General features: G+C 43.0%; 2 protein-coding genes across 2 annotated transcripts in view; both read right to left on the bottom strand.

Annotated features, from left to right (window-relative positions):
- The window catches only part of LOC133450835 (NACHT, LRR and PYD domains-containing protein 3-like), a 40,098-nt gene extending 37,347 nt beyond the window's left edge, over positions 1 to 2,751 (bottom strand). The window contains exons 1-2 of the mRNA XM_061729740.1: positions 2,549 to 2,751; positions 298 to 416 (exon numbers count right to left, since the gene is read on the bottom strand). Of these exons, the coding sequence (XP_061585724.1) occupies positions 298 to 416; positions 2,549 to 2,751 (322 nt within the window). The remainder of the gene's footprint in view (positions 1 to 297; positions 417 to 2,548) is intronic.
- Positions 2,752 to 31,218: 28,467 nt separating this feature from the next.
- On the bottom strand, positions 31,219 to 58,387 carry LOC133450836 (NLR family CARD domain-containing protein 3-like). Its single transcript, XM_061729741.1, has 8 exons — positions 58,294 to 58,387; positions 55,869 to 57,657; positions 55,394 to 55,567; positions 50,212 to 50,385; positions 45,150 to 45,326; positions 36,765 to 36,898; positions 32,687 to 32,826; positions 31,219 to 31,299 (listed from the first exon to the last, which is right to left on the bottom strand). Exons 1-8 carry the CDS (start codon positions 58,385 to 58,387, stop codon positions 31,219 to 31,221), a joined length of 2,763 nt encoding a protein of 920 aa, XP_061585725.1.
- Between the last annotated feature and the right edge of the window lie 9,113 nt (positions 58,388 to 67,500).

The following is a 67,500-nucleotide window of genomic DNA, read 5'->3' on the forward strand; positions in this document are numbered from 1 at the left end:
TAGCAGTAAATATTAATTATTAGTGAATACCAGTAAAACTCGTTAACTCCTGGCTGAGATTCTCCATAAATGTTATAAAGTAACAAAACAGAGTGTTTTTCACCTGCACGACTAACTACAACAAAACGCCTGTTTTTTATTTCTGTTTTTTAACGTTTGCTGCCCTTTTTACTTTAATGACGAGGAAGTCGTTCATGATCCGCAACAAAGCTCCTTCAATGACACGGAGAACGTGTTTCTGCTGTTGTTTATACACAGTTTTTCTTTCTTTCTTGGTTTCCCACTCAAATACGTTACTTTCTCCTTGTGGCAAGTTTTCTTGGCTGATGTGACACTTCTGCATGATATTCAGACTTTCCACCTTGAACCTGGACGAGTCAGTCGCAACGTCATCGTCGGTGCAACGCTGCGCGGGTCTGAGGCCACGTTTACACATAGCGGGTATTTACAAAAACGGATATTTCCCCCTCTACATTTTGAAAAATACCATCATTTACACAAACCCGCGCTGTTAAGGTTCTATGAGCAGCCAAACCTACAGGGGGCAGTGTAACGAGAAGATAAAGTTATGCTAGCCAATCAGAATCCTGGAAAAAAACATCAACAAATGACACAAGCAACTTCCAGTTACTTCCAAGATGAACGAGAGTCTTTCGTTTGGAGTGACAGAGAAGTGGAGTTACACTTAAGTGTGATGTTAGAATATAAAACAGGTAAAATACAAGAAAATATTGACGGTTACAAACAAATTGTTACCACAGGTGTCACTCATGACGCTGGGGACGTTTCTGTCTCATAATGTGACGTTCTGAAGCCTAAATGTCCGTTTCTCTCCGTTTACAAGCAAACGTGAAGACAGAGTTTTTGCAAATCTCCACTTTGGGGGCGCTGTTGCGTGATGGAGGAGTAAGACCTGTTTGCGATAGCTCTGACAACCTTATCTTTATTAAAACACAAAACTTTAGGAAATCCGCTCTAAAGATCTTCGGAACGACACAATAAGACACGCACAAGCGCAGCACTAAGATTGACATAAGAAGACGATGTCGAAAAAGGTAAAATCTCAACAAGAAACAGGCCTCAATCAGCCCTCGGACTCCAGTGATGCAGCTGCACACGATTGTGTGAGGAAGGCGACCTGCCAAACCGTGCATTATTGACCGCTATATCTGCCCTGCACAACAAAATCACGCAGATTAAAGACAATATCTGTGCTGCCATTGATGCACGGATACAAATTGTATGCACCGAGTGGAGGGACGAATTAGCCACAATTAAAAAAGAAATTCAGTCATCCATTTCAGCACTTGAGGGAACCACAGCCTCGCACAAGAAAACTATTAAAGACCTGGAGAAGTCAGCCTCACTCCACTACGACAATGCTACTGCTCTCCAGTGCCAAGTTACGAGGCTCAAATCTGAAGTGGAGAAATGAACTGCAAAATGTGAGGACTTGGAAGGCCAATCAAGGAGACACAACCTTAGAATCACCGGAATCCCGGAGGGGGCAGAAGGATCCAAGCCGCGCGACTATATTACCGGGCTGCTACAAGACGTGCTGTAACTGGATGAGAAGCCGTTAATTGACCAAGCGCACCATACCCTCCGAAGGAGACCCGACCCTGCCGCACCTCCTAGACCCTTAATCCTGAGGCTCCACTATTATCATGTGTTTGGAGGACATTTTACGGAAAGAAAATGTTGTACTTTGAATTTTGTACTTTGTACTTTTTACTTTTGTACTTAAGTACATTTTACACCATGTACTTTTGGTACTTTATTATATCTAATTTGGGTTACTTTTATACTTTTACTTAAGTAATGTTCTTAATGGGTTTCACTTTTACCTAAGTAATTTTCAAGCAGAACATCTGTACTTTTACTTAAGTACAATATTTTTGTACTTTTTCCACCTCTGGTTAGCAGCAGGCCATCAACAAGACAGTAACACACAACAAGACAGGACTCCGCCGCAGTGTCCAAGGCTTTGATGCACCTGATAGTTCCTAGGTGGGGGATTCCGGCGAAAAATCAGCTCAGACAATGGCGCTCCTTTTGTGAGCACTGAGAACACACACTGAAACAGGTCAGTGAGTACATGGGCGTAGATATACAACAACATTGCGCCTACCATCCGGCCTCCTGTGGCGCATGCGAAAGGGAAAATGGCACTTTGAAAAACAAACTTGCTAAAGTGTGTGAGTCTACAAAACTGTCCAGGACCAAGGCGCTCCCCATTGTGCTGATGCACATGAGGGCGCGCCGGAGAAGCAGAAATGGCCTGAGCCCTTTTGAGATCCTCTTTGGGAGGCCTCTACACTCATGGATCGGGCCCATTAAGAGGCCGTTGCAAGAAACTGGCCTTTGTGAAGACGAAATGTTACGTTATTGTGCAACCTTGTCGTCTGTTTTGTCAGATATTAACAAGCAGGTTAAGGCGGCCCTCCCCAAAACGGCAGAGACGAAACTCCATGACCTCGGAGTGGAGACTATATCGTGGTGAAAGACTTCAGACGTAAACACTGGAAAGCTCGGAGGTGGAACGGACCGTTCCAAGTGCTTCTGGTGACGGAGACAGCGGTCAAGGTTGCAGAGAGACATGCCACGTGGATCCACGCCAGCCACTGCCGACGGGTTCCTGATCCACACGCATTCCACGCACCTGATCGAGAGGCCACGGCCGTACCATCCCCTTAGGCGGCTCGGATGCGGCCTAAGGGTGGCGACCAGCGTCCTGCTGGTCATCGGCATGGGGGCGGGTTTGCTTCTGCTGCTGTTGGAAAGCCTCTATGACCAACATAGCCAACAGCACGGCAATCTCACCTCCCCCTGACCACGATTCTGACGCGGCACCTACTCCTCATCAGCTGGTGAGGAGGGCTGCTGTTTACACGACCAACACGACCAACACGACGTTGCAGCTACAGGACAACATGTGGTACCGTGCCATGACCACTGTGACGAGGAAGCTGACCAACGAGATCGATGTGACACATGTTGTCGGACACCTGAATAAATTGTTGCATTTGCAGAGGAGGTCCTGGTTTTCCATTTTAGGGTGGCAAACTGTGCTGTTCAACCTGTCTGCCCCTGAACTGACTATTCTTTTGGGTTTGTGTGTTTTTCTGTGTTTTATTGTGCCATGGGTGAAGAAACTAGTAGCTTCTGCCATCCCCACCGCACCTGGGCGGTTTGCCCAGGAGATGGACTGCGATGATGAGTGGGTTCCTCCTTTCGTGGAGGAAGAAGAGCTACTTTAATTTATATTCTGCATTAATCCTTCCTCAGGTTGATGTTTGTTTTTTTTTATTTATGCTGTTTTTAACTGATTATCACGTATCACATTTGTATCCTTAACTGCTTAGTCACACAGTGCCTTTGATTTGTTTTCTTCTCCTTTTCCCTTCATTGACTATTGTGCTGAATGTGATTTGTTTTGGTATTGTTTGAAGTAGATTTAGTTTATATTTCATAATGGGTCTTTTCCCCTTCGGGGGTTTTTCCCTCCTTATCTATGATAGGGTAGCTAGACAGATTGAGTCTTTTGGCTCTCCCTTTGTCTAGTGTAGGAAGGGGTTTTGGCTCTTCTGTACACGTGACCTGTGATCCTCTGTCGCGGTTTCTTTAACTCCCACGTTGGAGAATGGCTGTGCTAGCATTTGGCTGGTGCGGGACAGAGCATAGAGGTCACGGGGTAGATCATTGCAAATTTTCCTATTTTTATTATGGTTTAGCATAAAATGCTAAAAAGGGTGGAATGTAATGGGAAATTTTGGTATAACACTGTTTGTTGCCTGTTTTCAAGTGAACATTCCTATGCCGAGGTCACGCGCCTTGACACAGAGCCTGGCACGGTTGCCAGGGTGATATTTTGTCTAGTTTCGGTTCGTGTGACCGGTTGGACTGTGTCGCTCCATTCAATTGAATGTTTTTCCTCTTTCATTAAAACTTCAGAAAGACAGCTAAGGTGTCCTGACATTCTTTTTGAACAACAATTTTTGCCACCACAAATGACACTCCTGAGATTTCACCTTCCACCTTTTGGGAAGCGTTCAAAGCCTATATTAGAGGTAGCATAATATCATTTGAAGCATCAAAGAAAAAAATAATAAAGGATTTAGAAAAACAGATCAAGATACTTGAGAGAATGCTAAGTGTCTGCGTGGGAAAATAGCAACCCTGAAGTACGAATACAATAAAATTATGTCTGAGAAAATAAGTAAGGCGTTCCTTTATACCAGGCAGTGGTTTTTGAATTCGGTGATAAACCACATAAATTATTAGAACGGCAGCTTTGGAAAATGGAGAACAATAGGAAAATACATAAGATAAAAGCATGTGACAACAAGATCCTCACAAAACCTAAAGATATAAATAACTGGTTTCTTGAAATTTATACTGACTTGTATACTTATACTTGTATACTTGTAAATCTACCCCAAATTCTGAAATTGTGAATGGACCTTCCCAAATTAAGTGTGAAAGATTGTGAATCACTGAATGTCGGGCTTACAGTTGCAGAGATACAGAAGGCTATTGCCTCATTTAAAAATAATAAAACACCAGGTCCCGATGGTCTTCATGGAGAACTATATAAAACATATGGTGAAAAATGATCCCCTTATTAATTAAGAGTATTTGAACATGCCCAAACAAATTGTGTTTTGCCTCCGACTTTAACTGAAGCTGTAATCATAGTAATTCATAAAAAAGGGAAAGACCTGCAGCAAGTAGGTGCATATCGTCCTATCTCGCTCCTGATTGTTGATGGGCAATTGTTCTTCAAAATACTGGTCAGCAGACTAAATTCCTTGCTAGAGAAACGTATTCACCCAGATCAGACGGGTTTTAACCGAATAGGAACTCCACCTCCAATCTTAGACGTCTCTTTAATATCATGTTCACAAAGAGAGGACCATCCAACGATCTCGTCATACTATCGCTTGATACCGAGAAGGCGTTTAACCAGATTGAGTGGCATTACTTATTTAGCAGATTCAATCTCGGCGCTAGATTTCTGTCATTAATCAAACTCATCTATAATAATCCTACGGCCCAAATTCGAACTTATAGAACATTATCCTCCTCATTTAAGTTGTGCAGAGGGACGAGACAAGGATACCCCCTCTCCCCTTTAATCCTCAATTGCTATTGAGCCGTTGGCTCAAAGTATAAGGCTGGACCCTCAGATACATGGTTACACCACTAAAGGAACAAGTAGTAAAATATCACTGTACGTGGATGATATCCTTCTCCGTTTAACACGTCCACAAATTACTATTCCAGCACTTTTAGGTAAAATTGATCTGTTTGGAACCTTCTCAAGTTACCGAATTAACTGGACAAAAGGTGTTCTGATGCCGGTCCACATGGATGATGTGTCATCCCTGATCAAGTTTCCATTTAAAATCTCCTCAGAAAAATTAATCTACTTAGGGATAAAAGTGACAAGACATCATACCTCTCTTTTCCAAGAAAACTTTCCTCCTCTTATAGAAAAATTGCGTGCTAGGCTGTTATTTTGGGATGTACTCCCGATTTTGTTAATTGGAAGAATAAATGCGGTTTCAAAGCATCCCAGTCTTCCTTAAGAAAACATTTTTTAAACAATTAAGACTCTTTAATTACTCTCTTCTTGTGGAGTCACAAACCCCCTAGAATAAGCAAGAAACATCTTTGCAGGCCAAGATCGGCGGGAGGATTATCTCTCCCAAATTTTTTGTTCTATTACTGGGCATCGGCAATTAAGACTATGACGTTCTGGCTAAATACTGCAACACCTACACCTATCTGGCTGCTGATGGAGCAGGAGGACTGTCATCCATGGTCACTGGCTGCAACAGTACTGGCTCCAACTAAGATCAGTAGGTTATTATAAGACAACAATCCTATTATTCACAACATGATCTGTATCTGGAAACAAATCAAATCCAATTTCAATCTTAAATCTGTGTCCCATGCATTATCCATGGATGGAAGCCCCACCTTTGCCCCCTCTGGTTTAGGTGGACCTTCCTCTGTGTGGAGTCAGAAGGGTATTAAATGCGTTGGAGATCTATATAGGAGGAGTATTTGCTTCATTTTTACAACTGCAGCAGAAATTTGGATTGGGGAACAATCATTTTTTTCACTACTTGCAAATCAGGGACTACATACGAAAACGTGAAAGATTTTGAGACGGAATCAAAATCATCATTAGATGACTGTTTGAAACTGCAGCCAAGTGAAAAACTGATAACCTGTATTTATAACACTCTTATCACTTACCAGCTGGAAACGGCTGGGAACAGGTAGAAACAGCTGGGAACAGCTGGAAACAGCTGGAAACAGTTGGACATAGCTGGAAACAGCTGGAAACAGCTGGAGACAGCTGCTCAGCTGCTCTAGAGGGATAAACACCTTACCTCCAGTTGGTGGACAGAATCCTCTTGAGACCCGGAACTGACCCGTTTCCTGCCCTGATTAAACCCTTTACAGTCGCTCACAGCAACTGAACAGTTTCACCATAGATGGAAGTGTAAAATAAACCAACCTTAGTTTCCTGAAGGAAACACTCCATCTGACCTTTGAACGCAGACTGACACTATCTAGATCTGTTAGCTCCTCCCTTCACTTCCTCCTGTTTTTACCTCCTAATTAATTCCTGCTGGACGTGGATGAACTCAGCAAAACAATCCATGGAATGACCAAATGAAGAAGTGTGACAGCGAGCTTAAAACCAACGATATAATAAAGGTTTGTTCCTTCAGCTTATAATAAGCGGTGACCCTGGAAACCACCCCGGGTCATAAATGAGCCGTAAAAGGGTTAATCTGGGGTGAGAGACAGCACACAGCTCCGTTTACAGGAAATCACATGAGTCTTTGTCAGAGTAGAAGGAAACTGCATGAAGGAGGAAATGAGAGAAAACTCTGACCCACGACCACCAAGTCAGGACGATCCATTCACGTCCAAATCCACACACGCAAGTAGGAGGGAAGGGAATCAAGGCCCGGCAGGAATAATAAAAAATAATATATATATATATATATTTTTTTTTTTTTTTTTTGTTTTTTTTTGTTTTTTTTACCTTGTCTGCACACATATTAATGGTTGATACCATGCCGGTAAAAACCAAAGGCATATATATGTGCATTATTACTATATTTATATATATATATATATATATATATATATATATATATATATATATATATATATATATATATATATATATATATATATATATATACATAATATATTCATACATATGCATACACATACATACATAAATATGCACATACAAACCCAGTGATATTTTTTTTTTTTGGGGGGGTGGGGGTGACATCCAGGAAGCAGGAACACACGGAGGCCTCACGTCAAGAACTGGAAATCTGCAACAAAAACCAAAACCGAAACACAAAACCGACACGGGGCCGACCAAAACACAAGCAGCAATCGACCCAAATCTCCAGATCTGATCACAGTCTGAGCTAGGCTACCGCTACTGCTACCTAACCCCAAAAACTACGGAGCAAGCATGCAGGTGAACAAGCCAGTGTGTATGTCTAAGTGTGTGTATGCGTGTATGTATATGATCATGCATGTGTGTGTGTGTGTGTGTGTGTGTGTGTGTGTGTGTGTGTGTGTGTTTGTGTGTGTGTGTGTGTGTGTGTGTGTGTGTGTGTGTGTGTACATGTCTTTGTGGCTATGTGTGTGTGTGTATACGTATGTGACTGAGTGGATATATTTGTGTGTGTCGGTGTGTGTGTGTGTGTTTGTGTGTGTGTGTGTAGCTCTACCACCTGAGCTACTGCCACCCCATGTTGAAGTACAATTTCAAGAAAAAAGTCGAAATGTTGAGAAAAAAGTTGAAATTTCGAGAATAAAGTTGAACAACAAGGTTCAGAATACAGGAATTGGCTTTACGATATTGATTTGAAACATAGAACACGTATGCAGTTGCATAACTTCAGAAACGTATCCTTAAAGCTAGACTCCAAGGATGTAAGTTAGTTAGCTAGTTAGCTGTCAGTCGCTCTCCTAACTCGTTTTGACTTTATTCACCAAATTGTATTTCAAGTTTATTCTCGAAATTTCAACTTTATTTTTGAAATTTTATTTCAACATGAATAACGAAATTTTAGCTTTTTACTTGAAATTTTATTTCAACATTAATCTCGACATTTCAACTTTGTGCACAAAAAAAAAATCTTCCCCCTTCAAATATTTTTTCTCCTGCACAGCCCTGATACTCTTCCATACAAGTAGTGATGTTTGATACCACAGATTTCCTTTCTGATCCGATATTGAGTAAAATGTGCCAGATAAATCTTTTATAAATAGCTTTAGAAGGAAAGACATGAGAGTCACTTATTTAGCTATTTATTTTAAAAGGTAGCGGCCTCATTCACAATATAGATAATAATAATAATAATAATAATAATGATTGGATTTATATAGCGCCCTTCTAGGCACCCAGAGCGCTTTACAGAAATCATTATTCATTCATACACATTCTCTCCGGTGATGGTAAACTACATCTGTAGCCACAGCTGCCCTGGGGCAGACTGACGGAAGCGTGGCTGCCATATCGCGCCTAACGGCCCCTCCGACCACCACCAACATTCATACACATTCAAACACATTCAAACACATTCACACGAGGCAAGGTGGGTAAGGTGTCTTGCCCAAGGACACTACGACAGCAAACTGGGACAGAGCGGGATTCGAACCGCCAACCTTCCGATCATTGGACGACCCGCTCTACCACCTGAGCTACTGCCGCCCCTAGATGACATATCACAACCGAAAAACCAGTGTTTGAAAAATGTGTTTCCATCACTAAAAAAAGATCCTTAATAAAAATAATAAAACCATTAAAATAAATAAGAATAATAAACAAAAATAAGAACTACTATAAAGAAGCGATAAAAGTAGTTCCTACCAGCAGCGTGTAGTTTAGACTAAATCTGAATAGTTTAGGTTCTTTCCACTTGTTAATAATAAACATTACCACAACTGACTGAAGTATCAAAAGTATTGATATCTTCATTTGGAGCATTTTAATACAAAAGGACAAGAAGTATAAAGTAGTATTAGGATCAAACTTGGCTGAGCTGGCGGTCCCGGCTCATCTGGTTCATCATCTCCAGAACTCCCAGCATTCCTCACTCTGTCTCCAGAACTCCTGACCCCCCACCCAGATCAGCACAATCATTCACATTTTAGAAATAGACTCCTTAAAACCAGCTCGCCTCAGGTCAGGTATTTGCAGAGAACCGGGACCGGTTCTGTTTTAGTTTAGTTCCTGTGGAGCTGCTGCTCCATGACGCCCTCTGGTGGAGAAACGGCATAAGCCATCCCAGGTCCCAAGAGAACCCAGTAAAACCAACGGAAACCCCGACACCACCAGTCAGGTGGAGTCAACGGAACCCCCCCTCTATAATGATGTACGTTTCTATTGCTGCATCCAGATTCATTCTTATGTGAAAATGTCTCCTTCTCCCAGTTTTGCTGGGATCCAAGATGGCGCCACACATGGTCGCCACGGTGTTTTGCTCTCTGCTACTTTTTAGCTCTTTGTTTATTAGGCCGACAAAATGAGGGCCTTTTTTCCCCAAAAAGTCACCAAATTTTGCACTCAAGCCAGGCCTGGCGAAAAATTACGTATTCTAATAGCGTCAAACAGGGGCGTGGCCTAACGGCTCAACAGCGCCCCCTAGAAAACTTTGTGCCTCAAGCCCCACAATATGGTTTGACGTACATGCACGAAAATCAGTACACACCTGTATCATGGCACAACTTAAAGAAAAGTCTCTTGGCGCCATGGCCGAAACCCAACAGGAAGTCGGCCATTTTGAATTAATTGTGTAATTTTGGCACAATTTATGCCATTTTCACGTGTCGTTAAACGTTAAACAGGAATTGAAACTAGTATCTGATCAATATTTGATAGTCCCTATTCTCTGCCATAACTTTTGAACGGGTTGTGATAAAGACATGTGGGTGGTGTCATCGGACTAGGTATTGAGTACTTGACATTCATTGGCCTGAATTAGCCTCGCCCCTTCTTCTGATTGGTCGATATTTGATAGTTCGTATTTTCTGCCATAACTTTTGAATGGTTTGACATCGTGGGTGGTGTCATCGGACTTAGTTTTGAGACCTTGATCATAATTGGTGAAAATTGCACGCGCGAGGGCCTGTTCATCGCTGCTTGCAGCTTTAAATCAGGATTGATTTTCTTTTTCATGCTAAACTGTCTTTTACTGTATGATATTATGCATTTCTATATTGTGTTTTTGCTTTGAAGTCAGCTGCTACTACTGCTGCTGTTACTGCTGTTCTTATTGTTTTTTATGTTTGTTTTATAAAGTTTCATTAAGTGTTTCATAAGCCTTTTTGGCATCCACCTCTCCTGCACAATGCTTGATTTGACCATTGTTTTTACTGTTCTGTTTTATGTGCAAATAAAATAACTAAACTAACAAAATAAGATAAGATAAGATGATAAGATGAATCTTTATTGTCTCCCTTAGGAGAAATTTTTCTTGGACACGAGGCACGGCGACAATCATACTCCGACATACATAGAAACAACCCTGAAGTCTTTGCCCAAACATAGAATCAAACCACACTATAATTAACCCACATCAGTTCCCACTCCCAGAAAACCCACTACACAATACACAATACCCCTGAGTAGAAGAAAAAACTTATTGCAGAGAGCCCGACTGAACTTATTGCACGGATGTCAACATTATTGCACTAACCTATACAAAAATAAACCTACAGATTATTGCAAAGCCCGACCCTACACAAAAAAACCTACACATTATTGCAAAGCCCGACTAAACATATTGAGCAAAAGTCCACATTTTTGCACTGACCAACACAGAGAAACCGACACATTATTGCACATTTCTTTCCTCACGTCACTCCCAATCTCTCACACACACACACACACGCACACGCACGCACATGCATGCACACGCACGCACACGCACACACACACACAGTTCATATCCTACTGTTCAGTAATTTAATTGATAGTGGAACAAATTAAAATTTATACCTGTTCAGTTTACACATGGGTTGCCTGAATCTTCTGCCTGAAGGCATTAACACATACTCCTTATGCAGGATGTGGTTTGGGTCAGCAATGACTTTTTGGCCTTGCTTCATCACTGTCTGCTCAAAAATCTCCTGGAGAGAGGATGGGGGCAGCAGACCGATTATTTTCCCTGCCCTTTTGATCAAATTCTGGCGTTGTGATCTAAATTTAATGGTCAAATTACCAAATCAAGTTGCGATGCCACAACGGATAATAGATTCAATGGTTGCTCTGTAGAACAACAACTTTATGTGTTTATCAACTCTATGGATCCTGAGCCTACGCAGAAAATGCAGGCGTTGACTGATTCTTGAACAGATACTCGACATGATGAGCCCATTGCAAATTAGAATCAAAACAAATGCCTAGATACTTAAATACTGTTACCTGCTCAACTCTCTCTTCACCAATAACAACAGGGCTATGATCTCCCATGCATCTGGGTCAAACACAATTTAATTTGTTTTCTTAGCATTTAAAACCAGACTATGCTCCTCACACCACTGTACAGTCTCTTTTATCTCCGATTTGTACACAGAAATATGGAAAAAATACAGTGATGACTGTTGTACTTTGTTCATTTATTGGAGTAAATGTACACAGAGGATAGAGGCGTTCAGAGCTGCAGCTGCAGCGAGGCAAAGCTCTTCTTCTAGCTCCACTTCCTGCTTGCAGAGTTGCAACATGAATGTTTTTTCCGTGTGACTGTTTGCTTGGGTGCAGTTTCCCAGAAGTGGCTGTCGCTGCCGCCGCTTCCTGCTCTCTCTCTCACTCGTCCTTTTTTGGTGTACAAAACAACACGTATATACTTTATTTAATCACCGCCTCCGTTTTCCGACACTCATACATCCAAAGCTGCTCTTTTTTCACACCTTTTTGCTCTCTCTCTCACTTGTTCTCACACGTACACAACAAACACTAACACACACACACACACACACACACACACACACACACACACACACACACACACACCCAATTCACTCGCATGTATGCCGTATTCACAGGTTTTCAGATCAACCTCAAATATTGTGCTGGATCTACTTAAAAAAAGTAAATCAACTTTTTGCATGAGATTATAAAGTGGATCAAGAACTAGTCTTTGTATAAACTACTTTTTTGTATGTAAATAATACATTTTTCAAGTACAGTCAACTTAATTGTGTCAAGTTTACTTTATTTATCAAAATTAAGTTGACTTTACTTGGAAATGAATTTTGTACATACTAAAAATTAGGTAGTTTATACAAAGACTAGTCTTTCTTGATCTACATACAAATCTCATGTGAAAGACTCGCCTTAATTATTTTAAAGTAGATCAAGCAAGATATTTGTTCAATTAAAGGAGCTTGAGGCTCCTTTTAAGAAATGAGACTCTCTAGCGCCACCCTTCACCACGACGGCCGTTGGGGGTACTGCAGCCAACAGCGAAGCCGGCACGGGAGAACGGGGAGAACGTGCATGCAGCATCATGTGACGTCACATCCGCCGCCCAGCGCGGGAAATTCGGGACCGAATTGCAGCACATTTTGCAGCACACAGCCTGTTCAAGGCAAAGGAGAGATACACTAGAGGGCTTATTCTTTTGGGTTTGGAACGCTTCATCTGACATTATTACTAGAAAACTTAAAATGTATACGGATTTTTTTCATAAATCCTGCCACAATCCGGCCTCAAGCTCCTTTAAATTAAATTCAATTTTATTTATATAGCGTCTAATACAACAGATGTTGTCTCTAGACGCTTTCCAGAGATCCAGAACATGAACATAAACATAAATATAATCCCCCGAGCAAAAACTCCCCTAGTGGGAGAAAAACCTTAAGCCAAACAGTGGCAAGAAAAACTCCCCTTTAGGAGGGAAGAAACCTGGACCTGGACCAGGCGCATGCAGGTGGAAGGAGCAGCGGGATGACCAGAGGGGGAGGGGGGGGGGGGGGGGCAGGCAGGTGGAAGCAGCAGCGGGATGACCAGAGGGGGAGGGGGGCGGGGGGGGGGGGGGGTTCAGGCAGGTGGAAGCAGCAGCGGGATGACCAGAGGGGGGGGGGGTATGGTGTAGGACATCAGCAGCACACAGCACACATCCAGGCAGGCAGCAATGGGATGAACGGGGATGGGCCAGAATGCAGCTCCCAAGGCTCCGGCCTGCAAACATGCACAGAAGTGAAAAAGTCTCAAGCTATATTTGAGACTAACTATTATAGTCTTGTTCTATAGCTGCAACTATGACTACTGACTCTAAAAGAGTTTACACTCTAGAGTTTACACTACCTAGAGATTTACCAACACCAGCTAGAGGTTTACTAAACACTAACTATAGGCTTTACTAAACAGAAAGGTTTTAAGTTTAGTTTTAAAGGTGGAGGTGGTGTCAGCCTCCTTAACCCAGATTGGAAGTTGGTTCCATAGTAATGGTGCCTGATAGCAGAACGCCCGCCCTCCAAATCTACATTTAGATACTCTAGGAACTACGAGTAAACCTGCACTCTGAGAACGGAGAGCTCTGCCAGGAACATAAGGCACTATCAGGTCTTGCAAATAATGAGGAGCTAAGCGGTTTTGGGCTTTATACGCAAGTAAAAACATTTTAAATTGGATTCTGAATTTTACAGGTAGCCAATGGAGCGATGCTAACACTGGAGAGACGTGGTCTCTCCTGCTGATTCCTGTCAGTACTCGTGCTGCTGCATTCTGGATCAGCTGGAGCCTATTCAGCAAATTACTTGGACATCCTGCTAACAACACATTACAGTAATCCAGTCTAGAAGATACAAACGCATGAACTAGTTTTTCTGCATCAGAGAGGATTTTCGTATATATATATATATATATATATATATATATATATATATATATATATATATATATATATATATATATATATATATATATATATATATATGGAACAGTTGTGAAGGCGCCCCTGGTTCCATCTGGCCTGCATCACTCTTCGAGAGGATTTTCCTAATTTTTGCAATATTACCGAGATGGAAAAACGCTATTTTACAAACCTGATTAACATATGGTTTAAACGACAAATCCTGATCGAAAACAACACCAAGGTGTCTCACAGTTGCACTGGAAGCCATCGCAACACCATCTAGTCCCTTCCTAAGATGCTCTGGACCAAGAATGATAACCTCTATTTTATCTGAATTTAGAAGCAAGAAATTTCTGGACAATCCAGTCCTTGATGTCCCTAAGACATGCCTGAAGATTAACTATCGGTTCTGTTTCTTATTAAATTTAATGCATTTAAATGCATTTCTTACTGCATTTAAATGCATTTTTTGCGCTATAGTCGACACATAAGTTACTGCCTTTAAATGCATTTATTTGCCCTCTAGTGGACACATAACTTACTGCAGTAAAATGTATTTATTTGCCCTCTAGTGGACATAAAATTTACTGCATTGAAATGACTTATTTGCCCTCTAGTGGACACATAAATTACTGCATGCAAATGCATTTATTTGCCCTCTAGTGGACACATAAATTACTGCAGTAAAATGTATTTATTTGCCCTCTAGTGGACATAAAATTTAATGCATTTAAATGCATTTCTTTGCCCTCTAGTGGACACATAAATTACTGCATTTAAATGCATTAATTTGCCCTCTAGTGGACAGACAAGTTACTGCATTTAAATGCATTAATTTGCCCTCTAGTTTACACATAAATTACTGCATTTGAATGCATTAATTTGCCCTCTACTGGACACATAAGTTACTGCATTTAAATGAATGTATTTGCCCTCTAGTGGACACAGAAATTACTGCATTTAAATGCATGTATTTGCCCTCTACTGGACACATAAGTTACTGCATTCAAATGAGTTTATTTGCCCTCTAGTGGACACAAAATTACTGCATTTAAATGCATTAATTTGCCCTCTAGTGCAGTGGTCCCCAACCTTTTCTGTACCGCGGACCGGTTTAATGTCTGACAATATTTTCACGGCCCAATCTAAAGGTGTAGCTGATAAAAACTAAATAAAATGACCGGCATTAAAAACTGTGGTATTTTCGGTATAGTAGTAATAATAATAATAATAATAATAATAATAATAATAATAATAATAATAATAATAATAATAATAATAAAACATAATTTTTGAAGAAATAAAATAAAATAATGGAAATGGTAAATTACCTATAAGATCAGTGTTTCTATAAATGTGTTTTTATGTTTCTTTTCCTCATTAACGTTATTTAAAGCCAGGCTTTTATTTTATTGTTACATATTAAGTAGACCGATATTTAGTGCTTTTATTTTGAAGGCGTCTCACCGAGACCTTGTAAACATCCGGCGCTTCAGACTTTAACAGTAAAAGTTTAACGGCAGTAGAAAGTGTGTCTGAAAGACTAAACGAGTGTCAGGAATGCTAAAGTGGAGCCTAACTGACACAAAAAGCACCTGCTGATAAGGATTTGTGCAAATTTTATACCGTATTTATGTCCAGCTTGAGTTTGGTCGCTCATGTAGCTTTATTGCCAACCAGCGAGCAGCTGCGTCGGTCCGTATTTAAGTTAAACCTATATGAACGTAGAAAGACTAACTATTTTATTCCTTTATAGCTCTTACGGTGTGTTTGCTGTGTATTTACATCCAAGGAATAAAAATATTGTGAACCATCAGTTTGAGAGTCAACCATCATCAGTCGGGGATTCTACAGAAATAATTTTTTAATACATTTTTTTTTTTTTTTTTTTCTTCTCTCTGTGCGGCCCGGTACCAAATGACCCACGGCCCGGTACCGGGCCGCGGCCCGGGGGTTGGGGACCACTGCTCTAGTGGACACATAAGTTAATGCATTTAAATACATTTATTTGCCCTCTAGTGGGCACATACATTACTGCATTTAAATGCATTTTTTGCCCTCTAGTAGACACATAACTTACTGCATTTAAATGCATTGATATGCCCTCTATTGGACACATAAGGTACTGCATTTAAATTAATTTATTTTCCCTCTAGTTGACATAAAAGTTACTGCATTTAAAATTACTTATTTGCCTCCTAGTGGACACAGAAATTACTACATTTAAATGCATTTTTTTACCCCCTGGTGGACACAAAAATTACTGCATTTAAATGCATTCCATTGCTCTCTAGTGGACACATAAATTACTGCATTTAAATGCATTTATTTGCCCACTAGTGGGCACATAAATTACTACATTTAAATGCATTTATTTGCCCTCTAGTGGACACATAAATTACTGCATTTAAATGCATTTTTTGCCCTCTAGTAGACACATAACTTACTGCATTTAAATGCATTGATTTGCCCTCTATTGGACACATAAGGTACTGCATTTAAATTAATTTATTTTCCCTCTAGTTGACATAAAAGTTACTGCATTTAAAATTACTTATTTGCCTCCTAGTGGACACAGAAATTACTACATTTAAATGCATTTTTTTACCCCCTGGTGGACACAAAAATTACTGCATTTAAATGCATTCCATTGCTCTCTAGTGGACACATAAATTACTGCATTTAAATGCATTTATTTGCCCACTAGTGGGCACATAAATTACTACATTTAAATGCATTTATTTGCCCTCTAGTGGACACATAAATTACTGCATTTAAATACTTGTATTTGCCCTGTAGTGGACATAAACGTTACTGCATTAAAATGCATTTATTTCCCCTCTAGTGGACACAAAGATTACTGCATTTAACTGCATTTTTTGCCCTCTAGTGGACACATAAATTATTGCATTTACATGCATTTATTTACCCTCTGGTGTATGGAGGATTTTTTGTGCCAAAATTAAATAAATAAATACATCATTAATTAATTAAAATGGGAATGAAATATATCATTAATTAATTAAATGTGTCAATCATTAATTAAAATTAGAATTAAATATGTCATTAATTAATTAAAATACAATTAATTTTAAGTAAAAATATATATTTATTATTTCGGCATTTAATTAATTAATGACACATTTAATTAATGATTTCGTGTTGCGTGTGAATCATGAAACGTAAAACTGCATTTAATTAATTAATGACACATTTAATTTATAATTTTGTGTTGCTGAATCATGAAATGTAAAAAAGTAAAGTAAAGAAAAACTGTCAGTTTCACTCTTCAAACTCAGTGGGCGGATTCCAAACACCTGATTGGTTCCCTTGCACATCAAGTCAAGGCAAATCGAATCCACATAATGGATTGTTGCAGGGCTTCGGGACACATTCTGATAAACTAGGTGGCATTATTCACCTCTACGTTGGTTTGGATACTCTACTCCAAAATTTTTACTCTACTCCAAAATTTTTACTCTACTCCAAAATGTTATTGGCAACCACTGAAACATCGGTCCTCTAACCACAAATGTTGAAACAGCAAGGTGTGCAAAATGTCAAAATCCTGGCCAGAGCTGCTGAGAGAAGCAGCGAGTTTAATTGAAGAAGCTCTGAGCAGAACTCCTCCGGCTCCAGCGGCTCCGTCACAGCAGATACCTGCTGCTGCATCATGCAACTCTCTACAACACGCAACTCACAGCTGTCATGTTTAGAAAGGCTCCTCTTCTACCTCCAGTTTCAGACCAAAGCAGTGGATTCCACTAGATTTGCGTTAGCTCCGCCCACTGAGTTTGACGAGTGAAACTGACAGTTTTACATTTACATTTCATGATTCAGCAACACGAAATCATTAATTAAATGTGTCATTAATTAATTAAATGCAGTTTTACATTTCATGATTCACACGCAACACGAAATCATTAATTAAATGTGTCATTAATTAATTAAATGCAGTTTTACGTTTCATGATTCACACGCAACACGAAATCATTAATTAAATGTGTCATTAATTAATTAAATGCCGAAATAATAAATATATATTTTTACTTAAAATTAATTGTATTTTAATTAATTAATGACATATTTCATTCTAATTTTAATTAATTAATGACACATTTAATTAATTAATGATATATTTCATTCCCAATGTAATTAATTAATGATTAATGATTTATTTAATTTTGGCACAAAAAATCCTCCATACTGATGGACACAAAAATTACTGCATTTAAATGCATTCCATTGCCCTCTAGTGGACACATAAATTACTGCATTTAAATGCATTTATTTGCCCTCTAGTGGACACATAAATTACTACATTTAAATGCATTTATTTGCCCTCTAGTGGACACATAAATTACTGCATTTAAATACTTGTATTTGCCCTGTAGTGGACATAAACGTTACTGCATTAAAATGCATTTATTTGCCCTCTAGTGGACACAAAAATTACTGCATTTAACTGCATTTTTTCCCTCTAGTGGACACATAAATTATTGCATTTAAATGCATTTATTTGCCCTCTAGTGAACACATAAATTACTGCAGTAAAATGCATTTATTTGCCCTCTAGTGCAGTGATTCTTAACCATAGGGCCGCGGCCCAACATTGGGCCGCGAGCGCCACCTAGAGGGCCGCAAGAACATTTCAGTTTTGTACTTGTGGGCCGCGGGGGCCACAGGACTGCATAACAACTCCCGACCAAATGAGGAGAAGAATACACTCAGCTAGTTGTACGTGTAATAATAAGAGAAATGGTGTGTTTTTAAAAAAAAAATCCTTTATTTTGCACAGAATACGTTTAGATCCGCCAGGATCAGGGATCCTACGCCTGGATTTAACGCGGAACCATAATTCAGGCTTAAGAGGACGTAATTGAAGCCACCATGAGAAGTTAAGGGGGGCGCATCAATTGCCCGTGATTGCCCGGCGGCGGCTCCGTGGCGGGACACCGGGGGTGGACAGGGAGATCTGGGGCTCGCTGCCGAGAATGCTACGAGGCATCCAGGGGAGCTGCCCCGCAGAGGCGGGCCGGAAGGCCGAAGGAACCGCCCGGCTGAGCGGGAGCAGACGCGTCCCCGCGGGCAGGGAGGTCGGCTACCGCTCGGGCGGCGGCTCCGTTGTTACTGCTGAAGGACTTTACATGTAGATGCAGGGCTGACGTGTCTGCTGGAGTGGACTGTTGGTCTGCCTTTCGCAAAAGCATCGGATCGGCTGCAGCAGGGCCAGAGCTGCGGGCTCGTACCTGTTGCAGCTGATCAGTTCTCCCGGTCTCATTGATCAGTTGTCCCGATCGCAGCTGATCAGGCTCGGATGAAACCCAAGAAGCTGAGGTCTGACAACTGATAAATGTAATAACTTAAAGTAAAATAAAACTAAGTTTTGTTCCCGCTCAATTTTTAATTAGACACTTGTATGTGTGTGTGTTCAGCAGTGTTGTGCTAGTCACTGAAAAATAGTAACTAGTTACCGTTACTAGTTACTTCATTGAAAAAGTAACTCAGTTAGTAACTCAGTTACTTAGACCAAAAAGTAATGCGTTACTATGAAAAGTAACTATTGAGTTACTTTATATAAAAACCTATTTAAAAAAAAAAAAAAAAAAAATTAAATGCTCCCATTAATGCCCCTCTAGCCTTCATTTCAGCAGGTTCTGTATGGATGTGCATTGTCCCTTGTGTTCTGCATTCTGATTGGCTAAACAGTCTCCCCGCTTCTTCACCTCCTGTGTCAATAACGTTGGTTGCCTAGCAACAAGCTGAGAACAGCCAATGAGCTTCAGCAGCAGCTCAGGAACGGGAACTTTGATGAATTGTTCAGTACAGTCTCAAATATAACCAATGGTGGCATGTCGGTTTATAAGAATATTTTGGCCCTAAAGAAAAAACAGCGCAGAAAAAACGCCAACTATTTTCTTCTCTCGAAAAAAAAAACACCTGCACCGCGGGCTTTAGGAGAAAAAGACGCTACAGAGTCAGGATGCAGCGGCACAGGCAGAAGAGCAGTGGAATACGTGCGAAGCGGTGCTGATCTCCGCAATTTGAAGCCTTTTTCATTGTAAAAAGAATTTCACTTACCACAGGTTCTTTTTGGAACGTAACCGCTGCGAAAAATGAGGGATTACTGTAATGACGATATCTCGGCTCTCCATGACCGCAGTGAAGTTAGTTTTATGTTGGATATTCGACAGACGTTCGCTCTGGGGGCGGCATTTCTGTCGAATATCCAACGAATATCGAACGTAAAACTAACTTCACCGCGGTCTCGCCATGACCGTCATGTTTTTGAAAGCACACACACATCCACACTACATTTCCTCTGGTCTCCGCATGCGGGGAAAAAAGGCTTCACTGTAGCCAGAAATAACGGAGTAACGCACCTTTGGTAACGGTAACTGCGTTACTGAATTTAAAAAGTAATACGTTACAGTATTAGTTACCGCAAAACTAACGGCGTTACTGTAACACATTACTAAATAACGCGTTTGTCCCAAAACTGGTGTTCAGGCAGGGCTCAGTGTGTGTTGATGGGGCCTTTCCACATGGCGCGCTGTGTGTGTGTTTTATATTCAGAAATGACACAAAACTGAGGGTGCTCCTTTTCCAAATTGGCGCCCGAATGGTCATCTAAATACGGTAATTATTATTATTTTTTTTTCCTTACCTTGTCTGCACACATATTAATGATTGATACCATGTAGGTAAAAACCAAAGGCATATATATGTGCATTATTGCTACATTTAAAGCAGCACAACGTAACTTTCAGCTTTGTTGAGTTTGGCGCCTCCTTCGGACAAAAATCGGTAGTGCTTTACCAGAAAGAACACTCCATTTCCCATGAGCACCAGCGCGTACTCCCAGAAAACCCCTGTCCCCGTCGCTGCATTTGTTTTGATTAGAGAAGGGACGGACTTTCAAAACTACTTTTCTGTTTTCAGTGGTCGTTTGCAGGATGGATAGCGAAGAGGTAATGTATCTATTTTTGGTTAAACAATATAATATGACGATGTTGAAAAACACTACGTTCAACTTGGTTTTATTAAGTTGTTTCAGCGAGATAATGCGCCCTACAAACTCATACGCTCTGCACCTTTTTCCTGTCACGTTTTTTAGAGGGACTTCGTCATAAATTAGTAGTCCAACATACTTACTGACAAAATGAAAAAATACTTTATAACCTGTGAATAACTGAATGCCCATTCCTTATATTTTGCATATCAGCCCTGCACAATTTTACAGTTCTCAGGAAAAATACTAGAAATGTTCTATACATTTTCTTCGCATTGCATTATTTCCTCTAGTGCTGTAATTCTATTAAATTGTATTATTATTTTATAAAGCTTCCTCATTGCGAAGTACACATTTTTATGATCACTATTATTTCTCTGTCTGTTGTTGATATTGTCAGTAATTTTAGAATTACCAAAACCCAAGAGGAATATGTGAATGTGAATATGTGAAAACATTATAATTTTGATTCCTATTGATCATAGAACTCTACATTTACTTTTGTATCATAACAATTCTGTCTCTTGTTTTATCAGGAATCTGCTGTTCTTGAGAACACCTCTACCTCTACCTCATCAGAGTTTGAACCCCCACAAAGACAGAACCGACACGCAGCATATCGCCAGTTTGTGCTCTGGCAGCATGGTGTTTGGAAAATAAGAGACACCTTTCCAGACCCAATGGGACAGTACACTGGTTTCAGGGCTCGCCGTCTTCTGTAGAATGGAACCTTTATGAGGATTACTGCAAATATTTTGATAGTTTTTTTTGTTCCATTTTTTCCTGTACAGTTGTTTTTGTGTGTTTAAAATAAAGACATTTGTGCAAAACAAGAGACTTTTATTTACACAACTTTCAGAAAATAGAAAAATTCTTGAACTTTGTCGTTTGCATAGTGACAGCAGTTATCCCATACATACTTATTATAAACAATAAGTAATCTGTATCACAGTAGCAGTAATGAACAACTGTATGACAGGATAAATTACTGTGAATAAAGTAAACAAGTGTAAATAGAGTAGTAGAAAAATAAACTAAAAATAATGAACTGATAATAAAAACTGAACTATGAAACAGTGTAAGAAGTTACTGTAAATAAATACAATGACTATAGTAGCAGTAGCATCTTGTGTCCATCCATGTTTCGTGCTGGGAGAGTCCGCGTGTGATTCACTGCTGGAGTGTAGGAGAACCTTCCCTGCATGAGGATGTGATTCTGGAAGTTTTCCAGATCTGATGTAGTCCTGCAGAGTGTGAGAATAAAGATAATAATAATAATAATAATAATAATGATTGGATTTATATAGTGCCCTTCTAGGCACCCAGAGCGCTTTACAGAAATCATTATTCATTCATACACATTCATTCATTCATACACACAGACTGACGGAAGCGTGGCTGCCATATCGCGCCTAACGGCCCCTCCGACCACCACCAACATTCATACACATTCAAACACATTCACACGGGGCAGGTGGGTAAGGTGTCTTGCCCAAGGACACTACAACAGCAAACTGGGACAGAGCGGGATTCGAACCGCCGACCTTCCGATCATTGGACGATCCGCTCTACCACCTGAGCTACTGCCGCCCCGGCAAAAAAACATTATGTCTTTCTGATAATTACTGACCTAGTTTGAATTTTTTTCTTTGTTGAAGTCACTGTAATTACGCAGACAGTAAAAGCAAGTAATGTATAGCTATAGAAAAATTAGAGAAATGTATATATTTATACACTCACAAGATAAAACGACACATTATAAACACCATATAAGGTTTCTTTTACTACCGTTGTTATTATTTTAATATAATTCCAACAAAGTAGATTTCTTTTATATGCTTATATGGTGTTTATATTGTATTCTTTTTATCTGGGAGTGTATACTTTGCCTATATATTTCATTTTTCTGGCTATATTTTACTATATCTAAAAATGTGTTGCTTTTACCATCAGTGTATAAATATCTGTATATACAGACCTGAAGTCAAAAGGTTTACATAGATATTGACATTTGATACAGTAGCAACACTTACACCAGCTGTAGTAGTTTAAGGAAAATTGTTTTTGTAAAACACACTGACATATATGTGTTGACAAAAGTCCATACCTGGAGGTGATGAACGTCTTTACATCCTTCAACCATCTCGTCCAAACGACGGCTACGAGGGCTTGTAGCGAGTGAACGCCGGGCCAATGTTTATTTTTGTTCGGGCATTTAGCTTGTTACTCTCCCGCTTTCTTTTTTTCGCCTCCTCCGCTCCGTTAAAACTTTTATTTTCTTTGTTTTTTTCGCTGCTTCGGCCATGATACCAGCTCCTCGTTTAGCTCAAAACCAGCTTCTGCTGAGCTCAGCCTCTGCGCTCCAAGCACCGCCCATTTTCGTCTCGACTACGAATCGGGAAGGAGGGGGAAGTTACGTATGCCGTAAAGCAGTCAAAGCTGTAAAATTTGTAGTTTTTTAGTGTGGCTGGGTTCCTACCATGCTCCTCAAAGTTACATAGTGCCAGTGAAGGTGATACAGACCCCTCAGACCATGACAGAGGTGTCATTAAACCTGTTGTTGACTCTGGAACAATGACTCTGGAAATATGATATTAAGGTGGAAAAGTTACGTAGTGTCGCTTTAATATATATATATATATATATATATATATATATATATATATATATATATATATATATATATATATATATATATATATATATATATATATATATATATATATATACACATATACGCCTACATACGCATACACATACATACATACATAAATATATACATACAAACCCAGTGATTTTTTTTTGGGCGGGGGGGTGACATCCACTGCCAATCCAGGAAGCAGGAACACACGTAGGCCTCATGTCAAGCACTGGAAATCTGCAACAAAAAACCACAAACAAAACACAAAACCGACAAAACCGACACAGAGCCGACCAAAACACAGACAGGAATCAACCCAAATCACAGTCTGAGCTAAGCTAGGCTAGGCTAGGCTAAGCTACTGCTAACTAACCCCAAAAACTACAGAGCAAGCATGCAGGTGAACAAGCCAGTCTGTATGTCTATGTGTGTGTGTGTGCGTGTATGTATATGATCATGCGTGTGTGTGTGTGTGTGTGTGTGTGTGTGTCTGTGTGTGTGTGTGTGTGTGAGAGTATGCGTGCGTGTGTGTGTGCATGTCTTTGTGGCTATGTGTGTGTGTGTGTGTGTATGTGTGTGTATGTATATGTTTGTGTGGCTGTGTATGTGTGTGTATGTGTATGTATACGTATGTGACTGAGTGGCTATATATGTGTGAGTGTGTGTGTGTGTATGAACGTGTATATGTGTGTGTGGCTAAATGTAACTGTATGTGTGTATGCATATGTGTGGCTCTGTGTGTGTATGTGTGCATGCATGAATGTATGAATATGTATACGTGTACGTGAGTGTGTATATGTCTATGTGGCTATGTGTATGTATGTGGGTGTGTGTGTGTGTGTGTGTGTGTGTGTGTGTGTGTGTGTGTGTGTGTGTGTGTGTGTGTTTGTATGTGTGTGTGTGTGTGTGTGTATGTGTGTGTGTGTGTGTGTGTGTGTGTGTGTGTGTGTGTGTGTGTGTGTGTGTGTGTGTGTGTGTGTGTGTAATAAACCAAACAAAGCTCCACCTGAAGTGTATCTATAGTGGGAGAGGGGGGGGGGGGACCCCGCCACCCGCGAGACCAGGGGCCGACCCGGAAGAACCCGGAACCCAGGCCACCAGCAACCCCACAGAGGAGAAGGACCTGGAACCCAGGCCACCAGCAGCCCCACAGAGAAGAAGAACCTGGAACTGAAGAACTGAGGAAGCAGAGCGTGGGGTATGGGCAGAAATATGTGCCACTAGAAACTGAATTTGAATCATTTATATTTGAATTTGAATTGCTCAACTTGAATAATTGCATTAAAAAACTGAATCTGAATCACATAATTTGAATTTGTATTGTTTAATTTGAATCATTGCATTGAAAAACTGAATCTACATTCCGAAAAACTGAATCTACATTCAGCTCTCACAATTCAAATTCAGTTCTTGAAATTCAATTTCAATTCTGCTGTGCCAGACATCTGGGTCTTATGGAGGAACAGCAATCGAGTGCAGATACAAAGAACTCGGGTATCAGTCACGTGACGTTTTTTGTTGTCAGCGCCATCTGGAGGACCGACCGGGGACATTCCAGCCCCCCAGTCACGCACTCAGCAGGCACGCCGATTTTTTCCAGTGGCCAGCCGCGGTACTGCAACAAAAAATCCCATGGAGCCCAGAAAGCTTTTTTCCCATAGACCACAATAGTAAAAGAGAAGCCTCTAAAACTGTTCACAGGAACCTCCAGCTGTAATCACACACACACACACACACACACACACACACACACACACACACACACACACACACACACACACACACACACACACACACACACACACACACACACACACACATACATTCAGTATGTGTGTGGTTTAGAAGATGACATTATTGACAGCATTGATTTTTGTTATTATTGTATGTACAATTGTATATTGTATTTTATTGTTATTGATATTAAACATATTTGGCTCCAAAAAGGCTGTAGAGTCATTTTGGGAGGTACATTTTAGCACATTTCATTGTAGCTATGGATTTAAAGCTCATTAAAAGTGGTCTTGTTTATCAGGGCGGGGATGTTGTGAGTGGAGCATTCCAACCGCTACCCCAGAAAATCTCCCTCTTTTTCACAGCCCAATGTTGGCAGGAATGGGTATGTATACAGTCCAAGACTTAAAAATATAGAATACAAAGATTAGTAATTAAAGGTGATTACAACTGGAGGTGTCCTGTGAACAGTTTTAGAGGCTTCTCTTTTACTATTGCAGTCTATGGGAAAAAAGCTTTCTGGGCTCCATGGGATTTTTAGTTGCAGTACCGCGGCTGGCCACTGGGAAAAATCGGCGTGTCTGCTGAGTGCGAGACCGGGGGGCTGGAATGTCCCCGGTCGGTCCTCCAGATGGCGCTGACAACAAAAAACGTCACGTGACTGATACCCGAGTTCTTTGTATCTGCACTCGATTGCTGTTCCTCCAGAAGACCTGGATGTCTGGCACAGCAGAATTGAAATTGAATTTCAAGAACTGAATTTGAATTGTGAGAGCTGAATGTAGATTCAGTTTTTCGGAATGTAGATTCAGTTTTTCAATGCAATGATTCAAATTAAACAATACAAATTCAAATTATGTGATTCAAATTCAGTTTTTTAATGCAATTATTCAAGTTGAGCAATTCAAATTCAAATATAAATGATTCAAATTCAGTTTCTAGTGGCACATATTTCTGCCCATAGTGGGGACTCTGAGGCGTGCTCATCCATCACCCAAGCCGAGGTCACTGAGGTGGTTCGTAAGCTCCTCGGTGGCAGGTCACCGGGGGTGGATGAGATTCGCCCTGAGTACCTCAAGTCTCTGGATGTCGTAGGGCTGTCTTGGCTGACACGCCTCTGCGACATTGCATGGAGGAAGGGGACAGTACCGCTGGAGTGGCAAACCGGGGTGGTGGTCCCTCTGTTTAAAAAGGGGGACCGGAGAGTGTGTTCCAACTACAGGGGGATCACACTTCTCAGCCTCCCCGGGAAAGTCTACGCCACGGTACTGGAGAGGAGATTACGGCCGATAGTTGAACCTCGGATTCAGGAGGAACAATGCGGTTTTCGTCCCGGTCGTGGAACACTGGACCAGCTCTACACCCTCCGCAGGGTGCTCGAGGGTTCATGGGAATTTGTCCAACCAGTCTACATGTGGTTTGTGGATCTGGAGAAGGCATTTGACCGTGTCCTTCGTGCCATTCTGTGGGGGGTGCTCGGTGAGTATGGAGTCCGGGGCCCTCTATTAAGGGCTGTCCGGTCTCTGTATGATCGAAGCAGGAGTCTGGTTCGCATTGCCGGCAGTAAGTCAGACTTGTTCCCGGTGCATGTTGGACTCCGGCAGGGCTGCCCTTTGTCACCGGTCCTGTTCATAATTTTTATGGACAGGATTTCTAGGCGCAGCCAGGGGCCGGGGGGGTTCCAGTTTGGGAACCTCAGGATTTCATCTCTGCTTTTTGCAGATGATGTTGTCCTGTTGGCTTCGTCGGACCGGGACCTTCAGCATGCGCTGGGGCGGTTTGCGGCCGAGTGCGACGTGGCAGGGATGAGAATCAGCACCTCCAAGACCGAGGCCATGGTTCTCCACCGGGAAAGGGTGGCGTGCCTTCTCCGGGTGGGTGGGGAAGTCCTGCCCCAGGTGGAGGAGTTCAAGTATCTCGGGATCTTGTTCACGAGTGGGGGAACGATGAAGCGGGAGATTGACAGACGGATCGGTCCGCCGTTATGCGGTCGATGTACCGGACCATCGTGGTGAAGAGGGAGCTGAGTCGAAAGGCGAAGCTCTCGATTTACCGGTCAATCTTCGCACCTACCCTCACCTATGGTCATGAACTTTGGGTAGTGACCGAAAGGACAAGATCGCCGATACAAGTGGCCGAGATGAGTTTCCTCCGCAGGGTGGCTGGACGCTCCCTTAGAGATAGGGTGAGGAGTTCGGTCACCCGGGAGGAGCTCGGAGTCGAGCCGCTGCTCCTTCACATTGAGAGGAGTCAGCTGAGGTGGCTTGGGCATCTGTACCGGATGCCTCCTGGACGCCTCCCTAGGGAGGTGTTCCAGGAATGTCCCACCGGGAGGAGACCCCGGGGCAGACCCAGGACACGCTGGAGAGACTATGTCTCTCGGCTGGCCTGGGAACGCCTGGGACTCCCCCCGGAGGAGCTGGAGGAAGTGTCTGGGGTGAAGGAAGTCTGGGCATCTCTGCTGAGGCTGCTGCCCCGGCGGCCCGGGAACAGATAATAATAATAATAATAATAATAATAATAATAATAATAATAATAATAATAATAATAATAATAATAATAAACCATATTTGTATAATATAATATTGATAAATTATTAGGTTTCGTTGTCCTGCCAATGGAGGCCCAAATCCTCCATGGCAGGACCCTTCCATACCGCATTCTCACCGACACAGACACACAATCACGCACCGTTTCCCGGGTATCCCGACCCACCTATCCCAGGCCAGCGAGGGAACGCGGGTGATGTGGGACCCCCTCCCGCCCCTGGTGTTGAGTGCATGTGATTAATGCCATAAAAACAGGGAGGGGGAGGGCCAATTATTTATTTGACACCGACCCCCCCCCTCCCGAACTACGTGTCCTTGTCAAATGTATTCATTAAGTGTTGAATGTGCAGTGTCTACAGTGTTATTAAAACCGTGAGGTGGGGAGTGCTGGGCCACGCGGGACAATGTCCCCCACGACCCGGACCCCCCGCCCTTCGCCTATGTGCGTATGAATCGTGTAGGGGGGGAAGGAGGGGGAGCAGAGGCCGAAGCCAGGAAGCAGGACCAGCAGAGCCGGCCCTGGTAAGACACCCACGTTCCCCCACCGGCCATCCAGTAGACGGGGGCCGGCCCCCCGAGCCGGGCCAGGGCCCCACCGTACCTCCACAGGCGCCCCCGGCACCGCCGGAGCCCCCAGACGGAGGGGGAAACGGTCCAACATCCTCCCATTCATACTGACAACATAAGACATAGACACCTGGGAATGGTGCCACCCCGCCACCGCGCCTGCCCGTGCACCCCCCGGTCAGGGGAGGCCCGATCCCCGGACCCGGCCCCACCCCCCCCATGGCCACCCCGGCGGACACCCCAAGGGTCACGGAGTCCCCACATCCGCAGGGGCACTTGGCCCCCGCCCAGCGACGGAGGACCAAGGCAGCAATGCCCCCCCAGCGCAGACAGCCACCCCCCACCCAGGCAGGGCCGGGCCCTCCGAGTGGGACCCCCACGTCCACAGCCCAGCCCCCCCCGGGAGACCCGGAGACGCCCAAGCCACAGTCCCCCGCCCGAGCCCCCCCAGCCACCCCCCCCATCGCCATGAGGCAACCCCCCCCATAGGCCCCCAAGGCCCCCACCGGCTAGGGACAGGGCCCCACCCCCCCGCCCCCACTAGGTAATGAAGCCAATAATCGGGGACCAGAGAGAGTGCAATTCAGCCGAATGTTGTTCAGTGGAGGCAGACAATTATCTCACTACTAATATGATCTGATAAAAGATTCCTAAAGTGGTTGATACATAAACTGGACTTTTGTTTCCAATTTACTAGAATGGTTTTCTTTGCGATACATAAGGCAGTGAGAACCCGGTGTGTCCAATTAGGTTCTATTTGAATGTCTCCCAGGTGACCTAATATACATATCGTGGGGCACACTGGGATTCTGTAGTTGATCCATGTGGATAAATCCTCACAAATCTCCTTCCAGAACCTCTGTACCGGTGTACAGAACCATAAAGCATGCATATAATTATCTGGGGTGTTCTCTGTGCACTGTGAACAGATATTAGAGGTTACAAAGCCCATCTGGAACATCCTTTGTCCAGTATAGTGTATTTTATGAAGAACTTTGTACTGTATAAGTTGTACGTTTGGGTTCTTAGTCATAGTAAACGTATTTAAGCATATTTGTGACCAAGAAAATTGGTCGGTGTTAAGAGAGAGATCCGCCTCCCACTTGGAGATCGGGTAAGAGACTCACTGAATTGTCCAGTTTAGACACTAACCTGTAGAGTTTTGATAACAACTTTAAAGTGCTTAGATTCAATAAATCTATTATCCTAGCGGGAAGTTGTAAGTCTAATTGGCTAATTTTATATGTTTTATTAATTATGGCCTTAAGTTGTTGGTACTCTAAAAATGTATTACTGCTAACTCCATATTGAACAATAAGTGTATTGAAAGGTACAAACTGTCTACTGTCTCCTACAATTACGGGTTGTAAATACCGTATTCCTTGATCTCTCCATTGAACAAAATTTACCATCTTTTTATCATCTTTCAGGAAGTCTGGGTTGTTCCATATGGGTGTACGGTCACATGGAAAAAGTGAAATTTTAGCTACTTTAAGGAATTCCCACCAAGCTGATAAAGTTGTGCTAATATTAATGCTTTTGAAACATTGATGCTGTTTGATGCTTTGACTAATAAATGGTAACTCTGAGATTTCTAGTTCGTTGCAAAACACTTGCTCTGAGTCCAGCCATTGACTATCTAAAGGATGATCTTTTGACCATTTTACGATATACTGTAATTTATTGGCTATGAAATAATACTGAAAATTAGGTAACTCTAAACCTCCATATTCTTTGGATTTTTGCAATGTCTTTAAACTAATACGTGGTGTTTTATTTTTCCACGGAAATTTTGATACATGTGAGTGCAATGATTTAAACCAGGAAAGAGGGGGTTTGAATGCTATCATTGAGAAAAAATAATTTACTTTTGGTAAAACCATCATTTTAATGGTGGCAATTCTTCCCATGAGAGAAATGGGGAGAGAGCTCCATCTGGAAAGATCATCTTCTATTTTCTTTATAAGCTGTATATAATTTAATTGTATTAACTCTGACAGCCTAGGCGAGATGTTTATGCCTAAATATCTTATGTTGCCTGATTGTACTTGAGTATTGGTTATATTCCTAAAATTGCAGTTAACACACAAAAGAGTGGATTTAGACCAATTAATAGAATAGTCAGACAGAGATGAAAATCCCTCTATAAGTGCAATTGTCTGTGATGGTGAAGATCTGAGTTCCGGAGGAAGAGGAGTACGTCATCCGCATAAAGACTTATTTTGTGCTCTAATATTTTGCATTGTATACCTTTAATATTTTGATTTTGTCTAATAGTTGCTGCTAAAGGTTCAATAAATATTACAAATAATGAGGGCGAGAGAGGGCAACCCTGTCTAGTGCCTCTTTGCAAGTTAAAACTTGTAGAGATTTGATCATTTGTCCTTACACGTGCCTTGGGAGAGCTTTATAATATTTTGATCCAGTCAATGAAAGATTCTCCAAATCCATTGCACTTTACTTTAAACTGCTGCTGTAACTTATAACAGTAACTCATAAACTATAACTTATGAATGTAAAAATACTATGAAATGTGTTATGTGGGTGGTTGTATCATCGTGATATTGGTTATATTATTGTTGTATTGTATTTTTTTTTAACTGAACATTGTATTGCTCTTAAACTTGCTTGTTTTTATATGCTAGCCGGGGGGACTGCCAATGGGAATTAGCCAATAGGCTACATTTGGGTGCATCTGCTTTTATTTTGTAAAATGCATAATGATGTGCACTGTCCCTCCTTACCAAATAAAATAAATTGAAATTGAAATTGACTGATTCATTTGTGCTTCGTGTTTCATTAACAAACGCTGCTATTTCCACGGATCTCTTCACTCTCTTTATCAGTGACGCCGAGATAAACTTTAAAAGCCTGACGAAGCTGAAAACACGAGAACAACAAAAGGAAAACTTGGAATGAAACGGAAACATGTAATTAAAAAGAAAACAGCTGGGGAGTCACGTGACTAGGTGGAGGAGACACTGCTTTGCTGAGCAGCTCCGCCGCGGCAGCGCAGACATTTATCCATCACTACATTTGTAGTAGAAACCTCCTCCCTACTACTTTAGACGAAGCGCTTGAGGAACAATGTGGAACGATACTCAAGCTCAGATTAAAGGCTACATTTTGATGTACTGTTTTTTTAACAATAATATAATAACAATAAAGACTTTTTGACTTAACATGAAATAAATTAATATATGAGGCAAGGCAAGGCAAGGCAAGTTTATTTATATAGCACAATTCAACACAAGGTAATTCAAAGTGTTTTACATGGGAAGTTTGTAAAACTCTGGAAATCAGAAACTATGTACATCTTCATCTTCATCTTCATCATCTTCACGGTCCAGTCAGAGTCTGTCCACAAAAACTGGTTCTGCTTCAACTCTGAGGACAATCATGACACGACTCGTCCGTCCTGGACACTCTCAAAATCTCCACCTGTAGAGGGAAGAAGAAAGAAGAGAGCAGATAAAGGAGTGTTTGCAGAGATCCCTCCATCAGCTGTAGAGGGAAGAAGAAAGAAGAGATCAGATAAAGGAGTGTTTGCAGAGATCCCTCCATCAGCTGTAGAGGAAGAAGAAAGAAGAGAGCAGATAAAGGAGTGTTTGCAGAGATCCCTCCATCAGCTGTAGAGGAAGAAGAAAGAAGAGAGCAGATAAAGGAGTGTTAGCAGAGATCCCTCCATCAGCTGTAGAGGAAGAAGAAAGAAGAGAGCAGATAAAGGAGTGTTAGTAGAGATCCCTCCATCAGCTGTAGAAGGGAAGAAGAAAGAAGAGAGCAGATAAAGGAGTGTTTGTAGAGATCCCTCCATCAGCCGTAGAGGGAAGAAGAAAGAAGAGAGCAGATAAAGGAGTGTTTGCAGAGATCCCTCTATCAGCTGTAAAGGAAGAAGAAAGAAGAGATCATATCAAGGAGTGTTTGCAGAGATTCCTCCATCAGCACATCCAGGACTTCAGAGTTCAGAGCTGCAGTGGAGCAGCTGTGTGTCTGAACATCCTGGAAGGCCGTCAGCTGGAATACACCTTTATTTCTGGACATGTGAACCCCAGCACAACACTGGTCTACAACAAACATCTGTACCGTCTGATTGGCCGACTGCTGTCTCTGTGTTTCTGTCCAATCCTGCAGCCTGTCATCATCCTCTTCTCACAGTTTCATGAGGAAAGCAGCTGCTGAGAAGCTGCAGCTTTACTGGAAACACTGATCTTTGATACCAACTGGTTTTTAGTAGAAAACTGCTGGAAGCAGCACAACCGAGTCCAACCTCCACTGACCTGAGATCCTGCAGCTGGTAGTCTGGACTCTTCGCCAGATCAGAAAGCTGCTCCACATATGGATACAGCAGGTCGTTATCTCTCAGGTACAGATGTTTCAGGTGGGAGGGGTTGGACTTCAGAGTTGAGACTGGAAGAGAACAGCTGATCTCTGACAAACAGCAGTTCTCCAATCTGAATAAAGAATAAAAGATACATTACAATTCAGCATCACCTTCATCATTTTACAGATACATTACAATTCAGTATCATATTCATCATTTTACAGATAAATTACAATTCAGCATCATATTCATCATTTTACAGATAAATTACAATTCAGCATCATATTCATCATTTGACATGCTCCATACAGATGATAATTAGAAAGGTGATGGACTTTATGAAGGCTGATGTTCATATTGATGTCACACATGTGATCAATAGTCTGCGTATATTTCTCTTCAGTATTATTGACTTGATGATTAGAAAAGTCTGAGTTTGTGCTGATTTCAATAAAGTCAGTGATGAGGACGACAGTCTAGACCAGTGGTCCTCAACCTTTTTTCAGTGATGTACCCCCTGTGAAATATTTTTTTCAGCCAAGTACCCCCTAACCAGCGCAAAGCACTTTTGGTTGTAAAAAAAACAACCTAAAACAGAGCACTGTGCCATCAGTAACTGATTTATTAAATATAAAAATATTGCTGCTACGCTTCAACCACGACTCCATCTTTGGTCCAAGTGATTGACAGGTGAAGCCAGGTGATTGACAGGTTAGGTGGAACCATCCTGGTGTGGGGGAAACTCTGGGGTTTTAGGATAATAAGTTGAATAGCCTACTCCTGAAGATAAAATTAATTTTATGAATTTAGACTTATATTTTCCTCAATTATTTATGAAATATTTATTTATAAAGGATTTTTGCATGGATGCTACTTTTTAAATATATATATATTTCAAAATCTCACGTACCCCCTCGAGTGCCTTCACGTACCCCCAGGGGTACGCGTACCCCCATTTGAGAACCACTGGTCTAGACCATGTAAAGTCCATTCATGTCACGTGTTTCTGTCCCAATAACACGTCTGTTTGTAAATGATGTTTTGGACGATAAAGTTTTCATTCCTAGAAGGACTTTATGAGCAGAGAAAGAGTTTCAGGACAGGAGGACGTCTGTGTTTATTCAGCATTCATGAAAGACATCTCTTCTCCAGTGATGGATCTAGAACTGGTGCAGAAAACTTTTGTCTGATTAATACATTTGATTCATCAAGAACAGATGCATGATGGTACAAAAACGTACAAATCTGAACCCTTACATGGAAACTAGAACCAAATACTCGTCAAAATAAGGAAACTAATTGATGCTCCATGGTTTAATTTAGTTTTTAATGACAGAAACAGTTTTGATGGAATTTGAATTAAAATATCAGTCTTTCTATGTAAATATTAAAAGAAGGTAAAAGTTTATTTAAGCTGAGTTTTGATGTAAAAATTTGAACTTGTAAAAATGTTTTTTAAATGATGAAAAATGAACCATATTCATCATTTCCATGTTTTTAAGGAGACATTTCTTCATCAATCTGTACATATTTGTCTGTTTAGGAGTTTTTTCAAACATTTTCTCTGAAAAAGTTGATTGAGTGACGACATAGTTTCAACACAAAGTTTCTGATGTTCTTGTTGGATGCTTTGTTGCTGATGAAGGAAACTTATCGTCTAGACAGCAGATTTATTTCAGTTTACTAACTTCAACACAGATGTATTTATATTTAGTTTTACACACTAAAAACCATAAAAGACACTATTTGTTGTACCTTATGTCTTGACGTCACCTGGATGAAATGATCTTAACAGACATATTGAGGAATAATATTAAAAACACAGTAAAGTATGTTTTCCATGTTTAGAGTTTCATATTTGGTAAACTTGTATTTGTTAACCCTCCTGTTATGTTCGTTTCTCAGGTACAGCAATGCTGTTCCCGGGTCAATTTGACCCGGTGCATGTTTAAATACCCAAAAGATGTCAGAAACCAAAAAAATCCAAACAAACATTGTTAATATGTCATTACTAACTCCATTACTAACTATTCTATCAATATTTAGTGCAATGGTGTTCCTTACCTCTGACAGGTAATGGTCCAATTATGATATGATTCACTCGTTTTTCATAAAAAAATACATGTTTAAACTTTTTTTTTAATGTTTCACCACTTTATTACTTTTGAAAGACCAACATAAAAAACACAATAGTTTGCATCACATGCTGCCCAGATTTTGATGCCATATTTAGCTGGTTTGGAAGGCATGTATTGCCTAAATGGGCAGCGACCTCTGAATGCCACCAGCCTTTCATCCACTGTGATATTAGGGCCTGGGTTATAGAGTAGTGGAAGTTGCTCTACCCACTTGTCCAACACTGTCCTAATAGCTGCCAGCTTGTCTCTCTCCCGTCTACCAGCCCTTGTCTCTCGATTATCAAATCGGATTACTCTGGAGAAAATGTGAAAAGTCTCCAGAGACATTGTCGCTCGAAATATAGCCCTGCCTGTCTCAGCATCCCAAAGACTGGCTGTCGATTCATCCTTTGACTTATAGACCCCAGCCAGGATGAGGACCCCCAAATACGCATCGAAATGTGTTTTGTCCAGCTCCTTCCACTTCTCCCCCAACACACGCCTCCCTTCTAGATTGGTCATTTCCAGAATTATTTTCTTTATTGAATCTGGCATGACCAGCTCAAAAGCTGACTTGATGTCAGTCACACGAGTCACTGCCATCCTAGTGGGCCCTGGCACTGTCTTTATGTTTTCTGCAGACAGTTTTGCCTGACGCACATTTGGGGGTGACGACCAGTGTATTTCACCATTTTTTGACATGAATGTCATGCTTGGAGGAATAGGAACAGCAATTCCCTCATCTGGTTCAAAATCAGAATCATTAGAATCAGAATTCAGCTGGAGACAGTCTTCATCTTCAGACACATCCTCCTCTATTTCACTGTCATGATCAATGATGACTTCCAGAGCCTCCTGGACTGTCAACCTTTTGCTTCTGCTGCTCATTTTGTAAATGTCTGCCTGACAGAGTGTAATGTTGGTAGGATTCCCATGCAGAGAATCTTTTATATGTTTTGCCCCTGCCCTGTTGAGTGTCCAGTGAGAGTTTTCCCGCGAGAACATCCAGCACCTGCACTTGTGTGTCTGTGTGTGTGTGTGTGTGTGTGTGTGTGTGTGTGTGTGTGTGCGTGTGTGTGTGTGTGTGTGTGTGTGTGATAGAGAGAGAGATTGGGGTGAAACATGTCTCACAGTTGCAAAGAAAGAAATAGTCTGACATTTCTGACACCCTTTTACCTCCAGATTGACTGCCGGGTCAAACTGACCCGAACAGTATCTATGTTATATAAACATGCAGGGGGGGGTTGCAAATATGTGAGATGAACCATTTTCATATTATATGTTGATCACACTAATTAAGGCAAGCAGAAGAAGTTTCATACTGAAAAAATACTTTTAACTATTTTTCCCAGATCTTCAAACTTTAAAACGGGTCAATTTGACCCGGAACATAACAGGAGGGTTAAGATGAAATTTAATGTTAGTCAAAGGAAGCCAACATTGGTTTGACTGATTTCAGCCACAGTAAGAAGTTATTTAGTAAATGAGTTCTATAACTCATATATTGGACGACTACACATTGAGTCTGTCCACTATTGTCTGTCAGACTCTCTCAGTTTATTAACATCTGGATGACATTTCTGAACGTATTAGCTGTAAAGTTAATGTTTGTGAAGATGTTTTATTACAGGTTCAGACACATCTCTGGTTCTTCATTTGTTCCTGTCTGATACATTCAGATGTTTAGTTTTATGTAATAAACCAGAAGAGGAAGTTTAAGATGAAACTAAAGCAGAGAAGAAGAACTCAGAGCAGTCAGATGGTCAGTGTGGATCAGTAGAAGATCAGCCTGATGTCTGCAGGTTAGTGTCAACACAACTTTCACATCAGATTCATCTGAACACACAACTAAAACATGTCTGACCCCAGAGTCTCCAGTCTGCAGTCTGGACTCTCCAGAAATCCACTCAGATGTTTCACTCCTGAAACCTGCAGGTTCTTGTTCCCACGCAGGTCCAGATGTTTCAGATGGGAGGGGTTGGACTTCAGAGCTGAGACCAGAGAAGAACAGCTGATCTCTGACAGACCGCAGTACTCCAACCTGAATAAAGAATAAAAGATTACAATTCAGCATCATCTTCATCATTTTACAGATAAATTACAATTCAGCACCATCTTCATCATTTTACAGATAAATTACAATTCTGCATCATCTTCATCATTTTACAGATAAATTACAATTCAGCATCATCTTCATCATTCTACATGCTCCATAGAGATGAGAATTAGAAAGGTGATGGACTTTATGAAGGCTGATGTTCATATTGATGTCACACATGTGATCAATAGTCTGCGTATATTTCTGTTACGTCGACTGCTGTCGCCGTGTTTATTATGTATTATATTTAGTTTGGTATTATGATTTTAGTGGTATTGTAGTATAAATATATATAATATATATCTATTGGCTAATGTATATATGTATATATATTTATATGAGGTCTGTGTATTGCTGAACACTTGAGTCTTCACCATTATAATAGAATAGAGAGCGCCTTCTATTATGTATAATGTGTTTTTGCTCCACTGCAGGTCTGTTTGCCTTGTTAATGCCATCAGCAAGGGCTGGCAGTAGTTAAGGGTCTGCTGATTGCCTTGTTAATGCCATCAGCAAGGGCTGGCAGTAGTTAAGGGTCTGATCACCCCTTGGCTGTCCTATTGGTTGCCGGTCATGTGACACCCAGTGGCCATGGGTGCCCAGAGTACTATATATTCAGTCTGAACCTGACAATCGAGGAGGAACACCCCTATGGTCTTCCTCCGACCCGCTGCTACTATGTACACATGTTAACCACTAACTGTTAAACTTTTGTGTTGTTTCTCCTTTGGGAAAGGAGAGTTTGTTTATGTTAAACTTTTGTGTTGTTTCTCCCTTGGGAAAGGAGAGTTTGTTTACGTTAAGCTTTTGCCCTTTTGATTCTGTTCATGTTTATTGTCTTTTATTTTTAGTTATAGAGTCATCAACCGTGTAAATGTGCCTAAAGCACACTTTTCAAGCGTTTGTAATAAAACTTTGTACTCTGACCATAGTTTCCGTTCCTCCTTAAACATGTTACCTACTCACCTTACCCCTAGACAGATGGGTTTGTAACATGATTGGGGGCTCGTCCGTTCTAATACATTTAAAAGTTTCAGTTCAGTTGGTTATGTTTTCTGGTTGGCTGTGTAGCCTGTTGTTTTTGTTTTGTGTACTAGTAGACCTAGGCGGTTCGGTGGATGCTGCTGCGAATAGTGAGTACGTTGCTCGCTTTAGTTTGAGTAGAAGACTTCGTTGCAATGTTATGGCCTCGGATTCTGATAATGCTTGCGTTGATATCCTGTCGCTAAGAGAGTTAGAACAGTGCAATTATTGGGAGTTATATTCCATTGCTAAGAGATATCGCGTTCCTTTCCCGCAAGGTGCCAAAAAGAAGGATAAAGTGTTTGCGGCTGTGCTCAGAGAATTAACTAAACGTGGTGTTATAAAGATGACATCGGAGAGTGACACAGAAGAGCTTGCTATGACAGAAGTTGATACCAGTGTGTCTGGTGCCTTTAATGTGTTGGACTTGGGTGACGGTGAGTCCGTGGGGGCTCAAGCTCAGGTTCAACGACACACTGTGGCTGGGGGGAGTCCTACCGAGGGCGTAGGGGGGGTTTCGCGTCTCCGGGAGCTTGAGTTGCAGCGCGAGATCGAAGCAATCCGCTTAAAAAGCGAGGAATGCAAGCTGGAACAGCAAAGACAGCAAATATATCTCGCACGCCTGCGAGACCGAGCCTACCCCGAGCCGGTGTCCGCCGTGTCACCCGCCCCCCAGCATCAGCAACAGCATGGAGATGTGTCAGCTCCTGGGTCCAGAGATGTGTCATCGTTTGATGTGAGCAAGCAAATAGCCTTGGTGCCTGCGTTTAAGGAAGGCGAGTTGGACAACTACTTTTGTGCTTTTGAGAGGATTGCTAGGGCAGTGCATTGGCCAAAAGAGTTCTGGAGTCTGTTACTCCAATGTAAATTGACAGGAAGAGCACAGGATATTTGTAGCGCGCTATCAGTTGATGAGAGCTTGGACTACGATAGAGTTAAGGCTGCGATTCTTAATGGATTTGAGAGAGTGCCCGAACATTATCGGCAAAAATTTAGGTTTGCTGAGAAGTCTGCTACTCAAACTTATGTCGAGTTTGGCCGAGAGAAGGCCATGCTATTCAATAAATGGTGTAAAGCAAGCAATGTTCAAACTTTCGAGCAGTTGTGTGATTTGATTTTGTTGGAAGAGTTCAAGGCATGTACACCGGAACGTATTGTGGTGTATCTCGAGGAACAAAAAGTTGATTCAGTGTCTAAAGCGTCTATTAGAGCTGATGAGTTTGAGCTAACGCATCGTGCAGGCGGCTCTTTTGGCCACCGTGAGGTGGGTGGTCTTGACAAACAGAAACGGCACAGAGACAGGGGTGCAAAAACAAACAGTCCACAGAGGGGCGCCGGTGGAGCGCCGGACCTTCGTGCCTGTTTCTATTGCCACAAAGTGGGCCACTTAATTTCACGGGGTCCAAGAGTGCCACCTAAACAGCAAAATGATGGTGTAAATCCAAAGAAAGCTAAAGGTGTTGCGTTTGTACGTTCTGTGCCTCAGTCTGCTACCGCGACAACTGCGGCTGTCAGGGAGGAGACTGAAGCATGTTTTGGCCCTTTCATGCTGGAAGGAACAGTGTCTCTGTCAGACGGGGAGGAGGGACGAGTGCCTGTCACAATTTTACGTGACACGGGCGCCTCCCAATCCCTCATTTTACAGAGTGCGCTGGCTTTCTCAGAGTGTTCATTTAGTGGTGCTGATGCCTTGGTGCTCGGAGTTGAGATGAAATCCTCTCGTGCGCCACTGCATACGTTGCATTTACGTTCGCCACTTGTGTCTGGTTTTGTGCGAATCGGGTTACGTGAAAGTTTGCCTATCGAGGGCGTGTCCTTGATTCTGGGAAACGATATTGCCGGTGAAAAAGTGTTTCCTTCACTCGAGGTTATTGAAAAGCCTGTCGCTGCGTGTGTGCGTGCAGAGCCAACCACTGTTTTCCCAGCTTGTGCGGTAACTCGGGCACAGACCAGAAAGTTTGATGACGTTGTTGCATTGGGTGACACGTTTTTATGTGCCGAGAAGCCGACGGTGGGTGGTGCTTCACGCAGACGGCGCAAAAAGGCTACAGGGAGTCTGTTACAAGTCAAGGCTGACTTTGATTTCAGCATCGACAGGGATTCGTTTAGCGACGCACAGAAAGGTGATCCCTCGCTCTCTGTGTGTTGGGAGGCGGCTAATAATAAAGGAGCTGCTACCGCTCCCAGCGTATATGGGCTAGAGGATGGCATTTTGGTGCGCCGATGGTTCCCTGCCGCTGTTGGTGATCAGGGGTGGAATGCCGTAAGCCAAATCGTTGTGCCTCAGAGTTTTCGTGCCCAGATTCTCAGTGTGGCTCATGACAACATTGCGGGTCATTTGGGTATTCGCAAAACTTATGAGCGCATCCTTCAGTATTTCTATTGGCCTGGGTTGAAATCATCTGTGGTGGAGTTTTGCCGCACCTGTCATGTGTGTCAGATGGCTGGCAAGCCAAACCAGATGATTCCGCCTGCGCCATTGAGACCTATACCTGCTGTAGGAGAGCCGTTTGAGCATATTATGATCGATTGTGTTGGACCGTTGCCAAAAACAAAATCTGGTAATCAGTACATTCTTACCGTCATGTGCACTGCGACGCGATATGCTGAGGCGTTTCCTTTGCGCACACTGAAAGTTAAACCAGTTATTAAAGCACTTACTAACTTTTTTTCTACTTTCGGGTTTTGCCGGTATTTGCAGAGCGACCGCGGTTCCAATTTCATGTCAAATATTTTTGCTCAAATTGTGTCCGTACTGGGTATTGAACACAGACAGTCCTCACCCTATCACCCGGAATCTCAAGGCATGCTTGAACGGTTCCACCAGACCCTAAAATCGATGATGAAAAAATTCTGTCACGAAACGGCAAGGTCGTGGGACGAGGGTTTGCCATTTTTGATGCTTGCGGTACGAGAATGCGTGCAGGAATCATTGGGCTTTAGTCCTGCCGAGTTGGTGTTTGGCCATACGGTGCGTGGTCCGCTGCGTGCATTTAGAGACGGCCTATTGGCAAAGGCGCGTTTGCCTGTTACTAACATTTTGGATTATGTTTCAGCATTTTGCGAGCGCTTGCACAAAGCCAGGGAGTTGGCTAGTGGGTTCTTAAAAGAGGCCCAGGGTAAAATGAAGGAAAGATTTGACAGGAAAGCTGTACGAAGAGAGTTCGCAGTAGGCGAGCAGGTGTTGGTTCTGCTGCCACTGCAAGGTTCAGCTTTTAACGCCAAATTCAGTGGTCCGTATGTGGTTGAAAGAAAATTGAGTGAAACTGATTATGTGATTGAGACGCCAGATCGTCGTAACAAATCAAGGGTGTGTCATATTAATATGCTTAAGCCGTATCTGACTCGTGCTGATCCACATACAGCTTCGGTCCCCACAGTTGTCGCCTGCTCTGTATCTGAAGCAGTGCCCTCGTTCTACTCCCCCGAGAGCGACGGATTGCGTGTTAAAAATGCATCTGTGTCACGTTTGCAGAACTCCGACATTTTGCATGATTTGGATGGGTATTTAAAGCATTTAAATCCACAAGCGCGAGCCGACATTATTGATTTGGTTAATGGTAATGTGAATCTGTTTTCAGATACTCCATCACGCACCTCAGCCCTTTCTCACGATATAGTGTTGAATGATCCATGCCATCCTCCGATTAAGCAACACGCTTATCGCGTAAATCCCACTAAACGTGTTATGATGAAAAAAGAGGTTGACTATCTGTTAAAGAACGGGCTGGCGGTTCATAGTAACAGCGCGTGGTCAAGTCCTTGTATTTTGGTTCCAAAAAATGATGGCTCTCAGCGCTTTTGCACGGATTTTCGTAAGGTTAATAATGTAACGCAGCCAGACTCTTATCCGCTTCCACGGATGTTGGACTGTGTTGATCGGGTGGGTTCGGCTAAATTTGTGACAAAATTGGACATGTTAAAGGGATACTGGCAGATTCCACTCAGTGCCTGTGCGTCGGAGATCAGTGCTTTTGTGACACCGGACGGGCTATATCAGTATACTGTAATGCCGTTTGGCTTGAGAAATGCACCAGCAACTTTCCAAAGAATGATGAATACAGTCCTTAGAGGGGTTGACAACTGTGAAATTTATTTGGATGACTTGGTAGCGTATAATGATACGTGGGATAATCATATACATACATTGAAGCAGATTTTTGAGCGTTTAAGCGAGGCTAACTTGACTCTTAATCTGTCGAAGTGTGAGTTTGGGTGTGCGACCGTAACTTATCTGGGTAGACAAGTTGGTCAGGGACAAGTGCGTGCAGTGAACGCAAAAATTCAAGCAATACTCGAGTATCCCGTGCCTAAAACTAGGCGAGAGCTCCGCAGGTTTCTGGGCATGGCAGGCTACTACCGCGGGTTTTGTAAGAATTTTGCTGCTGTCACTGCACCTCTAACTACACTCACTAGTGTGAAGAGGGTATTCAAATGGTCGCCTGTTTGTGAGCAAGCCTTTCAGTCTTGTAAAGCTCTCCTTTGCAGTACTCCTGTCCTGGCAGCTCCAAACTTCGCCAAGCCTTTCAAGCTGGAGGTCGACGCCAGCGCGTGTGGTGCCGGTGCTGCCCTGCTGCAAGAAGACGACGAGGGTGTAGACCATCCCATCTGCTATTTTTCAAAAAAATTCAGTTCGGCACAAATTAATTACAGTACAGTGGAAAAAGAGGCGCTTGCCTTATTACTTGCTTTACAGTATTTTGAGGTATATGTTGGCTCAAGCCCGTTGCCTGTTTGTGTGTTCACTGATCACAATCCTCTTGTTTTTCTAAGGCAAATGCAAAACTCAAACCAGAGGCTGATGCGGTGGTCATTGCTACTCCAGGACTTCAATGTGGAAATCCGCCATAAGAGGGGGTTGGATAACCTCCTAGCAGATGCTTTGTCTAGGGTGTAGTATGCTTCGGTCCTTGTTGGGAAGTTATTTGGGGGAATAACTTCCTTTCGGGGGGGAGGTGTTACGTCGACTGCTGTCGCCGTGTTTATTATGTATTATATTTAGTTTGGTATTATGATTTTAGTGGTATTGTAGTATAAATATATATATAATATATATCTATTGGCTAATGTATATATGTATATATATTTATATGAGGTCTGTGTATTGCTGAACACTTGAGTCTTCACCATTATAATAGAATAGAGAGCGCCTTCTATTATGTATAATGTGTTTTTGCTCCACTGCAGGTCTGTTTGCCTTGTTAATGCCATCAGCAAGGGCTGGCAGTAGTTAAGGGTCTGCTGATTGCCTTGTTAATGCCATCAGCAAGGGCTGGCAGTAGTTAAGGGTCTGATCACCCCTTGGCTGTCCTATTGGTTGCCGGTCATGTGACACCCAGTGGCCATGGGTGCCCAGAGTACTATATATTCAGTCTGAACCTGACAATCGAGGAGGAACACCCCTATGGTCTTCCTCCGACCCGCTGCTACTATGTACACATGTTAACCACTAACTGTTAAACTTTTGTGTTGTTTCTCCCTTGGGAAAGGAGAGTTTGTTTATGTTAAACTTTTGTGTTGTTTCTCCCTTGGGAAAGGAGAGTTTGTTTACGTTAAGCTTTTGCCCTTTTGATTCTGTTCATGTTTATTGTCTTTTATTTTTAGTTATAGAGTCATCAACCGTGTAAATGTGCCTAAAGCACACTTTTCAAGAGTTTGTAATAAAACTTTGTACTCTGACCATAGTTTCCGTTCCTCCTTAAACATGTTACCTACTCACCTTACCCCTAGACAGATGGGTTTGTAACAATTTCTCTTCAGTATTATTGACTTGATGATCAGAAAACTCTGAGTTTGTGCTGATTTAAATAAAGTCAGTGATGAGGACGACAGTCTAGACCATGTAAAGTCCATTCATGTCACGTGTTTCTGTCCCAATAACACGTCTGTTTGTAAATGATGTTTTGGACCATAAAGTTTTCATTCCTAGAAGGACTTTGTGAGCAGAGAAAGAGTTTCAGGACAGGAGGACGTCTGTGTTTATTCAGCATTCATGAAAGACATCTCTTCTCCAGTGATGAATCTGGAACTGGTGCAGAAAACTTTTGTCTGATTAATACATTTGATTCATCAAGAACAGATGCATGATGGTACAAAAACGTAAAAATCTGAACCCTTACAGGGAAACTAGAACCAAATACTCGTCAAAATATGGAAACTAATTGATGCTTCAGGGTTTGGAATTTGAATTCAAATATCAGTCTTTCTATGTAAATATTAAAATTAGGTAAACGTTTATTTAAGCTGAGTTTTGATGTAACTCATAATAAATGTTTTTTTTCCCATTAATCATGAATAAATGAACAATATCCATCATTTCCATGTTTTTAAGGAGACGTTTCTTCATCAATCAGTACATATTTGTCTGTTTAGGAGTTTTTTCAAACATTTTCTCTGAAAAAGTTGATTGAGTGATGACATAGTTTCAACACAAAGTTTCTGATGTTCTTGTTGGATGTTTTGTTGCTGATGAAGGAAACTCATCGTCTAGACAGCAGCTTTATTTCAGTTTACTAACTTCAACACACATGTATTTATATTTAGTTTTACACACTAAAAACCATAAAAAGACATTATTTGTTGCACCTTATGTCTTGATGTGACCTGGATGAAATGATCTTAACAGATATATTGAGGAATAATATCAAAACACAAAAAAATATGTTTTCCATGTTGAGAGTTTTACATTTGCTAAACTTGTATTTGTTGGAATTAAATTTAATGTTAGTCAAAGGAAGCCAACGTTGGTTTGACTGATTTCATTCACAGTAAGAAGTTATTTAGTAAATGAGCTCTATAACTCATATATTGGACGACTACACATTCAGTGTGTCCACTATTGTCTGTCAGACTCTCTCAGTTTATTAACATCTGGATGACATTTCTGAACGTATTAGCTGTAAAGTTAATTTATGTTTGTTCAGATGTTTTATTCCAGGTTCAGACACATCTCTGGTTCTTCATTTGTTCCTGTCTGACACATTCACATGTTTAGTTTTATGTAATAAATCAGAAGAGGAAGTTTAAGATGAAACTAAAGCAGAGAAGAAGAACTCGGAGCAGTCAGATGGTCAGTGTGGATCAGTAGAAGATCAGCCTTATCTCTGCAGGTTAGTGTCAACACAACTTTCACATCAGATTAATCTGAACACACAACTAAAACATGTCTGACCCCAGATACTCCAGCCTGCAGTCTGGACTCTCCAGAAATCCACTCAGATGTTTCACTCCTGAATCCTGCAGGTCCTGGTTCCTGCTCAGGTCCAGATGTTTCAGATGGGAGGGGTTGGACTTCAGAGCTGGGCCCAGAGAAGAACAGCTGATTTCTGACAACCTGCACCTCTCCAACCTGAACAAAAAGTAAAACATATTCCAGTCTCATCAGAGAAGTGTTTCATCAAATATCAACGTTGTCATCAGGTCCATGTGGGTCACCACCGTATCTGGACTTTATAAAACAGGTTTTACAGTTTTGTTACATCCATGATGTGGGTTCCTGGTTGTTCCTCTGACATGTTCACCTTTACTGAACATCCTGAGCTTTTCTGGTCCAAGTCTGACACTAGATTAAGATGAAAACACCAACATACACACCAATCCATTTGATTAGTGCTCATGTTAAAATACTGTTCAAAGCAGCAGTTTAGAGATCAGAAGCTGATCTAGCAACAATTATTAACACCAGAATGGATCTGTGGAGAACTGCTGGACTTTATATCATGTGTCCAGTTTTATATCATTTATGCAGGATTCCTGAGGTTTTTATCATAATGATCCTTGTATGTTATAAAGAGTTAAAATTATGTTTTCTGAGAGCAGAAGATTAAAATTTAAATTTTAAAAATTAAAATACTTTACTTTTAATAATGTGTCATATATAATTTGACTTGAGTTGCAAACACCTAATAATTATTTTACAACTGAGTTTATCAGTTAATATCTTACTTTTAGTTAAAGATAAGAATGATTGAATTCTGTATATTTATCAGACTAATTCAACAGATTCTGAAGTCTGTGTGAAACTAAACATCAGGTTCTGTATCGCTTGCACTTGAAAAGTCTTTGCTTGAACAACTAATGATCTGCTTGATTAAAGGACATTTCTGAATTAAACCCACACGGGAGGATCTAAGACACTTCCTGTCAGGACGATCACTTTGACGCTCCACCTGTAGCCGTCAGTCCAACCTGTCCAGGTCTGAGGCCTCGTTTACACGCAGCAACAACGCTGGTGTTTTCATGCGTTTTTGCCGTTCCTTTACGCGAAAACAAAGCTCAAAGTCTCCAAAAACCATCATTCTTGAAAACTCCGGCCAAAGTGGAGATTTTTAAAAACTCCGTCTTCATGTTTGCTTGTAAACGGAGAGAAATGGACATTTAGGCTTCAGAACGTCACATTATGAGACAGAATCTTCACCAGCGTCATGAGTACCACATGTGGTTACGGTTTGTTTGGCCGCTCTGATCATGATGGAAGCTGTTAAGTGATAACTGACTTCACTACTGTCTTAATGTGGCCGTTCAGGTCTGAGTCAGAACCACTCCCTGGTTTCTGGGTTGGATGTTTGAATGCCAACGTTAAATCTTATTTACTTGGTTACAAACGCGATTATTTCTGTTTTGATCTTCAATTAACTGAATTAAATCGTGGCACATCCATTTTTTAATGCAATCAATGCATTTGATAAAATGTTTTAATTGGATTATAGCCGGTCTCTGTATGATCGAAGCAGGAGTTTGGTTCTCATTGCCGACAGTAGATCAGACTTGTTCCTGGTGATTGATTGATTGATTGATTGATTGATTGATTGATTGATTGATTGATTGATTGATTGATTGATTGAAGAGTTTATTAGCAGAGTTGCATAGGATCAGGTACAGTTTCATGACAGTACAGATTCGCTGATACAAAGTCAACTAAAAGGCATTATTCCAAGAAAGCATTACACTTGTTTACATTGGAGACCTTTTTTAGGTGCATGTTGGACTCCAGCAGGGCTGCCCTTTGTCACCGGTCCTGTTCATCATTTTTATGTAAAGGATTTCTAGGCGCAGCCAGGGGCCGGAGGGGATCCGGTTTGGGAACCTCAGGATTTCATCTCTGCTTTTTGCAGATGATGTTGTCCTGTTGGCTTCATCAGACCGGGACCTTCAGCATGTGCTGGGGCGGTTTGCGGCCGAGTGCGACGCGGCAGGGATGAGAATCAGCACCTCCAAGACCGAGGCCATGGTTCTCCACCGGGAAAGGGTGGCGTGCCTTCTCCGGGTGGGTGGAGAAGTCCTGCCTCAGGTGGAGGAGTTCAAGTATCTCATTGTTCACGAGTGAGGGAAGGATGGAGCAGGAGATATACATCTGTATAGGATCCTCCTGGACGCCTCCCTAGGGAGGAGGGACATGCCTGGAACTCCTGGATGGATGGGTGGATGGATCCTCCCTAGGGAGGTGTTCCAGGCAAGTCCCTCCTCCTTAGGGAGGTGTTCCAGGCATGTTCCTCCTCCTTAGGGAGGTGTTGCAGGCATGTCCCTCCTCCCTAGGGAGGTGTTCCAGGCATGTCCCACCTCCTTAGGGAGGAGTTCCAGGCATGTCCCTCCTCCCTATGGAGGTGTTCCAGGCATGTCCCACCGGGAGGAGACCCCGAGGAAGACCCAGGACACGCTGGAGAGACTATGTCTCTCAGCTGGCCTGGGAACGTCTCAGACTCCCCTCGGAAGAGCTGGAAGAAGAGCTGGAGGAAGAGATGGAGGAAGAGCTGGAGGAAGAGCTGGAGGAAGAGATGGAGGAAGAGCTGGAGGAAGAGCTGGAGGAAGAGATGGAGGAAGAGCTGGAGGAAGAGCTGGAGGAAGAGCTGCAAGAAGAGCTGCAGGGACAGCTGGAGGAAGCGATGGAGGAAGAGCTGGAGGAAGAGATGGAGGAAGAGATGGAGGAAGAGATGGGGGAAGAGCTGGAGGAAGAGATGGAGGAAGAGATGGAGGAAGAGCTGGAGGAAGAGATGGAGGAAGAGATGGGGGAAGAGATGGAGGAAGAGATGGGGGAAGAGATGGAGGAAGAGATGGAGGAAGAGATGGAGGAAGAGATGGAGGAAGAGATGGAGGAAGAGCTGGAGGAAGAGTTGGAGGAAGAGATGGAGGAAGAGCTGGAGGAAGAGATGGAGGAAGAGCTGGAGGAAGATTGGGGTGTCATCTGCATAGCCATGGTAGCACATTTTGTTCTTTTTCATAATTTAAGCAAGTGAGAGCATGTAAATATTAAACAAAAGAGACCCCAGAATTGAACCTTGAGGAACTCCACCGTTATTTGTGTTAACTCTGACATGTAGTTACCTAAAGACACAAAATATTCCTTGTCTTTTAGATAGGACTGAAACCAGGTTAGAGCTGTGCTAGAAAGTCCCACCCAGTTCTTCAACCTGTCTATCAAGATGTTCTTGTTGATTGTGTTGAAAGCAGCACTGAGATCCATGAAGACTAAGACCAAAATGTTGCCACTATTGGAGTGGATATCATTAAGGACCTTTACTAGAGCTGTTTCAGTGCTGTGATGTCGCCGGAAACCTGATTGGAACTCATCAAAACTGTCATTTAGTGTCAGGACGTTGTACAGGTTTTTGAAAATGGGTTAAATTCAGGATATCAACATTCATACAAGAAAGGCCACTCCACAGCTATGACACTTGCTCAAATGACGGATGATTAGGTTATTGAATAAGTTACGCTGCTATGGTTTTGAATCAACAGCTATTCCACGTGGTAAGAGTTAATTGTCTGATAGGAAAGGCACTGAATACTTTAATGGTAGTGATTCCAAGCTGAGAGCGTGAGCTGTGGGGTTCCCCAAGGGAGGTCTTTGGGTCCGCTTTTATTTTCAATATTCATCAATGATTTACTGTTTATTCTAAATCATGCCACCATTGCGATGTATGCTGACGATTCGAAAGTGTATACATCGGCAAATGTGCCTACTGATTTAACTGAGATGTAAAGGGTGGATTTAAAATCAAAATAAAAATGGATGATAAGAAACAAACGAGTTCTGAAGGTGAAGAGAAAGTGTAGTGTTTTAGGTTCGAAACATTTATTAAGAAATGACCCTGTGCTTAACTACGGGTGATGTAGTGATAAAGCAAGTGACAGAAGTGAAGGTATTAGGGGATGTTTTAGAGAGTCAAATGTCCTGGAATAGACAAGTTTACCAAACAGTGCAGAGATGGGTAGAGGTACAGCTGTGATTAAACACTGCAGGAAGTTTCTGCCTAATTATTTATTAAACAGGTGATACACGCATCGGTCTTGTCAAATGTAGATTATTGCTCTGTGATTTGGTCCAGTACAACCAAACGTAACCTGGCCAGGCTGCAGGTAAATCAGAACAAAGCAGCTGGCTGAGTCATTCAGCAACTTTATCAGACCAGTGGAAGTAATGAATCCTCATCCATCCTGGTTAGGTGGAGAATGTAGGAGGCAATATTCATTAATGAGTTTAATCAATAAAGTAGTTATGACTAAAACACCAGAAACACTCTCCAGAACATTATAATTTTTTTCAAACAAAGACAGTCATTGGTCAACACGGACATCAGCAGGTGGTTTTCTGTTGCCTCCATGTAGAAGTAACTTATAATTACCAGAACTTTGGACTTTAAATATTATGATAAGGTTTAAGAAGAAGCTCAAGTTATGTTTGTATACTCAGGAGAATAAATGGACTGTTAAGAATTGAGCTAATAATCTGTTTATTGTGTTGACACTGTTTCCTTTTCCTCTATTTATTTTGTGTTTGTGTGTGTAGTTTTGCTGAAGGGGGTGATAAAATGTGACCAACACATAATTGTTTGTTCTCACACAGTCCAGAAAGTTGTGTTGTTGAAAAATGGAAAATATTTTTTATTCTTTTTAAATTGAGCTATTCATTTGATTTTTCTTAATATTGTATTTGAGAGTGTGATGAGAAAATGTAAATCCTGACTTTCAAAAGAGGAAATATAGAGTCATAATGCCATTGTGCTTATTATAATGTTGTTATTTACTTTTAGGAGGTTTCCTAGTGTCTGTTGTCTCTGATATGTGAGCATGTATGTTTATGTATTTTAATTAATAATAATATTGTAATGAAGCTGATAATTCTGACGAGACCCCAGAGAAACTGCTGTGAAAGGTCAGCAGCTAACAGGGATCTAATAAAACAACCAAACAAACAGTTGTAACGGTCACCAGTTGAACACTTGGTGGATTCTGACCTGAGAGACTCCAGGTGACAGTGTGGACTCTCCAGTCCAGGACACAGCTGCTCCAGTCCAGAATCCTGCAGGTCGTTGTTACTCAGATCCAGTTCTGTCAGACTGGAGGACTGAGAGCTGAGAACTGAGGACAGATCTGCACAGATGTTCCCTGAGAGGTTACAGTCTCTCAACCTGCAGAGGAGATTAAAGAGAGATCATGAGGTTATTTAGGAAAATATGTGTATAACATTTCATATACAAGACAAGTCAAAGTGCTTAGAATAAAAACATTTAAAAAATGAATAAAAAATGTAAGAAATTAAGATCAGTAATTAAAGACAGAAAGACATAAGTCAATAAAAAGTTTTTCAACTTGACTTAAGGCTACAGAGAGTTTCAGCATCCCTGCACCAGACAAAACACCAGAAACACTCTACAGAAGATTATCATTCTTTTCACACATTTGCCGAGGCGAACATCATCAGGTGGTTTTCTGTTGCCTCCATGTAGAAGTTTAGAGTTTAGAGTTTATTAATTTAGCACAAAAAGATGCATGAAGCACTGCGCAAGGAGGGAACGAAGTTCTATAGCGAACTTGTACAAGGTTCCACCCCTGTCAAAAAAACAAAACAAAGGACAAGCAGACAGCATGCATGAGCTAAACAACAACAAAAGACAAAGATCCATAGCAACAGGAATTCAAGTACTTGAAACAACTAATAGTAAAAAACACAAAGAAAGAACAAAAAATGTGACAAAAGCAGAACAATGAGAAAGAATATATAATTAAAGGTCAATAAAATTAAAGGTCGAGTAGAGAAAGTAAATTAGGTTCCTGTGGAAAGTAAAAATTCCTTTAGGTTTTTTTTGAAAATGCATTGGGAGGAGGTGGACCTCAGTGAAGAGTTTAAGTCAGACCAGAGCTTGGGGCCTCTATAAGTAATGTTGAATTGGTGACTTGAGGTTCGGGAGGACGGTATAGATAAGCTATTGTTACTAAACCTTGTTTGATATGAGTGAAAGTCTGTTGTCAGAATAAAGAAATTGTGGAAAGTAATAGGCAGATCTTGTTTCCTGTATATAAACTTATGAATAAAAAGGCATGTTTGATAGGCATTCACCTTATCAATAGGTAAGAGTCGATACTTCAGAAAAAGAGGCGCTGATGGCGCATATCTAGAGGAGTGGGAGATCAATCTCAGAAACCTCTTCTGCAATAAGAGTAGTTTTCTTAGATGAGTCGGATAATTAGCTGCCCAAACAATGTTACAATAATTTAAATGAGGGAACAAGAAACTATAATATAGGGTTAAGTAAGCTGAGGAATGAATTAAAGGGAGAACTTTCCTCAAAATGCCTAGCATCTTCATGGATCTTTTGGAGACGAGATCAATATGATTACACCAGTTGAGGTGTTCATCTAGAATAACCCCCAGAAATTTGGTTGAATTGACTTGAAGGATTTCATTACCATTTATTAGAATTTTGGCTAACTCCTTGGGATAGAACTTATTAATGTTACAAAAGACCATGAAGTTGCATTTATTGACATTGAGGGTCAGTTTGTTAAGTTGGAACCAGTGGGCAATTGAAGAAAGTTCATCATTGGCACATTTAATCAGAGTGGGAAAATCCTCATGAACAGCGATAAGATTAGTGTCATCTGCGAACAGGACAGGAAGAAATGTTTTACACATCATAGGCATATCATTGATATAAATTAAGAATAGCAAGGGACCCAAGATTGAGCCTTGGGGTACACCAAACAAGATTTTAGATTTTTTAGAAGAAAAGTCATTAAGATGGACAAATTGTTCTCTATTGGTCAGATAGTTTTTGAACCAGTTAAGGGCGGTTCCCGCCACACCATACCTGTAGAGCTTAGAGATAAGAATGTTGTGATCTACCATATCGAAAGCTTTACTTAAATCCAGGAAAATTCCTAAGGCAAATTTTTTATCATCAAGAGCGTTGGAAATATTATTTACAAGCTGGAGGAGTGCATGTTCTGTGGAATATTTTTTTCGGAAACCATATTGGTGTTTATATAATATATTGTTAATTTCAAAATGTTGAGATATTCTATGAAAGACCAGCTTTTCCAGAATTTTAGATATACAGGGAAGAATAGATATTGGTCGATAATTTCCGAATTCATTAGTGTCACCCGATTTAAAAATCGGGACGACTTTTGCAATTTTTAATTCCTGGGGAATGATTCCAGATTGAAAGGATAATGAAAAGATATGGGTAAGAGGTTGCCTCCATGTAGAAGTAACGTAAAACAGAAGAATCACAGAGCAATGGTGGTGTGGAGGGAAATACCAGACCTCTGGGGCCTCATCTATAAAGCTTGCTTGCGCAGAAAAAGCGCCTGAAAGTTGCGGAAGCCACCTTCTACGCAAATCCTCGGATCTAAAAAGAAAAAACTAACCGAAAAATCTGCTTATCTTTACGGCAACCCTGACCCTCCCGTAAGAATTTACTTAAGACACGGGGAACTGGCGACGCAGGCTGTGAGGTGGTGAAATGAAGCCAGATTCATGTCATACTCTTAATAATGTCATCACATATCACAACATATGTCAGGCTTAAAATAATAAAATAAAATAATATAATAAAATAGCGCTGATCGTGTCCCTCTGTGTGTGAAGCTGTCAGTCAGGACTCTGGTGCTGCTGGAGCTGCAGCCTCCTCTGCACCGCTTTAGGACAGAACAAATGAGGGGCTGCGTTTAGGGAGCCCCGCGGAGCCCAAGGGACTCAGATTTTTTTTCATATATATGAGTTTTGCGCGCGCGTGAAACCTTTAGGTGCTGCTTGTATATGGTGCCTAAATTAGGGTCCCGCGTTAAAACGACGCAGAGCCTACGGCGTAGGGTACGCGGCGACGCACACCTACGCCGTAGGCTCTGCGTCGGTGACGCAGAACCATAAACCCGCCCTGAGCAGTTCTGAGGGGAGACGGGAGGGAGGAGGGGGAGCGGGGGCCGCCGGGCCGCCGTCCCGAGTGTCTTGATGATTTGCTGAGCCTACCGTTAGTTTTTAAACTGTAAAAAGTGGGGGGGACAAATACATGATTTTGAAAAGACGGGGGGACATGTCCCCCCTGTTGCGCCGGGGAACTCACGGCGTTTAGCGCAGCAACGGCGTGCTGCCACTCACTCGCTTTATTTTATTGTATAGCCTACTATTTATATACTTATTCTAACTTATACTGTGACCACCAAATAATGTGGTTTTCCTGTCCTCCACATCATATCTAGGTCTCCGTGAAAGTCAGTGTCACGGTGGCTGCTACTTCTCATTCATTCTGACGCCAAACCATGGATCTGCGCCAAACAGGCTGCAGAAAGCCACTGCGCATGCTCAGCAGGCTCATCCATATGCATTTCTGGGCGTGATAGGAGGCGGATTCAGCTACGCAACCTTCCAGCTGGACTGCGTGGAAGTCTGCGTGCACATGGTTTTATTGATCCGGATTTTTTTTTGCGCACGGCATTTTCGGCTTTTGAGCGTACGTGCACTTTTAGTATGAATCCTACGCACTCCATTTTAAATGAGGCCCCTGGACTTTAGATAATATAAGCTCTAAAAAGAAGGTCCACATGATTGTTTGTTCTATCTCACACTGTCCAGAGAGTTGTTGTGTTGTTGAAAAATGGAAAATACTTTTTATTCCTTTTTAATTGAGCTATTCATTTGATTTTTCTTAATATTGTGTTTGAGAGTGTGATGAGAAAATGTAAATCCTGACTTTCAAAAGAGGAAATGTTGAGTCATAATGCCATTGAGCTGATTATAATGTTGTTTTTTACTTTTACGCAGGTGTCCTAGTGTCTGTTGTCTCCGAGTTGTGAGCATGTATGTTTATGTATTTTAATTAATGATAATGTTGTAATTAAGCTGATGATTCTGATGAGACCCCAGACAAACTGCTGTGAAAGGTCAGCAGCTAACGGGGATCTAATAAAACAACCAAACAAACAGTTGTAACGGTCACCAGTTGAACACTTGGTGGATTCTGACCTGAGAGACTCCAGGTGACAGTGTGGACTCTCCAGTCCAGGACACAGCTTCTTCAGTCCAGAGTCCTGCAGGGGGTTGTTGCTCAGGTCCAGTTCTGTCAGACTGGAGGACTGAGAGCTGAGAACTGAGGACAGAAGTGGACAGATGTTCCCTGAGAGGTTACAGCACCTCAACCTGCAGAGGAGATTAAAGAGAGGTCATGAGGTCATTTAGGAAAATATGTGTATAACATTTCATATACAAGACAAGTCAAAGTGCTTAGAATAAAAACATTTAAAAAAAATGAATAAAAAAATGTAAGAATTTAAGATCAGTAATTAAAGACAGAAAGACATAAGTCAATAAAAAGTTTTTCAACTTGACTTAAGGCTACAGAGAGTTTCAGCATCCCTGCACCAGACAAAACACCAGAAACACTCTACAGAAGATTATCATTCTTCTCACACATTTGCCGAGGCGAACATCATCAGGTGGTTTTCTGTTGCCTCCATGTAGAAGTAACGTAAAACAGAAGAATCACAGAGCAATGGTGGTGTGGAGGGAAATACCAGACCTTTGGACTTTAGATAATATGATAAGCTTTAAGAAGAAGCTCAAGTTATTTTTGTTTACTCAGGAGAATTAAATTGACTCTTAAGAATTGAGCTATTAATCTGTTTATTGTGTTGACACTGTTTCCTTTTCCTCTATTTCTTTTGTGTTTGTGTGTGTAGTTTTGCTGAACGGGGTGGGGGTGTTAAAATGTGAACAACACATGATTGTTTGTTCTATCTCACACTGTCCAGATAGTTGTTGTGTTGTTGAAAAATGGAAAATACTTTGTATTATTTTTTAATTGAGCTATTCATTTTATTTTTCTTAATATTGTGTTTGAGAGTGTAATGAGAAAATGGACATCCTTACCTTCAAAACAGGAAATGTTGTCATATTGCCATTGTGCTGATTATAATGTTGTTTTTTACTTTTAGGAGGTTTCCTAGTGACTGTTGTCTCTGAGTTATGAGCATGTATGTTTATGTATTTTAATTAATGATAATGTTGTAATTAAGCTGAGGATTCTGATGAGACCCCAGAGAAACTGCTGTGAAAGGTCAGCAGCTAACGGGGATCTAATAAAACAACCAAACAAACAGTTGTAACGGTCACCAGTTGAACACTTGGTGGATTCTGACCTGAGAGACTCCAGGTGACAGTGTGGACTCTCCAGTCCAGGACAAAGCTGCTCCAGTCCAGAATCCTGCAGGTTGTTGTTACTCAGGTCCAGTTCTGTCAGACTGGAGGACTGAGAGCTGAGAACTGAGGACAGATCTGCACAGATGTTCCCTGAGAGGTTACAGCCACTCAACCTGCAGAGGAGATTAAAGAGAGATCATGAGGTCATTTAGGAAAGTTTATTATGTCATTTAACAAAGAAATAAGTGATATATTATCAATGAATGCTGATTATTTCAACGAATAATCAATAAATATTGATCAAAGTGACCCCTGTATTTCTCTTCTCTACATGTAAAGTTTCCTGAGATTAATCATTGAGGAGAACTGGTCCCACATGAACCTGATCTTTTTGAACAGTGAATTTAACTCGTTTCCTCCAAGAACACAACATGTGATTGTAATTAAAATAGATGTGTCCGTGTTCGTCCTTACACAGCTTTCTTGGAGGCTTTGAACACCGGCAGCAGCCTCCGTAGAGCCTCCTCTGAACGTGAGAACTTCTTCAGGTCAAACTCCTCCAGATCTTCTCCTGATGACAGTAAGATGAAGACCAGAGCCGACCACTGAGCAGGAGACAGTTTATCTGTGGAGAGATGTCCTGACCCCAGGTACTGTTGGACCTCCTCCACCAGAGAACCATCGTTCAGTTCATTCAGACAGTGGAACAGGTTGATGCTTCTCTCTGTAGACAGATCCTCACTGATCTTCTTCTTGATGTATTCAACTGTTTCCTGATTGTTCTGTGAACTTCTTTGTTTTGGTTCCAACAGACCTCGTAGGAGGTTCTGATTGGTCTCCAGTGAAAGACCCAGGAGGAAGCGCAGGAACAAGTCCAGGTGTCCGTTTTGACTCTGTAAGGCCTTGTCCACAGCTGTCTGATAGAGCTCAGTCACGGCTCTTGTTTTAAACCACCATACAAAGAACCACTTTTGTTCCTCCAGCAGGTTGACTCCAGACTTGATGAAGGTCTGATGGACATGAAGAGCAGCCAGAAACTCCTGGACACTCAGATGGATGAAGCAGAAGACCTGGTCCTGGTACAGATTGCTCTTCTCTCTAAAGATCTGGGTGAACACTCCTGAGTACCATGAAGCCTCTCTGACATCGATGCCACACTCTCTCAGGTGTGATTCATAGAAGATCAGGTTTCCTTTCTGCAGCTGCTCAAAAGCAAGTTTTCCCAGAGACTCCACCATCTTCCTGCTGTCTGGACTCCAGTGTGGATTTGTTGCAGCTCTTCCGTCATACTTGACCTTCTTCAGTTTGGCCTGGACCACCAGGAAGTGGATGTACATCTCAGTCAGGGTCTTGGGCAGCTCCCCTCCCTCTCTGGTTCCCAGGACGTTCTCCAGGACGTTCTCCAGGACGTTCTCCAGGACCGAAGCAGTGATCCAGCAGAAGACTGGGATGTGGCACATGATGTGGAGGCTCTGTGATGTCTTGATGTGGGAGATGATCCTGCTGGTCTGCTTCTTATCTCTGATCCTTTTCCTGAAGTATTCTTCCTTCTGTGGGTTAGTGAACCCTCTGACCTCTGTCACCATGTCAACACACTCAGGAGGGATCTGATCGGCTGCTGCGGGTCGTGTGGTGATCCAGATACGAGCAGAAGGAAGCAGGTTCCCCATGATGAGGTTTGTCAGCAGCACATCCACTGAGGTGGACTCTGTAACATCAGTCAGGTCCTTATTGTTGTGGAAGTCCAGAGGAAGTTGACTCTCATCCAGACCATCAAAGATGAACACAACCTGGAACTCTTCAAAGCTGCAGATTCCTCTGGTTTCAGAGAAGAAGTGATGAACAAGTTCCACCAAGCTGAACTTCTCCTGTCTCAGCCCATTCAGCTGTCTGAAGGTGAATGGAAGCAGGAACTGGATGCCCTGGTTGGTTCTGCCTTCAGCCCAGTCCAGACTGAACTTCTGTGTTAGGACGGTTTTCCCGATGCCGGCCACTCCCATCGTCATCACTGTTCGGATTGTTTCATCTGTTCCAGGTGGGGGTTTAAAGATGTCTTCCTGTCTGATGGCTGTTTCTGCTCTGTGTGGCTTCCTGGAAGCTGCTTCAATCTGTCTGACTTCATGTTCATCGTTGACCTCTCCGGTCCCTCCCTCTGTGATGAAGAGCTCTGTGTAGATCTGCTCCAGAAGAGTTTTATTTCCTGCTTTAATGACCCCCTCAAACACATGCTGGTTCTTCTTCTTCAACTTAGACTTTAAAGTATCTTAATGAAAGAACGTAAAGAAAGAGATTTAGTGTTTTATGAAGTTCACTCAACAACTTATTTCTAAAAACAATCAAGATCTGAACATCCGCTGCTCAGCTGTAACTTTACGATGAGCTGTCCAATATTAAGTAGATCGCTTTTAAAACACCTCTGAACATTCAGGACGTGGAAGTGACAAGAACATCTGGGTTTCTAGTACCAGGATGTTAGCAGTAGAGCCCTGGGGCCTCATTTATAAAAGAGTGCGTTAGGATTCATACTAAAAGTATACGTCCACTCAAAAGCCGACAATGGCGTATAAAACCGTGTGCACGCACACCTGCACTGTTTTTGCATATAAATGAGCCTGCTGATCAATGGTGTTTTACACTCAAAAATCATGGCAGGGAAGACCGGAAAGCAAAATTTCATGGAGACCGAGATCGAGATGCTTGTGGATGACGTGGAGGCCAGGAAAACAACATTATTTGGTGGTCACAGTAGTGGCATCACTAACAAAAAGAAAGCAAGTGAGTGGCACCACGTTGTTGCTGTTGTAAACACTGTGAGTGCCACGGACAGATCTGTGGCAGAAATAAAAAAAAGAAGTAGTGTGATCTGAAGGTGGAGTCCGAGAGGAGAGTGGCCCAACACCGTCAGAGCTGCGACAGGTGAGGGCCAGTGCACACCCGAGCCCACACCGCTGGAAACCCGAGCCCACACCGCTGGACACCAGAATAGCCTCCATCCTTGGGACGGCAAGCGTGTGTGGTGTAGTGTTGGAGAGGGAAGGAGACACTGATTTGGCGGAGACCACAGAGGAGAGCGGTAAGTACAGTTTTATCTGTTCATTCATATACATTTCAACAACCAATTGGGAAAAGGCACATTGGACTTCTTTGTTATGTCCTCAGTCACTCTACAGTTGGAAGTGGTGGGTGACAAGGAGGTTCCCAGCACGGCGTGTCTAACACTGCCGGCTAGGGTGGACATGGATCTATAAGTCTGGTATGTGATGACATTAAAAGTATGACATGAATCTCATTTCAACACCTCACTGAGGCCCCTGATCCTTAATTGTGTTCTTAGACACCTTCCTAAGCAAGGTGTGACCAGAGACTTGTCTGCAGAAATGTTTAGGTGGGTGTTAATATAGATGTATATAAAAACTGGTCAAATCTATCTCAGCATCGCCGTTTCAGGTGTCGCTACCCAAATAACATATGGACATCCCTGACAGCTCTGCAGCTCGATCAGCATTTGATTAATATATGGTGGATGTGTTTATAGTCCAACATAGTGGAGATTAAGTAAGGGAAGAAAGTGGGAGATGGTCTGGACACATAAAGAGGAGGAATGGTAAATACACAAGTAGATAGATGCTGGAGACGGAACTGGTGGGCTGAAGACAAGCAACTATTCCCTTGTCTTCCCAGAGAAAAAGACCTTCTCCACTCGAAATAGTTTCTACTAAGTTGCCGCACTACTGTCCAACTTGTTACGTGAAAAGGGAAAAAAAAGCAAATAAAGATTTCTCAGGTTCTCAACCCAAGTAGTTGGAGAATCCGACCAAGTGGACCAGAGCTCTCTGTTAAGTGTCTTTATAGTAAATAGTAAAGGAGCAAAATGGGAAGGATGTCATGCTCAAACTGTTGAAAAGAACAATAATTTCAGAAAGATGTAAACTCACCAACATGTATTCAGAGCCACATGTGTTTCCCTTTAAGTTGCCTTTTGACAATGAATCTGACAAGGCGTTGTTACAGTTTGGTTGTTTTTATAAAGAGGCTGTGAAGCTAATTTCCTCCATTTGACCATAAAAAATGTCTGAGAACAAATGTGGACAGTTCTCACTTAATATGTGTTTTCCTATGTTCTCAAAGTGTTGTAAAAGTGTTCCTGTCTGTCCTTATCGTGTCTACAAAGTCCAAAGGTGCACATACAGCCGTGATTTTCTGCTTGGCATAGGCAGAACCAACCTGGCTAGCAGCTAAGCCACACAAGCCAGCGATTCCCACCAATTTTTTGGCGAATGTACACTCCTTGGACAACAAATTACACTACGTCAGAATACAAAATGGATAGGCTAGGACTCAGCACCTCGTTGTGCAACTGGCTCGTGGACTTCCTGACCAGGAGACCACAGGCAGTACGGGTTGCCAGCAATACATCCAGAACCGTCACTGTGAACATGGGGGCGCCCCAAAGATGTGTTTTCCGCCTCGTCTTCACCCTGCTGACCCATGACTGCACAGCGAGATACAACTTCAAACTCCTCATCAAGTTTGCAGATGACACGACTGTGGTGGGTCTCATCAGCAACGGGGGCGAGACGGACTACAGGAGTGAGGTTAGCCACCATGTGGACCAGACTACAGGGGTGAGGTTAGCCACCATGTGGACCAGACGGACTACAGGAGGGAGGTTAGCCACCATGTGGACCAGGCTACTGGAGTGAGGTTAGCCACCATGTGGATTAGAAGGATTACAGGAGTGAGGTTAGCCACCATGTGGACCAGACTACAGGAGTGAGGTTAGCCACCATAAATTTAGCAATAGCTTCATCAGACAAACATCTGCTAAAATAATACCTCCTATTTTGCACTTCAACATCACAGATAATCAGTTTCAACACCGTAGGTGAGAACGAGATCCAGAGTATGATTAAAACAGTGCGTCGGTTTGTCAACTTTTTGTGAGATACCCATTGATTCTAAAAGAGAATTGAAAGCTAATTTAAGATTATCGCTTTCAACATCCATATGAATATTAAAGTCACCCACTATGATGAATTTATCTGTACTGATCAATAATCCAGATAGGAAATCTGAAAATTCAGACAGAAACTCTAGATAAGCACCAGCAGGGGGCCGGTACACTACCACTAACACAACTGGCTTCTCTGATTTCCAGCTCGCAAATTTCAGACTCAGCGTGAGGTTTTCGAATGTATTATAATTGCACTTAGCTTCAATTTTTGTTTGGAGACTGGAATTGCTGCGACTCCTCCGCCTCGGCCCGTGCATCTAGGAATGTGATGAATAAAGTAACCGGGCGGAGTTGATTCATTCAAACTAACATACTCTTTCTCCTGTAGCCATGTTTCTGCTTCTACAGAGGCTCCATCGAGAGCATCCTGACGGGAGGGAAACAGACCAACTTCACAGGAGAGTTTTTGTGAAGTGAATCAATGCGATTGACCGGGACCATTTACCTGTTGCACCAGCTGGAGAGACTGGATCGTCCTGGACAACAGATTCCGGCAAGGATTTTTCTGTTGGAGGACAATGAAACATATTATTATCAGTTATTGTTTAAACCGGATAAAATATTCATAGTAAGATGGTTTTTGTGTTTTTTTTCTTCTCTACAACAGACCTTTATCACTTTTGAACTTCTTTAAAATCGTCTCGGCTACCTCTTTGGTCTTTGAGGAGTACCTCTGCACCATCAGATTTACTGTGTCCAATCTGTCCGCATGCTCCAGAAGACTCAGTGGGATCGGTTTGAAACCATCCTTTGATTGATCTGCATTATTCAGGTACCAGTGGAATTCCTTCAGCCCTCTGGAGTCCAAACCCTCCAAAGTGTCCTTCAACCACAATTTTACCTTAAACAAAGAAATCATAAATGAAGTCTTAAAATCTGAATTCTTGACAGAGAATCAGATGGACTTGAACAAACTCAGGAACATCAGACATCTGAAAATGGGTTACAGACCAGTGTTTCCCAACTCTGGCCCTCAAGGGTCGCTGCCCTGCATGTTTTAGATGTTTCCCTCCTCCAACAGGCCCACGTTTGGACCTGCAGGTCTTCTTGGCAGGGGCAGACTCCAGCCAACCCAGTAAAACCAAAGATGAGTCTGGCAGTCAGCTGGACCCTGTTGCGTCCAGTGTGGTAGTAATGGGCTTCCGATCATCTACATCAGGGGTGTCGGACTCCAGTCCTCGAGGGCCGGTGTCCCTGCAGGTTTTAGATGTTTCCCTGCTTCATTGCACCATGATACAAGTGACTGTGTCATCAACAGAACTATCCAGACTTTGATTACAAGGTGGTGACGATGATTAATTAGAATCAGGTGTGTTAAAGCAGTGAAACATCTAAAACATGCAGGACAACGGCCCTTCTGGGATTCAGTTTGACACCTGTGGTCTCAATCGATGTCATATCACAACACAACAACTCTTGTGCCAACTGACACGCATGATGAAGACTCTCCCGAAAACTACTGACATAATGTAGCACATTGTGCTCAGTGTGAGATGTTTCCGTCCACCATTTTCCCTTGAGAAGCTGAAGAGGACAACCCCCCGCACGACCAAAGACTAAAGCTGCAGGACTAAATCCAAGAGATCCCTGTGCGGTCTCTCTGATGGCAAAGAGCAAAAGTTTAAGGCCCTCATCCCTCTCAAGACATACCTGGACAACATAGACTTTAAAGTCTGATGAAAACGTTCCCCCAAGACTCGGAGTGACAAGGACTCGATGTTTGATGCAAATACTGTGAAACTTCTCTGATGATGTCAGTGAACTGATGTCTGTGATCTGTGTTGATTTAACCATGGAATCATTGTTGGTGATTTTAACATCCATGTGGACAATCCTCAGGACATGTGGACAACCCTCAGGACATGTGGACAACCCTCAGGACAATTCTCAGGACAATCCTCAGGACATTTGGACAACCCTCAGGACAATCCTTCAGGACAACCCCCAGGACAAAGGGTCTACCTACCAACTTTGGGCCACGCTGCATGTAACAGAGAGCAAACACGATAGGGGGCGGAGCTAGACCTGCTGGCTCTGACGGTCTGAGCATCTCAAAGGTTAGTGTGTCTGATGCGGGCATGTCTGAAACAAACGGATCCCACACCGCCAGAGATCCTAGATCTTTTCTATTTTCTCATTAGAACAAGGCTTGCTGCAATCAGGTGTCTTTGCTCATGGCAATGAAAACACTCACGGTCATCACCAATGGTGGAACATACATTTTTACGCACCAATTTCGATGTGCGTCTCCGTTCAGCAGTTGGGGATTGTGTAACTTTTAGAGGAAACACATTTCACAAGTTCATAGGCGTGCAACACCGTTCTTTTCAAGTTAGCACTGCAACGGCAGAGACCAACACTAATTTAGTGCAGGAACCATGCGTTCAAAGGCACCAAAATAAGAGTCAACATTTGACGGAAACGAAGGAACTAACGTGGTGTGTTTACTGACGTCAACATGTGTGCTTTGAGGTGACGTAGCTATGGACACGGGTCAACTCTTTTCAAGAGCTCTGATCCGGAGACGCATTGCTTGCACTAACAGCTCTTTGTTGCGCCTCCACCTTCTGAATATGAAAGGGTTAAGTGGAGATCTTCGGGGGGACAGACCTGGTTGAGGTTCAGAAACTGGATTAAGGTCCACACTGGATCACTGAACACTTGAGCAACCTCTATTACGTTCGCATCCGCCCGTCTACGATGGTAGACATTTCTAACAGCCTCTCAGACGTTAGCTGCTCTTTTTCAGCTTTGCCAGAGCGTTTGTCCGGTTCTTCCTCTACAGACTACGAGACTGCCTCACTTCTGGAGCCTCTGATGGTCAAATTAGGAATCTTCTGCATTAGCATCGACTGACGGGTCTGTTGGAATGATTCTTCCCTCCTAAAGGGGAGTTTTTCCTTGCCACTGTTTGGCTTAAGGCTTTTCTCCCACTATGGGAGTTTTTACCTGCCATTGTTTATGTAATAATTGCTCGGGGGTTTATGTTTATATTTATGTTTATGTTCATGTTCTGGTTCTCTGGAAAGCGTCTAGAGACAACATCTGTTGTATTAGACGCTATATAAATAAAATTGAATTGAATTGAATGTATTCATTGTCTGTAACATCATTTGCTCTGAAAGAGAGATATCTCTGCTTCCATCAGCTGAAGAAGCTGAAGAGCAAGGAACTCTCCAGTCTCTCATTCAGGAACAAAGGAGGTTGTGATTTAAGTCTGAGAGCAGTTTTACTTACATTATAGTCATCACTCCCGGAGGTCATTACTTCCCTGAAGTCGTCCTGGTCCTCAGACGTCACATCTTCATGTGTTTGAAGCTGACTGCTGCAGAAATGGAGAGAAAAGAGTATTGGTCTGCAGATGCTTGACTGTGATTGGTTGACAGGTCCAAGTAACAGCTTCTGAAGTCTTGTTGTGAAGCGATAACACTCTATGTACAGACGGCTGCTTCAGTCATCCACTCAAAAGCGTCAGTCAAGGTTTGTGTTATTCACCTTGAACTCTGCATCACAGACGATCTCTGCTGCACCTTAACTGCTTTATTCACGTTTTGTCTCTTCCTCTATTGTTTGTCCATCCATCCATCCATCCATCCATTGTCCACCGCATTATCCGAGTCCGGGTCGCGGGGGCAGCAGTCGGAGCAGGGATCCCCAGACTTCCCTCTCCCCGGACACCTCCTCCAGCTCTTCCGGGGGGACTCCAAGGCGTTCCCAGGCCAGCCGAGCGACGTAGTCACTCCAGCGTGTCCTGGGTCTTCCTCGGGGCCTCCTCCCGGTGGGACATGCCCGGAACACCTCACGAGGGAGGCGTCCAGGGGGCATCCTATACAGGTGCCCGAGCCACCTCAGCTGGCTCCTCTCGATGTGGAGGAGCAGCGGCTCTACTCCGAGCTCCTCCCGGGTGACAGAGCTCCTCACCCTATCTCTAAGGGAGCGCCCCGCCACCCTGCGGAGGAAACTCATTTCGGCCGCTTGTATCCGGGATCCCGTTCTTTCGGTCATGACCCAGAGTTCATGACCATAGGTGAGGGTGGGAACGTAGATCGACCGGTAAACTGAGAGCTTTGCCTTTCGGCTCAGCTCCCTCTTCACCACGACGGACCGATACAATGACCGCATTACTGCGGCCGCTGCACCGATCCGCCTGTCGATCTCGCGCTCCGTCCTCCCCTCACTCGTGAACAAGACCCCAAGATACTTGAACTCCTCCACCTGAGGCAGGAACTCTCCCCCGACCTGGAGGGTGCAAGCCACCTTTTTCCGGTCGAGAACCATGGCCTCAGACTTAGAGGTGCTGATTCTCATCCCAGCTGCTTCACACTCGGCTGCAAACCGCCCCAGTGCATGCTGAAGGTCCTGGCTCGAGGGAGCCAACAAGACCACATCATCTGCAAAAAGCAGAGATGAAATCAAGTGGCTCCCGAACCGTACCCCCTCCGGCCCCTGGCTGCGCCTAGAAATTCTGTCCATAAAAATAATGAACAGAACCGGTGACAAAGGGCAGCCCTGCCGGAGTCCAACACGCACCGGGAACAGGTCTGACTTACTGCCGGCAATGCGAACCAAGCTCCTGCTCCGGTCATACAGGGACCGTACAGCCCTCAGCAGAGGGCCTCCGACCCCATACTCTCGGAGCACCCCCCACAGGATGCCACGTGGGACACGGTCGAAAGCCTTCTCCAAGTCCACAAAACACATGTGGACTGGTTGGGCAAACTCCCATGCGCCCTCGAGCACCCTGCGGAGGGTGTAGAGCTGGTCCAGTGTTCCACGACCGGGACGAAAACCGCATTGTTCCTCTTGAATCCGAGGTTCGACTATCGGCCGAATTCTCCTCTCCAGCACCCTGGAATAGACTTTCCCCGGGAGGCTGAGGAGTGTGATTCCCCGGTAGTTGGAACACACCCTCCGGTCCCCCTTTTTGAAGAGAGGGACCACCACCCCGGTCTGCCAGTCCAGAGGCACTGTCCCCGACTGCCACGCGATGCTGCAGAGGCGTGTCAGCCACGACAGCCCCGCAACATCCAGAGACTTGAGGTACTCAGGGCGGATCTCATCCACCCCCGGTGCCTTGCCACTGAGGAGCTTCCGAAACTACCTCAGTGACTTCAGCTTGGGTGATGAATGAATCAACCTCTGAATCCTCAGCCTCTGCTTCCTCAACGGAAGGCGTGTCAGCGGGATTGAGGAGATCCTCGAAGTATTCCTTCCACCGCCCGACGATGTCCCCAGTCGAGGTCAACAGCTCCCCTCCTCCACTGTAAACAGTGTTGGTGGAGCACTGCTTCCCCCTCCTGAGGCGCCGGATGGTTTGCCAGAATTTCCTCGAGGCCGACCGGTAGTCCTCCTCCATGGCCTCCCCGAACTTTTCCCAGACCCGAGTTTTTGCTTCCGCGACCGCCCGGGCCGCAGTCCGCTTGGCCTGCCGGTACCCGTCAGCTGCCTCGGGAGTCCGCCGAGCTAGCCAGGCTCGGTAGGACTCCTTCTTCAGCTTGACGGCATCCCTTACTTCCGGTGTCCACCACCGGGTTCGGGGATTGCCGCCGCGACAGGCACCGGAGACCTTACGGCCGCAGCTCCGGACGGCCGCGTCAACAATGGAAGTGGAGAACATGGTCCATTCGGACTCAATGTCTCCGGCCTCCCTCGGAATCCGGTCAAAGCTCTCCCGGAGGTGGGAGTTGAAGACCTCCCTGACAGGGGAATCTGCCAGACGTTCCCAGCAGACCCTCACGATACGCTTGGGTCTTCCAGGTCTGACCAGCTTCCTCCCCTGCCAGCGGATCCAACTCACCACCAGGTGGTGATCAGTTGACAGCTCAGCCCCTCTCTTCACCCGAGTGTCCAAGACATACGGCCGAAGGTCAGATGAAACGACAACAAAGTCGATCATTGACCTCCGGCCTAGGGTGTCCTGGTGCCACGTGCACTGATGGACACCCTTATGCTCGAACATGGTGTTCGTGATGGACAGACTGTGGCTAGCACAGAAGTCCAACAACAAAACACCACTCGGGTTCAGATCGGGGAGGCCGTTCCTCCCAATCACACCTCTCCAGGTAACACTGTCGCTGCCCACGTGAGCGTTGAAGTCCCCCAACAGAACGATGGAGTCCCCAGTTGGGGCACTTTCCAGCACCCCTCCCAGGGCCTCCAGGAAGGCCGGGTACTCTGCACTGCCGTTCGGCCCGTAGGCCGAAACGACAGTGAGAGACCTATCCCCGACCCGAAGGCGCAGGGAAGCGACCCTCTCGCTAAGTGGGGAGAACTCCAACACATGGCGGCTGAGCTGGGGAGCTATTAGCAAGCCCACACCAGCTCGCCGCCTCTCACCATGGGCAACTCCAGAGTGGAAGAGAGTCCAACCTCTCTCAAGGAGTTGGGTTCCAGAGCCCAGGCTGTGCGTGGAGGTGAGCCCGACTATCTCTAGTCGGTACCTCTCAGCCTCCCGCACAAGCTCAGGCTCTTTCCCCCCCAGCGAGGTGACATTCCATGTCCCTAAAGCCAGAGTCGTCGTCCGGGGATTGGGTCGCCGGGGCCCCCGCCCACGGCTGCCACCCAAATCGCACGGCACCTTCCCCTTATGAACTCTCCCGCGGGTGGTGGGCCTACGGGAGGGCGGGCCCACGTCGCTCCTTCGGGCTGCGCCCGGCCGGGTCCCGTGGGCCAAGACCCGGCCACCAGACGCTCGCCTGCGAGCCCCGACCCCAGGCCTGGCTCCAGGGTGGGGCCCCGGTAACGCCAGTCCGGGCGACGTACACTTCCTTGTTGTTTTTTCTTTCATAAGGGGTTTTGAACCGCTCTTTGTCTGACCCGTCACCTAGGACCTGTTTGCCATGGGAGACCCTACCAGGGGCATTAAGCCCCGGACAACATAGCTCCTAGGATCATTCGGGTGCTCAAACCCCTCCACCACGGTAAGGTGGCGGTTCAAGGAGGGGCTATTGTTTGTGTTCTGAACAAATCATTACAAACTTCTGAAGTGGATTGTGTTCTGAGCCTCATTTTTCACCCATCATTTGCATCACTGCGAAGGCCGCATCGATCCATCTGTTCCATTCATCCCTTACTTGTTACCAAGACCCTGAG

Source organism: Cololabis saira, chromosome 9 (assembly GCF_033807715.1).
Source record: "Cololabis saira isolate AMF1-May2022 chromosome 9, fColSai1.1, whole genome shotgun sequence".
In the NCBI taxonomy this organism is placed as follows: Eukaryota; Metazoa; Chordata; class Actinopteri; order Beloniformes; family Belonidae; genus Cololabis; species Cololabis saira.

Coding starts and splice junctions, on each gene's coding strand:
- LOC133450836 (XM_061729741.1), bottom strand. CDS start 58,387: ATGGAGGCTATTCTGGTGTCCAGCGGTGTGGGCTCGGGTTTCCAGCGG. Junction 50,386..55,393: donor TGTCACCTGGAGTCTCTCAG/GTCAGAATCCAC, acceptor TCTCCTCTGCAG/GTTGAGAGACTGTAACCTCT. Junction 32,827..36,764: donor TTCAGGAGTGAAACATCTGA/GTGGATTTCTGG, acceptor GTTCTCTTCCAG/TCTCAACTCTGAAGTCCAAC.